Genomic DNA, 72,089 nt, shown 5'->3' with positions numbered 1-72,089 from the left:
ATGATTCAATAATCAATTCCATGTGAGTTTCACATTTCTTATAAAAACGTAAAAAGTTACAATATAAATCAATCATTGTTACTGCTTTTACGTGCTCATTATTATGCTAAATACTTTTTCTCTTCGAGAGAATAACATATTTTTTAATGAAACATGCTAATCTCGACATGGCTACTGCTTTTATTATCTCATTAAACACCCACACGGGGCCCTGGTAACCGACTACCTTAATGAACTGTCAAGCAACTAATTGATAAAAAGACGAAGCGGGGATTGAGTTTGTTTGGTCGATTGTGACAGCGTCGTGAATTTTTGCTCTCCGAGTCAGCCAGACGTGCAAGCGCGTGGGTCCGGTAATTAATGGGTAGTTTGGCGGTCGGCCGGACAGCTGTCCCTTTTTTCGAATGCATCGCGAGCTTGTGCGGAAATCGCCATTCACTTCAAGAATACACGTATGCAGTCCGGAAGGCAGTATGACGAATGGCTTGAGTATTTTTACAACGAAAAAAGAGCGTGTTCAATAATAAAACGGTGTTTTAAGAAATTTTCAAATTTCTTCGATCAAGAAATAACTTCAGCCATTATATATCACTCTAACGTTTTTGCATTAATGAAGACAATAAAATATTACGAGACTACGTTCGATGGTTAAAATCCTCACTATTGTCTTGAATATTGTTCCATTCATATAGCGAATTACTTCAATAAACAATCATATTAAACTTTTTTTAGCACTTGAAATTGCAAGAGTTAAATTCTAGATTCAATTTTCAATAAAAGTCACGCGATACTATAATTTTACAGCAGACTATGAAATGTGTTTTTTCTTTTATGAATGTGCTAATCACATTAAGAATGACATTAAGAATGACAGCTTTTTTCCTCGCTTAATTGGCATGTCATGAGTAACATACAGATTTAAGAATTTACTATGTATGGCAGGAATTCCTGTTACTGAAAGATGCGAACATAAAAAACGAATTTTTATCATTGAATATACTGGACGGTATATTATAAAATATTATATGCGATAAGTCATTAAACACGCCTTGATATATTTTATTATCTCTTTCATTAAATAATTTTTTTAACCAATCAAAGTGGTATGATGAAATGGCTATATATGTGTGTGTGTGTGTGTGTGTGTGTGTGTAAGATAAAAGTCCTTAATGTATATGTTTATTACAATAAGTAAATGATTATTAGAAATCACATATAAATATTATGGGAAAGCATAGAGTTCCTAACGTCATAAAAATATTACTTACATTCACAGTCAATAACCGATTGCTGTTATCGCCAGTTCTCCCGTTGCAAGTTTAATTAAACAACAAGAATCAATGACGAACGTCATCGTCTCCTGTAGATTACATTTTATTTATTTTACTTTGCGAAACACGCTGCGTATCAATCACTCAGTTTAAATATCGAGAAACATTACCATACTGGTGATGAAGCAAACAGTGTTTTGAATGATTGAGTGTTATAATAAATATTATTATTCCATGCGAAACGATGAAATTGTCACGAATTGATATTTTATTAATGTGGAGCTAGTTTTACTCATTCAATAGTACATTTTTTATTTTTTTTTCAAAGTTAAAATAAATTTTATAAGCTTCATATATGATCTCGCTTCTCGCGTGTCTCAATGAGTAATTTTTCGGATCATCAATCGATTCAGTTATATTAATCGATCGACGTGTTTAGAGGAAGGCCCAATGTATTATTAGACGTAGTTATTACGATGTTCTACGTGCACTGTCTCGCAAAGGCAGATATAGTAGTAGCAGTAGCAGCAGGCCACCGCTGCTGCCGTTGAGCGATCCTAACTTTATTCACGTCAGATGTGAGGCGACCGCGTCATTTATCTGCAGGTCTGGTTAACGATGCATTACCGCTACTGCTGTGTTGAACCGAAGATGTACATACTTTTACTTGTATCACTGTTCAACGTAGTCGTGTATTCGTTTGTACACTATTGTTGAATGAGAGATAAAGAGCAAATATATGGATGGTAGTTTTTCTGCTGTTGATCGACTGTTTCGGCGTAGGTATTAGCTATTAGTTATTAAATGTTAATAATCTAAAAATGTTGTCATTATTACAATATTATTTGATTATTTTTATTATAACAATTAAAAGCACTATAAAAAATTTCCGATCAAGGCTTTCATTTTTTGTGGAGCGATAAATATTATTATTCTTTAAAAACTAGAGATAGTTTAGTTAGTCATATTGGACTCACTAAATAGAAGGTTTGAATCAGGTACAGTAGTGAAATATATATAGAATAGTCGTATAAGATATATATATATATATATATAAATTCATAAATAGTTACGTTTACACAATCTAGGTAAATATAAAGAAATAATTCAATGCTAAAGATTTAATATTACTACTAAAAGTTACTTTTCCAAATAAATTTTGTATAAAAAATTTTGCCTTTCCGTTATAAAATAATTTGAACTTAAATTACATGATGTGCGATTCGTCACGTAATTCTGTTGTCCTTACAATTATCAAACTGATGGTGTTAAATGTGGCCTTGGCAAAAAATAACACGCAAACATCAGGGTGGCTTAAACTTTGCTAAGTCGTCTCTATAAGCACGAGCACACCTTAGAGAGAAGAGTTCTCATGGTTTCCGGTACACGCGAAACTCTCATTAACTTATTTATGCATAGTATTTCGGGGCATATACCCTGACAGATGGTTAACCTTCGCTTTTGCATTCTTTAATGTTACTATATCGGTAAAGAAGTGTACTTTGTAGTAAACATTAAAAAAAAAGTTTTTCAAAGATATCCTTTTCTGTTGTCTATGTTAGAGGAGATATGATAAACGCCGTATGTCGTCGGAGATCTTTATTCTCGTGCCTTTAGAGAGAATGAGAGGGATAGTACCAAGCAAATACATTTTTTATGTAATAAAAGTAAATATGAGTTCGATATTTCATAATAATTTTGTAATAAATAAAACGCATTAATTGATAGTTGTAATAATAAAAAAATTCATTCGAGTAATTGCTTTGAATATAATAAATAACTATCGTTTGTAGAAAAAATTAAATAACCAAACTAACGCAAATATTTGCATATCTCATTGCAGAGATTCGCTTCAAAAGCATCAATATCAATGCTATGAAAAGTGCGTGTTCGGTATCGCCTATCTCAATCTCTTTTCCGTTTTCTCTCAGAAAGCACAGCAAGTCTGGCGATCTCGCATAACTACAGCCCTTCGGCTTGCTTGAACCCTCGCTACTTTTGCCCAGCAGGGGTGGATCGTCCGTGGCAATGCTTAGGCGCCGCCGAGGAAAGAAAGAACCATACGGCTGTGCTATCATTTATCATAGCTCGCACTGTCAATCTCTCTCTTTCTCTCTCTCTCTCTTTCTTTCTCTCTTTTTCTCTTTCTCTCTTACTCTCTTGCTCTTTTGCTCTCCGTTTGCTCTTTCTTTCCCAGCATTGATACGTCGACGTGATGCGGTTCACCGATGTACGATCGGACTATACGGGGATTTCTTAGAGCGCCGACTTTTTTCATGTGCGATATTCAATTTATCAAATTGCTTTGTGTAGTTCGTTTGAGAGGGCTAGTTCGTTTGTTTGCGAATATTTTTTTCCTACAAGAATAGACCATTCTAAACAACGAAATGAACGGGAAGAAATGGATTGAATTTTAATTTATAAATTTCATATTTAATAAAATTATTTCCTCAAATTAAAGTGAGGGAGTTACAAAATTGAATACAGTTTTTTAAACATGTAAAATCGAATGTGAAAAACACTATGATTCAATATTAGTTGAAATTTGACTATTCATCGTATCTAATAAAATTATTAAATATTTTTTTCTATACGTGATCGGAAAAAAAAGAAAATGTAATATAATAGGTAGGGAAAACTAGCAAAATATTTCAAAAACTTAAAAGTAAGATTTTCTAATCCTTCGGTTTCACCAATTAGTTAGTAATTGAGCTTGTCAATTTTAATAATAAACAGCTGCAAAAGATGTAGGCGTTCGACCACTCTGACAGGCTTTCAAATGACATGACTAATCAGTTCATGACTGATGAACTGAGATCTCTTGGTGAGAGTATTTACAAATTCCATTCAATAGTTTGTACAAACATTTTTCTTTATTTCGTAGTTTCTATTATTTTCTAGTGGTTTTCTCTAGAGAATGGCATAATCTGTGCAGACTTCAACACTCAAAACCACTAAATCCAAAAGTGCGAAGGGAATAATGACCAAACCAAGGTAGAGCTGCCGTAAGCATCCAAAAATTTTATGTCCACTCTCTCTATTTTGACAGTGAAATGATTGTGTTTCACATGGAAAATATTTGACTGTTAACAAAATGCAAAGTTACGATTGAAAAAATTGTTTAATCAGTTTGTTCTTTGTTTTTATTTCTTGACATATGTTTACGTATAATAAAGGTTGACCTTTTATTATGTAACACTGTATTACATTTAATTTGAAATCCTATGAATGACTAATCGTTACATTATGGTCCGTATGAAACTCAGTTAATGTAACATTCACGACTTAACATGTGCTTTTATAGAAGTGACGACATTGGTACACACTATATAAAACACTTCTAATGATCCCCTATATAATAAAACCCAATGTTACTTTTTCCCAAAACTGATAAAAACTAGACTAATGCATTCAAGAAATCGGAATTAAGTTTAAAAAACATAAGTCGCCGTCTAGTTTCTAAGGAATGCTTATAATCAAAAGTCGTAGTTTAGTAGCTTTTCCTGGTGGAAAATTTAGCATGAAAGACGTGGCAACGTTGTGCACCGTCTGGGGCAATACGCGATTGTTCAGCACAGGGCCTTAACCATGGCGTGGTTCGGCAATTCAAATATATCTAAATTAAATTCTATTAATTCTGCGATTAACCCATAAAACTTTACCGTGAAATTATTTTTTTTTTTGAAATAATTTCGTAACATTGATATAAACTATTGCCTAGTATAGGTTCCAAAATCCACTTTAAGGCGCGTGCTACCTTGCAGCTACTCGCAGCACGATGCCTAAGAGCAGATTTTAAGTATATTTCAGGAACATTCCGTTAAGCTTATATCTGATCTTCTCGTCATATGCTTTTGGTCACTAGATTTCCTACAGTAAACGAATAATGCAGTAAAGTAAAATACCCATTATCAAGTAATTTCACATTAAAAAATGAGGTGTCTCATTTAAAAAATAAAAGTTCACTTTGAAATAACACTCAAAAATAACATTGCAATCAATGTCGTGAATAAATTCCTAGAATGAAATTCTACAACTTTTGTCAAAATCTTTTTCTCGAAAAATGCGATCATGGGAAGTTATTTCTGGATGTCTTTATTTTTATAATGATAATATAAGAAACTATAAGGAACAATGTTTAAGGGTAAAACAATCCTAGGAATTTAAATAAATTTTTTTTCTGAAAAATCCCGAAACAGGTCAACTTTATTTTTTTATATTTATGGTAATAGTTCCCTTTTTAGTCTTAGCTAGCTAATTTTATTAATTCGTATGGAAATTCATGTTTAATCTAAAAAAAATAGGGGTATTAACCCTTTGGTACAAAAGTTGAATTTACGTTGATTTAAATAAAAAACTCAAAGTAGTTTTTAAGATACCTAAGAAACTGTTTGGGGGGGGTGAACTTTAGTGGCTAAGTTTAAAAATATCATGCGCATATTAGTAATTTAGAGAAGCAGTATACAATGTGAACTGTGAAATAAAACTATTAATAAAATTAGTATCGACCACATAAAAATCAACATTCGAATCAATACGCGCTTGTAAGGCAACTTTTTTCACGGTCGAGTCACCAGTGAACAGCCATTCGCGACAATTAATTAATGGTTCACAGAATGATCAGAGTTGGCAGAGTTGGCAATCGACATGCAAGAGAGAATCTTCTCTCTCTTTCATTTTCCCGTGAAAGGTTTAGCAATGCATTATACCAGGAGACGATAACTTTCGAAGCGAGGTCGCGAACGTCACGAAGCACAGCGGGCAATCGGGGCAAGAAAACTGATTGACACATGGTCTGTAAAGCACGCTGAGGGACTATACGTAAACACGGTCAACAGCCTTTTAACCGTAAAAGGCACACAAATGTGTGACGCTAGGAGCTGATTCGTAGCTGGTAGGCTAGCTATACGTGTTACCCTTCGACAAAACGCACTGCCTCCGAACGATTGCTCAGCAGTTTTTGTGCTCCGCCCGGGAACGCCCGCTTTTGCTATATACATGCCGTTACTTTTCACACATTTAACTATTGTAACTGGCAATAATGAAGTCAATTAGTCATGTAAACTACTCTTTAACTTTTACCCAATTGATGACGGTTTGATAGAATGTTTGATGCAAATTAAAAATTTTTATTTGGCAGATTTCAATAATAATAAACTTTCCGTGCTGGTAGAAACAGAAGCAAACTCCTTTTCTTATTTTATTTTGTTTACATAGAAATAATAAGCTCTATTTATACTTGAAAAGCGATAGACGTCGACTTAATACAAAAATTTGAAAAGATCAGCTCAGTAGATGCTGCAGTTAAAAAAATCTAGTATTTAAGGAGCAGAGGCAACCCTGATCTGCAAACAGCGACTAATGAATTTCATGTAGTGTACACACAGATAAAAATATATATTAAACATATACATATATATACAGTGCAGGTATCGCAAACAAAATATAAATCAATCGAGAAATAATGGTTCTCGCGCGCAATCGCAGGCCGTCTGACTTTTCTGACTCGTTCTTCAATTTTCCATCCTAGGCTCTATAGCATTGACTCGCCCTTTGTCACCTCGACTCGACTCGCTACTGCATACTCGCCCTTTTCCTATATGACTTTTCGATCGCCACATATGTTGCGTTTTTGCTCTCTCGCGCGAGCCCGACCATAGCCACTCCTTTTCTTTTGTAGCCTTTTTTCTCTCGTCAAATCAATGAATTTCAAGGTAGGGTGTATGCGAAAGTTTATGCAGGGAATTAGGCTATTTGTAATTTTCCTTTGATTCAATGACAAATAGCTGCCCATTTGAAAACTCTACATTTTCATTATTCAATCAGTTCGACATTAAGACATCAGATTTAATGTCCAGTGTGGGAATTAGAAAAGTATACTTAATATCTTATTCAAATTTTGTATTGTATGCAGTTTATGTAATTTATGGCAATTCTCAAACGTAGTTTTGAAACTTGATAAAAAATTTAGCAGTTGGCCTAGCATTTTTAGGTACTGGAACGGAATACTAGCAACAACTCCATCTATTTGTCACGCTTTTTGTGACAAATCAGCATCTCTGTCTCCTGAAGACTAGCCATTGCCTAAACAGTCAACAGCTTCGAAAGAAGCATAAAGACGGTCAGGTCTAACAATCCGAAAAACGGAGTATAGTCTCGCTTTTTAAAGTGTCTGTCTCAGTTTACGAAGAGAAAATTTACGGCATGTTGTATCTATTCGAAATGAGCACGCGCCTTCGCGTCCGTTCGACCGCCCAGGTAAAAGGAAAATACGCGCCCGTGGCACGCGTTTCAAAATAGTCGTAAAATCCTCCCGTCTCTTTCGGCGTCTTTGTTTCCCTTCTGATTGTAAATATCGCCGAAACAGTTCTTCACAAAAGACATTTTGTCCTCAGCTCAGTGAGTTTGAAGCGAATCGAATTTTTCGCTAATAAATAATCATCGTTTTTTTCAACGAAAAGGAGAAAAAGAAATTGTAAGCCTACGAAGTTTATTGATGTGATTTTGATAGCAAGATAGAAACAAAGAAAAAGTGGCATAAAAAGCAACTCTAGGTCGTGAACAAAGTGCGTATACGTCAGGAGAAGTAGCCTTGCCACTGACGTCTCTCTTTTTCTCTGTATGTATGTGTACTGATGACGATTAATCAAGCCTGTGAGAGCTTCTCTTTCTCTCTTTCGGTTCGTTCATACGCGAGAGCACACGTTTTATGCGACATGCTCGTCTTCTTATATGTTCATCTGGCTCTTTACTAGCTCTGGACTGACTCTTTTGCTTTAAAGTCAATGAATTCTTCTCATTTCATATATTTAACGTTGTAATAATTATAAAAGTTTTCATTACATGAGAACCACTAAAATCATTTGTTACCTATTTCACACGAACATTAAGCAGAAAATACAAGATACTTACGAAATGCTTTCAGTACTAAAAGAACTTCTACTTTCAGTACTAAAGAATTTTTCTCATAGAACAATCATCAAAGTTATATATAGCAATCGTCACCAAAATCTCTGTGTGTAAGAAAAACTATCATCAGACACGTAACGGACAATGTGTAAATAGCAGCGGGCACAAGTTTTTGAAAAAAAAACAGTGATTGATGGCCGATCATCGTCGTTGTGTTCGAATGTTCACCAAAATAATTAATAATAATCGCGCGGACAAGACAGAGAGAGAGAGAGTGAGAGAGAGAGAGAGAGAGCGGGGGGAGGGGGGCGAAATACGAGGGGTGCGCACGTGCGTATATAACCGAGTCTAAGTACTATACTCCCGCAAAAGCCGACTCCATTAGACGGTTTGATAATCATTGAGATATGCACATTTAGCGCGTCAGACGCAAGCTTTTTATTTATTGCCTTTGTTCGATCTGATCGAGTTGCCCGCACTCAACGTGAAAGATATTTGGTAGTATAAAAAGAGATTAAGAGCTGGTGGTATGGGCTATAAAATGTACAACGTGCAGCAAGCGTCTGTGTGTCTTAATTTGGTGTGGAGAATGATGTAGGGTGATGTTTTGTCAATATTGAAATGAGAAGTCAAGTGCTCGCTCTTTTAAAAAAGATGATTGGTGATATTCAATTGTGTCAACAAGTGTGTTAATTTCCAATAAATATTGAATTATAGCAAATGTGCCTTAATTAGTCTTCAAGCTAAATTATTAAAAATTACTTTTCAAAATACTTAATGAATTTCAAACAACGGAGATATTAAATAGAATAATCCATCGAAAATAATTTACATTGAACTTTGAGAATTATTTATTGGAAGTTAATTTACTTAAACCCAGTCATCCTAAGCGTAATTTATTAACAATGTACTACTAACAGTGAGCGCGATTCAAATATAAATATCATCAGACTGTGATTTCCAATTATCATGGATCAATCGAGATGGAAAAAAAGAAAAAAGTCAATATATTACGGCATATAGTTAAAAAGGAGAAAAAAGCGCAAAAACTATATATATATAAGCCCGGCCCACACGGGAATCAGGTCCTATCTAATATGAAAAATCTGTCTGTATACATATACACGCAGTGAACACATGGTCTTGCCCCCGTAGTTGCGTGCACCCATTGTTCGCATCAGATATATAGGTGGTGCGAATTCAATATGGGCAGCTCTCTGTCAATAGCGTTAATAGTGGGAGGGGGGTACGCATGCTGCATATACGCACATCGGGGGTGGTGGCGGCGATCCCGACAGCTGATTCCGTGCTTTTCTCTCTTTCTCCCTCTCTCTACGTTTGTCGTAAACTATAGTTGGAGTTTGCGTAGCTCCCCCCTCCCCTGTCTCGACGCCTACTATTCGGTGCAATAAACGACAGTGAAAGTTTCTAGCCAGGGCCCAATTGGCACGCGTGGCAGCCAAGCTTACCCTCGGCTATGGACCCAGGGGCTCCAAGAGACGTCACGGGATCACAAATCATTTCGGCTTCATTGTGCGTTCGAAGTGGTGCGCGTTCGCTCGCTAGCTCGCTGGCTCTCTCTCACTTCAGCCTCTGCTGACACTTTCTTTCCCGTTCAGAAGCGAGTCACCATTCAACCTGGTCACCTCGCTTCAACGGTTTTGAGTTATCAGATTCTTGCTGGCCCAGTTTATACCGATAGAGTTCGCTGCGACAGCTCCACTGTCTTCGCATCTCGCGATCGAGTGTTGAAAAAGCAAGTGCCATTGTAATAATTAGTGCTAATCGTTACAGTTCTAGTGAACAACAGCATGACGTCTTCATCCTACTCTAATGTCGACTGGCAGAATAGACCTAGTTGTTCCTATGTACCGGATACGTTGTATCAGTCATGTTGCACGCAGTGGTTGGCAGACATTAATTCGGTGACATCATTGGCATCTCAGGCTTCAAATTACGTCGCTACATGCAACAACCAACATCAACCGAGCTCTACGTCTACGACTTCCAGTCCGATTCTGGAAACTTTGCTTTTACACGGGAAAGATGCCGTGGCCGAGCATTATATGCCAAATCCAACATTGATTGTTAGGTCTCCCGCTTGTTCGCCACGTTCAACGCCGCCGTGTACCCCATCACCGGTATGTACATCCGATCGTACATCGCCAATGACTGCAACTATAGATGAGGTTGCTAGGGCGTATTTCAACCACGCGGCAAAAAATTACGTCGAAAATTACGCGCAGGCGCAGCAGAGCGTTGCTCTCGGAAGTGCTGTTCCTACGTATGTGCCCACCTCACCCCTCAGTGCTGCTACCCCCCATGAGGCTATGGGTGTAATGGCTACTGCTTATTACGACGGCTTACGCGGAAATAATACGGAGAACGATGCACAGAATGGCAGTGTGTACGACCACGATGAGACGACTACCAATTCGCTGAATGTTCATGGGATTTGTGGTATGAACATTTTTTGAAATTTTCAAAAATCTATTTATCTATTTATTAAATATCTATTTATTATTGCATATGGAAACATTTAGTATTTTTTTCTCAACCATATGTTGCAAAATTTAAATAAACATAATAAAATATAATTAAACACAAATTTTTTAATATAATTTAAATAATTATTTTTCTTAATATATTCAAATAACAATCTCAATTTAATTTTTTCATGTCTTGATTTCAGCAACCATAAATACATTAGCTGCAAGAGCAAACCTTATGCAACAAGCAAACCAGCGTCAGCAGACGCTCGAACCACAGTCACAGACTGACACAATTTCTTATGTTAACGGTGCATCTGTTAATAATAATCAGACGCACAATGTTGGTGGTATGAAAATGTTTTTAAATTATTTACAATGTTTTAGTTACTACTATATACGAAAATATGTAGTCATTTTTTCCTCCAATTAAACGCTGCAAAATTGAAATAAACATAACAAAACATGATTAAAAGCAAATTTTTTAATATAATTTAAATAACAATTTTTCCTAATGTATTTCAATAACAATACCATGTTTATTTTTTATTTATCTTGATTTCAGCTATCACAAATACATCAGTAGCAAGATCAAACTGTACGCAAATGCTCGAACCACAGCCACAGGATGCTGCAGTTTCTTATTATAACGGCGCATCTGCCAATAATAATCAGACGAATACTATCAGAGGTTTAAAAAAATTTTTTTATTTTAATATCTTTTATTTACTACTATATACAAAAAAATTTATTATTTTTTCCTTCGATTATATGCTACAAAATTTAAATAAACGTAATAAAACACGATTAAACATAAATTTTTATTATAATGAAAAAAAAATTTGTTAAATTAATATGTTAATTAATTATTAATGCATTTAAATAACGATCGTAAATTGATGTTTTCTTTGTCTTGGTTTAAACAGCCAAAGGAAACTCAGCTGCAGTACCAAAGCGCACGAGACAGACCTACACGCGTCAGCAGACGCTCGAGTTAGAAATGGAGTTTGGCGTAAATAGCTACTTGACGCGCTCGCGGCGCAACGAAATCGCTACACTATTAGGTTTGTTGGATCGCCAGGTAAAGATCTGGTTTCAAAATCGACGCATGAAAGCCAAAAAGGAGGGCAGACGGTTCCACCCGGCGAGGCGAACCGCGACCATACCGACCGAGTCAACGCGGGTTACAAACGAGCACGCAACCGAACTTACACCACAAATGAGTGCCCAGAGTAATCTTGTACCAAGTAATCAACCGGAACAGATTGCCAATCAGTTTCAAGGCTCGATGCTTAACAATGGCTTGAGTCATTATCAGTCTGTCACACCAACCTTGAGGATGCCTTATACCACTCATCCTGACACTCAAACACAGCATCCTTCCTATCAGCAGCAGTATCAGCTGTCAAGTGTCTACACGAATCCTAGTAACAGTTTTCAACAGAATTACTCGCAGTACCATCAGGTAACTTCGAACTTGTAGCTGTATGGTGTCTCGTGAGGACGCGGACAATTCGAGTGTTACTGCTGACCTTGATACGTATCTCATCGTTTAGAATAGGATACCTTCCGTGGTAAGGCCTCATATTAGATATATTACCTATGCGGATGCGCCTCAGTTCACAACAGGCTTTCCTTTTTTGATTGTCTGCCAGTATCGTTTTTATAAGGCTCTAAGTGGATAGTTTGTTAGACACCGACGATTTTCGCGGAGGTCATTTCGAGGGAAAATATTTTGATCTGAGTTGTTAATGATATTAATTGGGTGGAGCATGACCGTTTTTGTAAATTGAGTGATGAGAGCTGTGGAAAGTGACTTTGTAAAATGTTATATATCATTATATTTCTATTTTTCAATACTTTTTAGTTCACCGTAACGTTATTTAAATGATACCGCCTTAATTTATTTGAATTAAAGTGATGATAAATTTATTTTTATGCACAAATGATCAATTTTTATTTCTTTTCGTAAAAAATGAAACAACCGAAATGTGTTATTATAAATAGCTTAATTTTTAGTTTAAATAATATAAAACGTTTATAATTGGATTAAATAAACAATTATTAGCTGGTAATAGTCAAACAAAAGGTCACAGCCTCTATCACACGAGTACCTCTCGTAAAAGTTAGCTCTCGTTTCCGGAGATGGGAAAGAACCGTCTTGTATAGGGCGGTTAAACGTTATATAGGGTCGGGAAGCGATACACATAGACACAAAGTTAGGGTCAAGCACGGCTGGCGTGCAGCTGCTTGCTTTCTACCGTCGAAAAGAAGATGGCCGTGTGCAGCAAACACGCGAGGTGTGCTATTTTTTTTAAAGACATTTCTTTTCGCAAAATATTTACGGAATAATTTATTATTTTTCATTGAAGTTACAAGCGTAATTAAAAAATGTAATTATTTTTATTAACGACAAATTGACAAGGGTAACAAGACTTTTTTTTATATTAGTGTGATCTTTAGTAAGGTTATATAGTACATGAAGTTTGTAAGTAGTGCAGGAGAGAGCGAGACTGTACACATGTGAAGCATGTCTTAACGGCTTAATTTTGAAGAAAAAAAAATTTCAACGACAAAGTGTACTAGGCAGCGGTAGCAATTGACTGATTGACAAATGTTATTCCTTTTGAAATCATCCGTGGAGAGAGGTCCTTGCACGATTATTAATGTTAGCGCGCCAAGCTCGAGATAATGTAAGCGGCGAAGAAATCATTCGCTAGATGATTTAAGAGACTTTGCCATGATAAGACAAGGAAGTGAAAGTTCGTCGACAGAACTGTGCACACGCGTATCCTCCGCTTACGTATTTGCCGGTATCTTTGATGTTTCACTGAGGCCGCGAAACTTTATACCAGTATTTTTCGATACCGCTGTTGCACAAGCAAGATTTGGTTAAAAAAAAATGAAACCTATTTATTTTTTGTAAAAAGGTAAATGATAGTTTTATTAAATCTAATTATTGAGATATTTTCTATGAAAATCCAAATCTTTAAAATTCAAAGTCCTGGGTAACTCAATGGATAGAACATCGGTCTTCCATGCGGGGAGGGCTGGGTTTCTATTCTCTGGCCTGGTACACGAGAATTTTTTCGGAAGAAATTCTTCCGGAAAAGTTATCATGTTCTTGAATACGAGTAACCTAGGTGCTGGCTATTGTTCTTGGTATAGATTTTTCCCGCGTAAATGATTTTCCTGTATGTTACAAAGTGTAAATAGGAGAACAGTTTTAGAAATAAAACAAATCATAACACGGTAAACCCATGTGTTTAAATTTAAACGTTTAATATGACGTCACCCATAAAAAATACATTGTCCTCAATTTGAAACACTTCTAAATGTTTAAATTCAGCGACAATGTATTTCTTATGGGTGACGTCACAATTACACACTTGAAACGTTTAAATTTAAACACATAGGATTTTAAGGTTTTGCCGTGTAATAGCTTTGATGACGTACTTAGAGACATATTTCTATTTTTTAATCGAAGTATATAATTCTAAATATTATAAATATTATAATACATTATTATTATTATAAGTGTTATTCATAATACTATTTCGTAACTTAGAAAAACGACTATTATTTAATTATTTATGATCCCTGCAATATTTTTGAAACATCTCAAAAATGACTAGTCTGTATATAAAACATTGTATAAATCATTACGTTATAATAAATAAATACTTATAAATCATAATTATTTATTCATCTACCAATTTTAATTTTATTCTTAATAGTGATATTATTATAAAAGACTTATATTTATCCTATTAAATCAAGTATAGGGTGCTGGTCAAGCACCGTGAGCTTTTGAAGTGTGAATATAGATAATTTTAATATAGTTCAAAATTGCTATTAATAATTGATACATTGACAATTATACTGAACTTTGCTTGTTAATAATTTATTTAGATAGTCAAAATGAATTAGCAAATATATATAAATTCAAGTCAAGAATTATTGAATGTAACATCTTTTATTTTAATTTTTGCTACATTTACCAATGATCAGCTTGTAATACCGTAAAAAAGTAGTCTGCTGATAATAGAAAGTTATAAAGTACAACTCAATTATCATAGTTACCGATATTTATACATGCTCATATATTTATTTAACGATGTTATAGGTAAACGATATTGTATTATTTACTCAAATGATAGATCTGTTAAAAAATATTCGTGTGATTATGAAAATAAATCATCTATTTCAACAAGTCATATTCCACTATTCTGATTTCAAAATTACTTGCTAAAATAATAAAATACACATTTGTATAAAAATAATTACTCTTAAGAATATCAAAAATATAAAAACTGTATTTTGAAAAAAAAATTTTGTAAAATAAAAATCTGATGTAACATCTGAAATTAATTAAATAACTAGCAAATATAGAGGTTGGATGCCAGGAAAAATGCCAGACAAACTATCCCCAGCAGTAAACTCGAAAAACTATCACACAAAGATGCAGAGCAAACGAGGTGTGTGCTTGTCTCTGGTGTGGAGGGGAATCCCCCGCGGCGTACACGCAAGGACGGGCGATCGAGGAGGAGACGATGGTGGAGGGGCTCCCACATCGACTGGATGCGGATGTACAAGGGGTGGGGATAACGTTTCGAAGCAGTGGGGCTGCCAGGAGGCGGACGCGAGTTTCAATTCTGTAGAGAAGTGCCACACTCGCTACATCTGGCGGCAGATTGCTACACTATCGCTAACTTCTGTTGAATGATTTTCGAGGGATCATCGTGGGCACTTCTATTATTTGATTACGCAAAGTCTGCAATTCAGAGAGTTCACTTTGATATTGATGATGGCAACATCTAAATTTACTACTTTAAACCTGAAGAAAAATACATTGCTGAGTTCGCTCTCTTGGTTTTTTTGCAAGTTATTTCAAAACGTTTATTTTTTTGAAAAATAAACTTTTCAATAATACCCACGCAAATTACAAAAAAAGAATTTTCAACGTCTTGGGTAATATTTGATTATATTGGGTGTCCGAATGTGTGATTTGTAAAATGATTATTGGACGTTCATTAGAGTGATTTCATTAGAAGAAAACAGTAGAGCACAAACAAAATATAACGAACGCTGAAGTAAAAATAAAATCAGCAGAAGCTCATAGCTGAGATGAGAAGCTCAAGTACAAAGTCTATTTATGATTTGTTATTTTACTTGTCGTTCTAGCAGAGCAACTTTGCCAAGTTCAAAGGATTAGAGCTTGTGAGAAAGAACAGCGAAGAGAGACAGAATGAGAGAGCGCATAAGAGCTCCGCCTCCAACGGCTGACCTCCTCCTGCCCCCTCCGCTCTCCTCTCACTTCTCACTTTATCCCCTTTTTCACTTGACTCTACGATAGCCTCAAGCTACCCGTACTCTACATTCCACACAAATACGCAATCGACGAAGAGAAGTCCAAAAAGCTTTCAACGTGGTAACGCAGAAAAAATATCAAACAGCAGCCTTTTTTCCGATTTTTTTCGCGCTCCTGGGCAACAGGTTTGAATTTATGGGCCGATACACAAAGAGTGCAAGTATAAGCAAAAGCCCTCTGCAACCTGCTCGCACAGAGGAGGAGCGCGCACGCAGGCTGTTTAGGGAGCAAAAGAAAAGGAGAACACAGAGCAGAGAGCGCGGCTATCAAACTCTCATAAAACTGTCAGCCAGGAGAGCTCCAACTTGACTTATGCGCTTTCGGGCCCCTCTCTCTTGTCTCGCTCTCGCACAGTGTACATATACGCGCGCGCGTGTTCGCCAACACATTGTCTCGCACACACGCGCGCGCGCGCAGAGCTCCTCTGACACGTAGCTCGTGCGAAATCACAACGAAGAGAGATGCCGCGTAGGTGGGCGCCCTCTCTGCAAACTCGATAATCGCCGTCCTAATGTCCTGCGGCTTCCGTCGGCGATTATTGCAGCCGTCCGCTCGCGCGCGCGCGCGCCTCTGCAAAAGTGAAATTGTGCAAGTGACCAGGAGATTGTGTAATCGAGGACGGGACGACGGCAATGCTCGCGCCAAGATTAGAGGCTCGCAAGCTTCTCGATGGCTTCACGTGCAGCCTGCTCATTTTTGCTTCTCGCTTACGCCTTGTAATAACTTTTTCAGGTGCATTTTTATGCCATTTTTTCATTACGATTGCGCGTACTAGCGTACTACTGAATTTCGTCGTTGACATTTTTTATCAGGAGGAAAAAATATTTAGAATGTGAACCTCTCCAAACGATCGAAAAAAGAATGGTTCTCGACAAGAATAAAAGCTCGATCATGGCATTGGATATGTAAAGAAGCGTGTGATTTGACGGACAGCAAGTTGTCGAATGAGGTCTCGCGCATGCATCGTCGATGGTCTCGGCCTCTCTCGACACATACATATCCCCACTCTTCGAAAACGTACACACGCATAAGTCTGGAAAAGTCTTGGGAGCTGCAGCGAGCTTCCCAAATATCTCTCCATTAGCCCCCCTGGCGATAGTCTCCCTCTCTATGATTCTGCGGGCGTATGAAGAAGAACGGGGTTGAAGAATCCTCGTGAGCGCGAGCGAGAAAGAGAGCGAGAAAGAGAGCGAGAGAGGCCAATCAAGGTTTGACGAACGACGGGGATTGGCCGAGCGAGAGCGTTCGGCTGACACGCCAGCCGGCGGCACGTGACAGCTACCGAGCGCCAGAGAGCGCGCTTACGTCGCGGCTGCCTGCCTGCCTGCCTGCCTGCCTTGCTCTGCTGCTCGCTTGAGCCGCCCGATCCGCGAGCAGCCGAGCTCTCTGCTCTCTCTCGCTCAGTACGATACCACCGCCTTCCGCGCGCACATCGACAGCACAGACGACCGTCGAGCCCGCGAGGCTATCAGCACGCATCAAAAGCTCTCGCGTCTCTCGTGCGATTGTGCACCTGTGCCGACTCTTAAACATTATTTTTTGTTGCTTTGGTGATTCGCCAAGTTGATTAAAAGATTTTATCGATGCATCGAATAAAAAAATCGACAGTTCTTTTTCTTCGCTTTCGATAAAGACAGTTTGTTATTTGTGCAATTTATAAAATCACGTGTGACGAAGAAGGAAAGGAAGAAGGGTTGCGTTCGCCGGAAGGAGGGAGGAGTATAGTCTGTGGACTGGTAGCTGGTGAATGGGGAGAGAGAGAAGAGTGGGCCGTGAGTTTTGCTCTCCCTCCCTCTTATAAAGCTCTATAATTGCGAGAGCTGTTGTAGGCGCTTGCTGCGCGAAGGAGCCTCGCAAGGACGAACAAGCGGAAGACAGTTTCGCAGGCCCACGTGGTGGTATTCTCGTTCCTCGCATTATCATCGTCATCGGCAGCACACTTGACGATAGCTCTGCCTCGCGCAGTCGATGCGCGACTTTATCCGCGTGTGAACGTCGTCTTGTGTACGCGTGAATTATGCCGATCTCGTGGTGGTCGGTCGAGGACACTGCGTCACGATGACGCGCTTCCGCGCTACCACGTGAAACGCAACAAAATCAGACGCGACTCCCGCCAACAAAATTCACGATCGTTGAATTTTGTTTGTTGATTACTTCCGTTGCATACTGTCGCGCGATACAAAGCCGCCAAAGTGTCGTTCCCAACGAATTCGCACCACCAACGCAACGAGTGCAGCATGAGTTCCTACCAATTCGTCAACTCGCTTGCCTCGTGTTACGCAAGTGCCCAGGCCCAGCAACAACAAGGTCCTCGTGGCACTGCCAATTCGCCCGCTGAACCAATGCAAGCGGCTTCACCAGCTGGCACGGACTATTACAATCCCAATGCCGCGAGCACAGGCTATCCAACGCCATGTTACTCGCCGCAGCAGCATTATCCTCAACATCCTTACGCCGCTCCGGCGGCATCGAGCATGCAGCACTCCGCGCCAACGGGTATGATTGATTACACGCAACTTCAACCACAGCCGAGACCTCAGCCACAGCATGGTTTACATCAGCCGAGCCAACATCATCATCTTCAGCAGCAACAGCAGCAGTTGCACGCGGATCCGACGAGTCCATTGCTTCAGGCTGCCGCTGCGGTGGCTGCGGCGGCAGCGGCAGCTTCTGGACCGTCTACTTCGAGTTGCAAGTATGCGGATTCAACGAGTTCTTCGACGAACGTGTCGTCGCCTCAAGACTTGACCACCTCGACTAACGCAAGGAATAGTCCTGCGCCTGGTTTGGCTGCACCTGGCACTAGCAAAGCTGGTAGCAGTGGACAAATCAACTCCACACCTGGTGGGTCGTCCAGGTCGTCTGTTGCTGCCTCGGCTTCGTCACCACCAAGTGGAAGTGGACGGCAAGCTGAAGGCAACGCGACGTTGACGACAGCTTCGTCGGCTTCTTCCCCAGCGTCCTCCACTAGTAGCACAAGTAGTACTGGCAATAATTCATCGAACAAAGGCAATAATTCTGGAGTTAACCCGCCGCAGATCTTTCCTTGGATGAAGAGGGTTCATATTGGTCAAAGTGAGTAAAGATTATAATAATTATCTTATATTTTAAGATATTCTTCAAAGCATTTCGATCACGAGTTATTCATATTTAAATGTATTCTTTTTTCAAAACGAAAGGTAAATGATGCATTTCATTGCTATGAATATTTAGAGCAAACATTGTTTCAAAAAAGTGTTTCAAAGTACAATACAATACAAATCAAATTATCTTTCTATTTGATTATTTTTTTTATTATTACCATTGTTATTATTATTATTGATGATAATAATATGTAGAAATATTCAGTTTCTTTGCTATTTAAAAATATGACTGAACGTTAAAATGAATGTTTAAGTAATCAATGTACGGATAACAAACTCAAGGCCCTCCATTCACTACAAAATTTACACTATTTGAAAATTTCTTGCAGTTCTTTTCATAAATTATTTTAAATTGTTAAACTGTCTGTCGCTAATATATCATCATTATCAGTTAAACTCGCATAACCAAAAATAAATATGTTTGAGATAAAGTAGATTAATAGGTTTACAATGCTTTTTATTATAAATATACAACAACCACAACTACTAAACTAGACAAAATTTCCAGTAAAAAATATAAATTCTATCTTGAACATATTGCGCACTCCAAAATTATAATTTTCTACTTGTTAAATTCAGAAAATGTCTTAAAAGATAAAAGGCTTATTTAGCTGAAAGAAACACCACCCAATCGCTTAAGAGTCCCACAAATCAAATTCTTTTGCATGTGATACGCCAACATGGCATCGTAAAGAAACAAAACCGAGTCGCGCAGAAAGAAAGCAAACGCAATGAGCAGCCCATTAGCCGATCCCCTAATAGTCATTCCACCAGTAGTCATCGTCGTCGTCGCCATCCTCCTCCCAAGGGTCGAAGACTAGAGAGAGAGAGAGAGAGAGAGAAAGATAAAGAGTGCGCTCTCGAAGGATGCAAAAAAAAATGAATCGAAATACCAGCCTAAGCTAAGTTTCTCGGTGGGTCCATGTGTGGTCGAGAAGTAGGGGCATAGCACAAAGAAAAGGAAGTAGTAGATGCGGCATGATGCACATGTTCTCTCAGAGAACGTCGGCTCTCTCGCAGATATTTTTTTCCGCACTCTCGTTCGAGATAAAGTCCGTTTCATCTGCCGGCGTTCGTCACACGTCATTGCCCGTTATTTATACAAAGCGCCGCTCTACTCGCAAAAGTGGCCTACATGTAGTACAAAAAGTACAAATCATGAAAATAAAATGTTTTCTTTTTTTTTCTGGAAACCAACGAAAATTAGCAAGCAGACGAGTATCTCTCTCATACTTTTTCTCGGATAAATCACCAAGCCAAGCGTCTTTTTTCCGCCTATAAATATCACTGATTAATGGCTGTTTTCGAATATCAACGGCGAGGCGCGAGCGTTCGATGCGTCGGACCCACAATACGCGCGCGCAAACTCGGCGATCGGATGGTGTATAAGAGCGAAGATGTTTTCTGTGGTTTATAAGTTTCTTTTCTTTTCCATTTGCTGTATCTGTATATGTGTGCGTGCGTGTGTGAGTGGGTGAAAAATATCAATTGCGAGATGACTGATTGGTGTTTTGAGATGTCTCAGGAGTGGTCGCTGTTGTTTCAATGTTCTTACGCGAGTTCCTTCATTGAAATATCTCCTACAATGAAAAATCTACGTATTTCAAGCTCTTGTTACACAACAAATCATAAAAGTTGATTTAAAACACCCATTTAAAAGAACAAAATTATAAAGAACATTTACATTACCATGATAAACTCACGCAATATTATGAACGTTTGAAAGAGAAACTCATCGCATTCCTAGCCTACATTCACAATCGTTATTCAATTAAAAAGAAAAGAAGGAAGAATTTTTACACGGTGATTGCAATAGTGATGCGAGCGCGATACATGTAGTGAATTCAGTCAAACGGTAAATTGCAGTATTTATGATGATTCGCGGTAAGCGAGAGTTTAACAAATGGATCGCGCGTATATAGGTGTCGAACGTGCAATGCGCATAGATCATCGATATACTAAATTATATAGACGAATTTATTGTTCCCGACGATCAATTCTCGCGGGGCCGTCACATTACGATTCAAAGTCAATCGTTCAAACACTCATTAGATGGCCCGCGCGCAGCGTAAGAAAGCAAAAATAAAGTGAAGCGAACGCCATAAATCACTTTCTCGAACTGATCCATCAGTCCCGTGCATACAGGCAGAGCAGAAATTCTTCGATTCGCGATGATCTGCACCTGCCTTGTTGATAAGCTTTACGTATTAGTGATTTACCGCGAGCGTGTATGCAGCCAGCATGATTCAGTCAGCGGGGAATTTGACGAAGAATTAATGGCGTTATGATATTGTCCGTGTGAGCGTGTGTCGGACTATAAATCAGACTGTGTGCATTGTCAAGCTACGGGGGCCTGAACTGCTTCAAGCATATTCACTTCTTCTTCCTTCATAGCTGCTGCGGGTTCATACCGCTTCTGATTTTCTATAAAAAAGGGGGGGGGGGCTCCTCGCGCAATTTTACACTTGTGGAGCATTCGCTGAGATGCCTACACTACCGATCGCTTCTCGGCGAAATATTTGAATTGAGATAACCAGTCGTGCTCCTGTATCTGAAAATTTACGATGTCGAATGAGAGATCTTCATTCAATCTGAATATTCTTGGAGATACGATTTTGTCAGCTATATTAATTTTTCGATGCACGAGCAACATCCAAATGCTTATGTAAACGTCGTTCAATGCAAGTCAGCGGCGTCTATTATAGTCCTTTCATTGAAAAAATGGAAAATGTTTCTCAATTTAAATTTAAATTTAGAAAAATCTTGCCATTAATTTTACTAACATTTTTGACAAGTATACGGAAGTCTGATGTGTCTGTTCGCTCAGTAAGAGTTTCCATGTGTTGATTTTTCTTCATGAAACATGAAAATCGCACGAAAGAGAGCTCACCACGTACGAAAATCTAATCTATTCAGCAGTTCGTTAGACTGCTCCTGACTGCACATTCCACTTCATTCATGTTCGCGCAGAGTACAGATAAGAATAAAAAAAGTGTCATAACTTTCAGAGCAGCCGAGCATATAAAGTCATTATATTCACAATGTTCTAGCAAAAAACGTAGCGAAAAGAAAAAAGAAGGTGCACAATTAACTATGACCGCGGTCACAGAGTGTAGATAGATAGATAGAGAGAGTGGGAGCGAAAGAGAGAGAGAGAGAGAGAGAGAGAGTTGAGCTCAACAGCTCAATTATATTGGTCATTATACGGGTAATCACGCAATTACGCACATAATCACGGCAACACACGCTTGCTCCGATAGAGCAAAACTCGTGCACACGAAGCTCAACAGAAAAAAAGAACGAGGAATCGAGAAAATAGAGCCTCTCGCACGAGTTAAGAAAAAAAATATCGATCAGAATTCTAAAAGCTTCTATAATACGAAGACGTCGACGAATGAATTATCGACTTTTCCGGGGCAACTGATATGATTGTGCACTTGTCTCTCTTTTCTTCTTATTAATTAGGCGGATCTCTTTCGCAGTGAAATAAAAAGGAAGATGTTTATTTACGAATCTTAAGTCAACGTACTCGCGAGAGTGATAAGACAAGAACTACTTGAGCAAATCGTTATGGCATTTCATAGCTGGTCGAGCGTGCGAGGGAGATTAGAACAAATAAATCGGAAACGCGCACGCGACCGATCTCTCAACCGAACGCTTCACGAGAATAGTTTCGTTTAAGAATGTCGAGGAATCTTTTTCTTCGCTCATCTCGGCCAGCAAAGCTTCTATTTATAGCGGGAAAGAGAAAACCAACGAGAACGCTGAATGTATGTGCGCGTGTGTGTATGTATGTGTGTATAAATCAGTATCGCCTGTTGTTATGGCAATCGCGCCAAGAGGAAAAGGGTTGAGAGGCCAGTTTGTAGAGAGATTGAGACGAGAGAGTTTTTGGAAAAAAGGAAAGGCTAATTTTCCATTTGTTTATGGCCGAACGGATTTGCGCTTTTCCGTTTATTGATTCGTTTCGTATGATTATTATCGATTCGCGTTTATATCGTTCCTTTATAATGATTCGTATGTATGTATGAGCTGTCAGATTATTGTTTAGAGAATCGTCTTGCAAATTTATTAGTCTTACGATTTTTCGGAGTATTATCGAAGTATGAATCACTTAACATTTAAACTGAATGAAAATTTTGTAAGATGGTCATAGCAATTTTTATCTTTAACATGGCCATGTTGTAAGAAATTATATCTTGGATTATCGCATATTTTTGCTTAACCATTGACTTTTATGAAAGCTACAATTTGTCGGTCCTCACGAGCGTTTTTAACGAAATAATTGAAAATTAAATTTTTCGACGATCGCCGTGAAAATAACTATCTTGAAGAAATCCACTCTTCAAATATAATGGCCCTCATATCCGCACATATCAATAAACCGAACAAATGTTCTCATTCTTAGTCCTGATTGCCGTAAATCAGTATTTACTTTTACGCGAGCATGATTATCCCTTCACCCTCGTATGAAAAAAAAAAGTTCAATCGCAAGAGTCGAAAATCCCGTGCTTTAAATATAATTTTCGAGAAAGAGAGAAATATACGCGTCCCGTCGCTTGGTTGTCGATTCGCTCACGCACACAAAATAATTCCGTCTCGAAAAGGCGAACTTGGAGTAGCGATATAATTGCGTAATTGCTGCGAAGAGAGAAAGAGAGAGAGAGAGAACGACCAAATAAATAGGGAGGAGGTCGATTTTCGAGAGCCGCCTCACGAAGTGTATACGGAGAGGGGATAGGCCGCATCTCACGGAAGGTGGAAGGCATAATTACAGCCCGATCGTTTCGCCATAAATAAAAGTCCAGGGAGAGTCACGAAAAAGGGAGCCTGCAGACGTATTCCCAAGACGCAAGGTCGAGAGAGAGAGAGAGAGAGAGAGGAAAATCGCGCCATGTGACACGACTATGTGGGCACACATGTGCAATTTTTCGAAAGGCGAACTTGGGCTGTACTAATGGAGCGTGAAAAGTGCCGCGCGCTGGGGCTGCGTGTGTTTCTTAGGCGACACTGGCCGCGGGGAGTGCGAGCATTTTACGAGGCTAGCAGGAGAGGGGGCAATTGTTTCTTTGTTATCGGCAAATTGGGGCATTTGCCCGCGCGAGTAGTATACATTATCTTAAACTATTGTCATGTGGTACGGCACGACGTGATTCGCATACTGTAGGAAAGGGGGATAGGGTTTAACTGAGTTATGGGAAAACTGTTGCCGATTTTATGATGTCGTTGGCAACGCGACTTTGCACGTAATAACTTAATAAAAGAGACGCCCTTTGAAAATTACGAGTTATATTGCCGGAGAACGTAACAATAGAATCGTATAAAAAAAGCACTATTACAGTTGAGCGTGTAGGTTGCGATAAAGAAAAAATGTATCAATTTATCTTTGTGATCGCGTTAGCTTGATATAAACCGCCAGAACAGTTAATGCATCTAGACGATTTCGCAACGAAAATTAGCCTCGTATTGGATTTTTTTTCTTTGTCGCGCGCTAAAACGTACGTTTTCTCGCGCGATCTAACCCAAGTCCTCGAGGTATATATATATTTTTTGTTGGCTCTCAACTTATCGGGTATTTCAGAGAAATTGCTATACGTAAAGTCCTGGTGTTCTGATATCCATTGCAAAATGAACGACTGAAAGTGTATTTTCATTTAGAAGTTGAAGAATGTTGAAAGTTTAAGAACGCAATTGAAAAGACAAGCTTACATAAAATATCCTTAGCATTTGAATTGATCGATCGATTATCAGGCATCTGCATAATTCAAACTGTCTGAAAAGATAAAATATTCTAAAGTCCAATAGAAAAACAACGTAATGAAAATGAATAGTAAGCGTTTATTTTCTCGGAAAAATATAAATGCAATCCTCAAACGCGGCGGCGTATCTCTTTCGCATGTACATATAATTCTTGTAATATTTAAGAAAAAATTGTTCAAACAATGGCAAACATACCTTACCTACTTTTCATTTCTCGCATTGTGTCTGTTCAAAAATAATGCGCGGCGCCGCACTCGAGCCAAAGAGTTACGAGGCTTGAGAACTGGTTTCCCCTCGATGCTTATCTTTTACTCGCTCGCTCGCTAATTGTTACGCTGCCGCGCTTTTTTCTGTCTCCTTCGAAAAATTTATAAGAATTTTAAAGTGGCGGCAGATTCTTCACTGTTTTCATTTTTTTTTCAAATGTGCTTCAGTGTGGCGCCGCGCGTCCGCGAAGATTTATGTGCGCGGCTCGTTGACTTTATGGTTCTTCGGGGATTTTATGGCGTGTAAATGTGTGTCGGAAGGATATCCCAGCCGAACACTGTGTAAATAAACGATGCTTTATTGATTTGCTCACACGTGTTTTGCCTAGCGATTATTTCGTTGTGGAGAGAAAAGTCTAATTGTCGCATTTAGAGCGAATAACTCAATGTCTTTTCTCTCTCTTTGTCCTCTTAATCTTGGCAAAGAATTTTTATTTCTTTCGACTTCCATCGAACAATTTAGAAAGCATAGGAAAATAAATCATACGGAAAGTATGTGTATGTGCGCGCGAGAACCGAACAAAATAAGTGAAATCGTTTGAAAATACTTACGAAATTTCAACACCAATAAATATTGCTCGATTTCACAAGCTCAAATGATTAATGTGTTGCTTCATTCGAGTTATCCTCATTGACCAGATTTATTTCGGTGATTCGATCGAAAAAAATCTAAATTTTTCACGTTATATAGCAAGTATCGAATAAATCATGTACTTTAGCTCGCTGGCGTTATAATGTATTCAGCTCGTAAGCCACCAGGTAAAACACCTCGACTTCGTTAAAAGCCACAATTTTTTTTTCTTCGGAAAGCCATATTTATGAGTTCGAATTTTACTGCTTCATCACGACACGCTCATACGTATACGTATATATATACAGAGCACTAAAATCCCATCTTGAGCCCTAAGCATGTTCTCCAACTCCATCGATCAGTCAATAATGTAGCATTTGATAGTGTCCCTTGTTCGGGCGCAATTACGCAATTGAAAAAGGAGAAACCGCAAAAGTGAAAACAGAACAAACCGCCGATAATCGCGAAATAACCATAAATCCCGATAGCGAGGAAAAGCGCATCGTCGACAGGGAAGCCTGTTGCTGCGGCAATGCCGTGAAGCTTCTCTCCGCGTGAACCGCCCCCTTCGACGGTGGCGGCGCTGGAAATTTACGAGCGTCGTGCGAAACAATGATCCTCATCGCCGGATGCTGCTGTGTGGGGTTAACCTTCGCATGCGAGCACGAAAGATGCCAGGCAGATAGAATTGGACTGCGCGAGATCTTTTGCTCTGCTTTACTTTTAGCTAAGCCTTTGAGGGCAAAAACTGCGGGGATTCACATTGACTTTCCGAGGCGAACGTATTGTGTTGCGCCAGAATGACATTTGGCCAGCGGAAAGATAAATCAACATTTCAGGGGAGCTGACTTTTGAACTAAGAGGGGTATATTTTGGCTTTGTTGGTTTTTGGAACGTTTACGTGGAAAGATCCAACCACCTTCTGAAGGTTGTGAGGAAAATTAGCAAGATAATTTTTTTTAATTCATTATGTTTTCAAGAACATCCTAAGTTTCTTTTTTTTCGTTTCGTAATTTTACTTTCATTCTTTAGTTGGAAAATTTGAATTCTTTTATTGCATCGATCATTATGGCAATTGGCATTGAAGATTTATGAAGCGCAATCTCAAAGTAAAGTAGACTGATAAGGAACTCTCATAATTACGTAAAATTATTAAGTTGCTTTCGCATTTATACATGATCAATTGCAAGAGAAATTCTGAGAGGCTGTCTAGTCTGCAAAAAACGGTTGAAAATTTAATAAATTAACGTATCGTAAATCATCGAAGACACAAAGTGTAAAAAATAATAGCGAAAAATTGTACGAAATAATGTCTTTGTAAACTAATAGCGTATTTCATGAAAAATATTGTTCATGAAAGCCACTTGCAAGCTCGCTAACATACAGATTTGATTGTCTTTTTCACGGAACAGGATTTAAATTCACCGGAGAGAGTAATACATCAAACACCGGCGCAGCCCAGTCAAATGATGACATCGCTGGAATAAATTTCTCAGCCGAGCGCAACCACGAGAAAGCCATGAAAATTCGATTAGCTTCAGGACGAGTGCTAATTTTACCCTCTCTCTCTCTTGCAGTGAATAAAGCTTTCGCATCATGAGCTACGCACAGCGTCTTGCGCGTCGGCCAGCGGGAAAAATCGACTCTTAATCCCCCAAGAGAACGACCCACAGCCTACGTTCGTATATATAATCTTGCACGTGCGCGAGCGAAAGAGCGAGCCAACGGCGCTTGATGTGATGCTTTTACGATTAAATCGGGAAGTCTTCGAGAATGCGTGCGTGTGCGTGTGACGTAAGTTCGCGTTGATCCCACGTGATTTATATACTTTGTCGGCGGCGAGCGCGAAGAAGACGTCGCGCCATCGAAGAGGCGAGCAGAAGAAAAGTAGCAACAATCGCCGGATGCGCAAGAGCAAACAATCGCATGTGGTGGCATTTTTGTACACATCGGTTCGCGCGCATCTTTCTCTCTCTCCCTCTCTTTCTCTCTCTTGCTCGTTTCTTCCTTTTTATTTTATAATACGCGCGCACGGCGACGGAGCTGTCTTCGGTTCATTTCTTGTCATCTCGCTGAGCGGCGATATTTCATGTACGCGTCATCCCGCGCACGGCATTTCTGCGCGTAGCTTCTCCTTTTTTACTTCACAGAGTGCCGCTTGCGCCGTTTTGTAAAAAATTCAACGAGTTGCCTGCTGTTGCAAAAGAAAAACAGAATTTCTTTTCGAGTGTGTCCTTTATGTTTTATTGACAGACTTCGAACCCGAGTAAGATATTCTTGGGAAACTTTTAAATCCTTGCAACATTATTTGCCTGCTGATTCTCAAACAGCAATTTGCTTTCTATGTGTGAATTGGCTACGTCGAACTATATGAACATTTAAATCTTCTTTAATTTCTGCAAGTTCAGGAGTAGTTGGAAAAAAGTATTAATAAGTTCAACGTTGCCCGTTAATCCATAAAAATGATTGACAGTGCATCTTAGCCATTTCAACTCTCTACCAGCAACCGACAAGAAGAAAAAGCTGGGTACCAGAAGTACGATAAGTGTACCATAAATTTAATGGTTCCATACACCACCGTATATTAGAATCGTGATATTCAAATACGCATGGAAATCAAGGACACGCACGCAGCAAAAGCGAAATCGTGGTCGACTTTGGATTCTCCGCGAACTATAAGGTGGCGCAACATAGATCACAGCACGCGCGAGTATACACACAGGGGCGGAGAATCGTTCGGCTCGCGCGACCTCGACAGCCATAAATAAACGTTCGCGTTCTCGTGAGCGAGGGTCTATACATGTTTTAAGTTTATACCACCGCAGCGCGCTTCTAGAGAAGGCTTTTCCCTAGCGCGAAACGTTTTCTTAACCAGGAAGAATGCAACGGACCATCGAGAACGACACGCTGGCAGGGCAACCGACCATCTTTTCACTTTTCCTTTCCTTCTTACTTTTTGAAGGAACTGGGAGCATATGCGTGGTTTGTTGGCAAACAATAGCCGAATTTTTCACCGCCTTTGAGTTATGCTAATTAAGGGCGGTAGCGACAGATTCACCCACCCAGTGTCAGTTTGAAAGCGCGCAAGAGTATATATGTGGCGGTCGGTCTTCTATGGTGAAAGTTTGGTCGAGGATAATGAAAAATTTAGTACGGAAAAATTTCTATTGTTCGACAAAGCACGCAATGTTAAAAAGAGAAGCTGCGGCTTCAGGAAAGTTTGAATAATTGCGGTCAGCAGGAAATGTTGTTGAACTCCTCCTGGACTTCATAGTTCCTTCTGGCAGGCAAACGCTTTTCTGTGAATAATTGTAATCATTAATTATTTTCAAAATTAACGTTCTTATAAAATAAATGCAAACGCTGCCACTTTCCCCCGTACTTGAATTTTATGTACACGAAATAATTAGATACAAAACTCCTCGAAATTCAAAACACCTAGATAAGTAGTAAAAAAAATAGAGAGCGAAGAAGTTCGGCTCGATAAAACTTCATCTAGGCGAGTTTTAACGCTAAACTTTGCTTCTCCTCCGAGGCGAGTACTAGTCGGCGAATCAATTTTTTCCTCGCGATATAGGCGTGTCTGTGGAGAGGGAATATCTTACATTTAGCCTACATCTACGCGGATTTCTTAGTGATCGCGTGCATGTATACTTGTGTATATATCTGTGGAGTGTAGGAATCGATCGATGCGGTACTCGATAATTTGAGACTACTTGCCAAGGGCTTCCTGATTTTGCATTTAAAATTCAGCAAAAATTATACCAAGCTTTATATATGCTATTATGCAATGTGTGTGTGTGTGTGTGTGTGAATGTGTCTCTAATGTAGACCAAATTGATGCCGACGTACACCCCTTAGCTAAATTTCATCTTAATGCAAGGTGATACGTATCTTCCCAGACTTTCGTCCCTAATTATTTCTTAAGTCGATTACACGTCAAATGCCATTACTTGTGGAGTTCTTACTCTATTCTGCACATCTACTGCTGCAATTTCATTTTTTCATATGCAATTAGTTTTATTAAAGTGAACACACATGCAACATAAATTATTCATAAGGGGATAATTGTTGAGTACTTCGACAATCAACAAATTCAACTACAATCGTAGGATATTTTAAAAGTAAAATAAATATAATTGTTATACGAATAGAATGAATAGAAGCTTTTTTCTGAGCAGTGATAACTAATTATCTTACAATGGTGGAAAGCTAAACAATATATTCGTGTGATTGACTAATTGAAGCACGCGTAACTTTTTGAAACGAAACAACATTACGAATCTTCGCAGCTTTAACAATAGCAAACTTGAAGAAACATACCAAGCAGCCCGCCCAATCACAAATACATATATATATAAAGAAAAAAGAATATCGCGGGGCTATTGTTCCGTGAGTCATTAATATCCTCTCGCGCTCCGTATTTGAAGGCAGGCGGCAGGCGATTGATAGCTCTCTTACCTTCCTTATCGAAAACTTATCAGAGCAACAGCTGCGCGGACGCGACCTCCAACACACGCGCATACGTACGGTGACCGTTATCCCTTTTTGCTGCTTCACTAATGCAACGGACAGAGGAGAGAGCTGCAGCTCGCTCGAATTGCGCTGATTTATTTCAAGCGAATACAATCGCGACGGGCCTCGCTCATTTTCTTCGGTCGGCGAACTTGCGCTCGCCGCGCTTGATTGAAGAATGAGCGAGTTTAGTTATGCTAATTCACCTGGAATTTATGTATTCGGGTCGTTCAACTGCTCAACTGCGCTTATGCCTTGTCGGAGAAAATAAGTGTAATCACGGGCGCAGGTGGGATAGTTGATAATTATTGATACCGAGCACAAGTTATACACACTTTCCACGCGATTTTCCAAAAGCAGCTAAACCATTTTCTCGCACGATGGTAGATATGGCAAAATAAAAGGAACTAGGTCAGCGATTAATTATTTCGATTTATTTATATGCAAAGTCGTCATGCGTGCATTATTGTTGCGCAGGCGCACTCGCGGTAAAATGCATTCTAAAGATTGTTGGTGGTGAGCGAGCGCGCGCGCCAGAGAGATCGGCCCGAGCTGCCGTCAAGTGATGGATGGAGACATGGAACATCTATCCCCATTCTCTCTTTCTCTTTCTCTTACCCGATACGTACGCGCGTATAGCGACTCATTCCATTGTTGTCCTTTCTTCGGGCTTTTGCTCTTTCGCGTAGGAAAGCGTTGCTCTTTTTCCTTGTGCTTATGCAAATCACGAAAATATTCGTTATTGTGCGAGCATTTATTTTACTTTGGTTGCGAAAAAATTAAATGGTCGAAACGCGATTTCGAGGGTGAAACTTGAAAAATAGTACATTATGCACCAAGGGGGCACAGTGGGCAACGGACGCACTGCCGGCCGAGCGAAGCGAGGTCGGAATTATACACAGTGCGCGATTTGCCTACTGTACTGTACTCCCGTGGTGCGTATACGATTTTTCCGACATAGTAACGCATCGACTGTCTAAAAATAAATAAATTCGTGCGATGCGCCATGTTTACCGCTCGAGGCACAACCGAGATCGGTAAAGATGCACCATACATGCGCGAAGCACTAATTTCAGGCTGTCCAAGCGGCTCTGCGCTCCCTTCTAGGAGGACGCAATCACCACTTTGCGCGCAATGTGCGGAAAAGGAAAACTGAAACAACAGGCTTGCGTATATCATAAAAATCACGTTTAAAATAAATATTTCACCCCTATAAAATAGCTGGCGCACATTCTTAAACACTTCACGAAAAAGAAAATCCATTAAAGTATCAGTGCACGTGCATCATCTTTTGTGGTGGCTCTCGGAACTCTTAGATCGGACAGTTATAAATAGATTCAAAAATTATAGCTTTTCAATTTGAATGCTACTCGCAGTACGAACAAGAGAGATCAGAGAGAGGGAAGATACCTTTTAGCTGAGAGCTTTTATACCAAGAGAAAGTTTGCGCATCATTTGTTATCTCTCGCGGTAAAGGAAAGATGCCTATCCGTTTTTCCAACCCTCGCGCAATGAAGCAAGAGAATGTAGGCTTGTTTCGGGACAATTTAAGCGTCTTCCATACAATGATTCTCTCTCTCTCTCTCTTTCTCGCTCGTGTAACGGAATTCAATTAACGTTGTGTCCAAGTGCGCTCGTCTTCCTTGGATGTTCTTTTTTCTTTGGCCTGCTGAAGTGTAAAAAAGAGATTGTATTTCAAGTCATGACATTTTCTCTTTATTTGGCTACTTTGCAGCGCTTCTTGAGAAATATTTATACAGAGATTGATGATCATCAGCGTTTCATATCTCGCTTCTGTATACATTTCCTTCAAAATCATTACGCAATCATAAGTAATAAAGCGCCACTAAACGTCCGAGCATGTAAATTGTCTGCTTATTTACATAATATGAGAAACCAAAAATATACCTGATCCAAAAATAATGGCACATGTTTACTTGCTCCAAATTATAATGAGTTTCGGATCGGTTAAACCCTCTCAAAAGTAGTGCGATCATGGTTTCGTAACAGGTAGAGAGCAAAATCCGCACGTCGTTCGTGGAATGTCGACAGGTCGTTGATATTATAACGCGTAGAGAGAGAGAGAGAGAGAGAGAGAAAGAGAGAGAGGGATTCTGTTGGATCTTTGGCCCGCATATTGGAAACAGCTGCGCTCGCGGGGAATGATCACAAATCAGAGCGCGCAAAGCTGAATGACGCAAAACACGCCTAGGTAAATTTAAATTGCCCGTGCGGCATGTCTGCCGTGCGCTAAGCCCTAGTCTCTCTCACTCTCTCTCTCTCTCTCTCTCTCTCTCTCTCTCTCTCTCTCTCTCTCTCTCTCTCTCTTTCCTCGAAGCTTTTGTTTTCTATATGCGTATGTTTTCGCCCTTTTTGCTTTTTATGGCTACGTCGAGCTAAAGAGGTGCAGCTTCTGCGAATGTGAGCAATTAGAGCTTGTTGTTTGATCGCTGTCATATAGTGCACCGTTTCCACAAAGAAATGTTAATTTAATTAGAATATACTATTATTTGCATCCTTGGTACTTCTATCATCCCACGAAAGTATTCACATTAAAAAAATATTTTAGTCAAGACTTATTAAAAAATTAACTTGACGTAAGCTTGAGTGCAGCTAAATTGCATAGTTTGTTAATATACAGATATCAAATTATAATTTCTTCTATAAGTTTGTCTCAAAATATTTTTCTTTCTTGTCAACTTGACAATGAGATATTCCTAATATTTGAACGCAGTTTCCACGAAGTTGCCCTCAATTAAGCATCGCAGCTGACCCGTTTCACTCTCGCAACACACTCCTTCAATTAATCTATCGATCTTCCATTTCAAATAATTATACCCATCGCATCTCGAGCTCTCTTTTTACACGTATCTTGTAGTTTTGCTGGCCTCTATCCAGAAGTTCGCGCAAAGCTATGCTTGCGCGTATTATCGCGCGCATTCGAGAGAATTTCAGCAAATCCCGTTGTACGAGCGTAAATTTGGTTAGCTTCGCTTTTCGTTTTTAAGCCTGCAGTAGCTTGTAGTGTCTGCGCGGTCGCGAGGTTGACGAGTCAGACCGCCACAGTGCCGCGCGCGAAAATTCCACGGATGACGACGACTTTGGCGTTTCATTCGTTCTACTGAGCGACGCCGTGCAAAGGAGCGATGAAAGCAAATTCCACGGCACTGAAACAGCAGCAGCCAGCCCAGTCATTTATCAAAACTTGTAAAATTCAAAAATTTATTCAATATTTTTGAAATAATGTCGAAAATGTACATCCAAATTGATCACCATACTCGTTTACCCTCATGATGATAGTTCAGTCACGATCTAGTTTGAAAATAAGATAAAACGACAATTGTTAAGGAGAACGGTCAAATGAAAAGTAAAGTCTTCGGCTTATTATAACAATAGAGAATAATTGCCCATGATCAATTGAAAATAACATAGCCTTGCTTTTATACCCAAAGCATACTTGCTTTATCTCTCATCAAGGCTCTATCAAACTTCAAATCAAATTAACTCTCTGTACCGGCCAATCAGTTCGAGCAGGTAGTTGAAAATTGCAATTTACTGCCTCGCGATATGTGGACCTTAACAGATGGTTTTGATAACCCTTTTGCAAAATCTTAACTTATACACGTATGTATCATTGTTAACTTTCTTTTACGGCAATTCAAAGTCATGCAACCTGTTATAAATAACCATGATAAATACACGCGTATTATATTTCAAATTGAATTTATATTTTTTTAAGTTATTACAGCCTTATAATTTCATAGCAGTCCGCGTGCACGTAACAGCAACAAAATTCGCGATTCAATTATAAAAAGCATTAATCGTTCAATAAAAAAAAAAGAAAAGAGAAAAAAGTGCAGCACACAGCCTCGAAGAAGAAAAAATTAAGCGGAAATAAATTAAAGAAAGTAATAAATATGTATCTGCATGAAGAGGAGAAAAAGGCAACGCTGCAAACGTATACGTGTGCGGCCTCTCTCCGTTCGCTTGCAGGAATGACCCGATTGGTTGGGCGGTCGCGCAGCGCGCAGATGGAGAGAGGCAGATAACCAACTCCGCTCGCCAGCTTCGCGTATCAGATAACCCGCACGTGCATCATATAAGTGCTGTAGTGCACACCCATGCGAGCGTACAAATACATTGGAAATTCAGAGCGTGAGACATGCGGTCATCTTGGCGCTTAATCAAGTCATTGCAATCGAATATCGCGGATAGGTTTCGACTTTTAAACAATTAATTATTGAAACACATTGTTTCAAAGCGAAAGAGAGAGAGAGAGAGAGAGGGAGGGAGAGAGAAATGTATGATGAATTTTCGAAGTCGCGTGCGCGTGTACGTCGATTGATCATCTTACCGTTATTGAATCTTCAAAGGAGAACTTTTCAGACGTGTGATTGATTGTTTTTTAATGTAAGAAACTCTTTCCATTCGACTACGCTTTGGTAACTTTAATTTTTTTTTTTTTCGGTACGATTGATTTTTTTCTTCTGTCGATGTATACTTACACTCATCAATATTGATCAAAACATATTAACTATTTCATACGTTTCGTTTCTTTATAAGAAAACGGAACCGATTTCAATTCAATAGTGAAAAACATTCTTCATCTCACGATAACCTCAGAGCTGATAATTTTCTCATTCGAAAAATCTCTCTAAGATATTGGAAGCTCATATTTGAGAGAAGGAAAAATGATAGTAATTTATCATCGAAAGCAGTTCAAAAAACGGCTCGGTCCATTACAGCAACTGGCCAAGCCTCCAGCTGACAATCGCGCGCGAGATGACACTTTTTCGTAATCGTTTTAAATATAGAGAGAGCGCGCCGTGCGCACCAGACTGATCCACAACGTGGATAAGAGATTCGATCCCTATATCGCCACATGTCGCAACGACGACATGGCGGTGTCAAGAGAAACGATAGACAGAAAAAAAAATCAACAGAGACAACGTTATCGCGTACTAGACAATAACTCGCTTATGAATAGAACTAAGCAACTTTTTTTTTCTTCTCAGCTTCGTGTTTGACGATGAATCATGGCGTTGTAATGAGCATAATAAAATCCGCGAGAGACAACTTTTACTTGGCTTGTTGCTGCAGAGAGGTGAAACCTAGCGCAGGTGTAAGGCTGATTGCATGCTAATTTTATGGCGCGGTGATTATGTCCATGCAAATTAACTGCTTCGATGCTTGAATCATACACGGTCTCTTGCTAAGTTTTCACTTGAACAATTTTAATTGTTTAAAAAGATATTTTAATTCACTTGACTGTCTAACATAAACGTCAATTGCAAAATCGCGGATGGATTACTTTGAAATTCTTCAGAATGAATTATCGAAATTTCATCTTCTTGTTCACTCGTTATCCTTTCTTTCAATATTCGGAGAAAAACGAAGCATTCGAGGAAAAGTTGCAGCGTGCGAACAAAAGCATACGAACGAGCAAAAGAATGTAAAAGCTTGCTAGCTGCAGGTATGTAGATATATATAGCGTTACAAGCCCGAACTGAGCTGCGCGCATATCTGTCGACGAATCTCTCTCTCTCTTTCTCGAATCTCCATAGTCTTTAAGCGCAGGCCCGTGTCGTCGTGTCAAAGTTGTGCGCTCGTCAGTGCTGCTGCTGCTGCTGCCCCCCTTTAAACTCTTAATAGAAACGAAGCTTGTATTCCACGTTCAGCCTCCCTGGTACCAAACTTGTCACTGCCGCAACTTGACTGACGTTTCGGCTTCTCTCTCTGACCGGGACGTAATGTATACCATATCGATTTTCTTTTATTTTTTTACGCCTATTTTTACATCCCTAATAATGGCTTTATTATTTTTGCGAAATTGAGAGTGTTTTCCTTCTCGTCGGCTTTGTTTTTATTGACAAATATAATTATTAACTCCGCACAAGTACCTGCTTCAAATTTCGTTACAACGTGTATATTCTCTCACTCCCTCTTTCTTTCTCTCTCTCTCTTTCTCTCTCTCTCTCTGTTTGGATTTGAAAAGAAATCTTTGTCCGTCGCATAAACGCGCGGCAATTAGCTCGCGTCATTAATCATCGTGAAAGCCGCACTAACAGAAGCTCTCTCGCGATGAAAAATTACGATATCTAAAATCATTTGCTCCCCCCCCCCCCCCCCCAAAAAAAAAGAAACAAGCAGTAAACGGATGCAGAATCGAGAACACTGCGATTATACATCAGCACGTACAGAAAGGCTCCATTTGTGTAACTGTGATATCCAATAATCACGATTCCGGGTATGATGATATCCACTTATAGGCGGCCGGCTTGTAATGAAAAGTTTTACACGAGTGGTATACCCAGGATGTATGCTCGTATTTAAGTGGATGCTCACGCAAAGTGCCGGCCGGGAGCGAACGACATCACATTCATTTATCATCGGCCCGGTGTGGTAGAAAATCCAACGCCGAATATCCTAACTCTATAAGTTTCGCGCATTAAAAAATGAAGTACTCGGCTCCTAACTTTTTTTTCACGAGCGCAATGTACCAAGTACACGGACACGCCAAGGTGAGTGTTTTCTATAATAGCGAGTACGTCGTATTTTGTTGTCGCGAGGCTAAGTAGTTTTGATTGTACAACATATGTCGGATGTTGATTAATAAAACGACGTTGTCTACGCTGGCGAAAGATCGAGATTTCTTCTTCGTTTATTTTTAGCTTACCACTCTAGGTTTTGTTACGAAGTTAGTCACACAACGGGTGATGGATTACGAATAGTTAGTAGTAAAAAAATAGATTTACGAAACGCTACGCGCGAAAATTAATAATAGTAGCTATTATGTTTTGCCTTATGTTTCTTGATTATCTCGGATTAGAGGTACTTTTGATATATGGTCGTCGCGAGCACGCGCACGAGGAGTTTTTAAAAATAACACGTCTTTTTTTCATTCTTTCGACAAGCTAACAGGTATCTTGAATTTGCGATATAAAATACATTTATCACTCGATGAGCGACTTGTGGATACTCGTTTGTAGAAAACTGCGAAATATTTCGCGTGCGCGTCAAACGGTCAATAACTTGAAAATTTGATATACTCGTTCTAATGAATGACGAATTCATTTATTTTCCTATCTGTCCGAATGAATCCATACGATTAAATATCTAGCGAAAGAAAGATAACAACAACAACAATAAAATGAAAAGATACGAAAGTAATCGATGCAGCCAAGAGAAGAGGATCTCCGTTAGGTTTAGGTCATTGTGGTGTATCGTAGGTGCAGCAGCAGCGATCGCACAAGGAACGCGAACAATTAATCACCCAGTCGGAATAGTGAATCGTTGTCCGAGAGCTTAACTGCGAGGGAGGTGGTTTTTGCCCGCGAGTACTGTGCCGAAAAAAGGCATCAGCTTCCGATGTAGCTCGATAGATAATCGCGTTGTAATTCGCTAACTAACTTTTCTCCTACAATCGCGTCATTCTCGATCCTTGACGCTAATTCATTTTGAAACTCATCGATGATCGCGCATCTAATTAGCATAGCGCGAGAAACGAAAGTCCAGCTGAATCGACGGAAAAATCCAGTAGCCTAAAAGAAAGATTTTTTGCGCGCATTCGGCAAATCGTCGGTCGAATAAGGGTCCAGACAGGCGAGAACTATTTATTAAAAAGTCGGCCGTGGTAGTCGACGTGCTACATCGGGAGGAAAGCGATAACGCCATCACACACTCGTATACATATACGCTTGCAGTCATTAAGCAACCCACACACACATCTCGCACCCTACTTTTACGTCTCAGACTATGTGCTGTATATATATATATATATATAAGTATATAATTCTTTCTCTCTCTTTCTCTGTTTGTGACGAGAGTTAGTTATCTGTCTGTCTGTAGCAGTTCGTCTCTCTCTTTTCTATTTTTCATCTTCAAACTGAACTCTATGTGCTCTCTTTCTCCCGGAATTTAATTTCTTTTTGAGTCGTCGATCACTTGGAAAAAAAAGAAAACTATCAACTCGATAAGCACATGTAAGTTTTATCCACACCGTCTTTTATTTTCATAGCAATATTGCTGCCTCTTATAGCACGCAGTTCCTCCTTTATTATTATTTTTTTTCATAAAAGCTTTCCATCTCTCTCTCGGGCGAAATTGTATCTCTCATTCGTGCAGCTCTGTCTTGAGCACACGCGCCACGCACCGACTATTAATAGTGCATTCATTATTGCTGTAAATGAGCCGCCTCTTTAATGTCCTCGCACCCACAGGCCGCGAAAGAGGGAGAGAGTTGTGTGTGAACACCGGCCTCGGCCAATTCGCATTCGCCATTTTTTTTCTTTGTATGCCAACCTTTCGCGCAAGCACAGCGCACGTTTGCGGCAACGATTTGCCCTTTGTATAATTTATAAGGCTCTCCCGGGCCTCTTCGGCCGATTGTTTCACGCCAAACAGTCGATAAGCCGCTTTTATTTATTGCGCGTACGTTCTGAAGGCGTATTAAACAGTTCCGTTAAGTTTTCTTGTTTGAGTGTTTTTTTCTAAGTCCTATATAGAGAATTATTGAGGGTACGGTATGTAGCAAAAAAATGAAAAGATAGTAGAGATTGATTATGCTTTTGATAAAGTTTCTATTGGATTCTAAGTCGTCGCAGAACAATTTTCCATGGAATTGTAAAATTGTTGTTTGCTTCAGACAAAGCGTATTCATTTATTTCAAGATTTTATAATTCTGAATAAACAATTCATGATAGTTTCTCATCTTTTAAAATTATGAAATCAGAGTCTTGTTTGTTTAGAGTTCAAAATAATTCTGATGAATTAAGTGTGAGGTTTTTTTCAACTTAGCGAGAACGCAAAAACTTGTTGCTCATGAAACATTCATGAAATATCAAGCTTGTGCCCTGCAGCCAATATTTCGGAATGAATTTAAAGTGTGTTTCTTTCGCGCGAACCACAAACGAGTTATGGAAGCATCACAAAATTTGTAACACCTATACGGCGCACTCAGAAGCTATATAAGCGCGAGAGAACGAGGTTAAACTGGCAATTTGCGCGCGGTTGCGAATTGAGATGCATATATAATAAATGTGAAACAGTGCGTATCCAAAAGTCTTCCTCACCCGCACACACACAGCTACGAGCAGCATATAGCACCTTTGGCAAATAAAATCCATTTTACCGATAGTAGCAGTAGCCAATGTAAACCTCGATAAATCGGCAGGGCAACGAAGCGAATCGCGAACGTTTGCGTCGAAAATCGCAAAATCGCCACCGCTCCAGATTTATCGTTCGCGATCGCGCGAGCTCTCGTGCAAATTAATTAGAATCGTGTCTCTCTCGACGGATACGCGTCGGTTAACGTCGTTCTCGAATCAGCGGCGGCGGCGGCGGCGGCAGTGGCGACGATGATAATAATAGCACCTTGAAAATTATTTACGGCGGATGCGCTGCCGCTGTACCAAGAGACTGTATATGATATCCCGTCGCAGGAGCGCCAAATTTTATAAAAGCCGAGCGCGAGCCGCTCCGGCGTTAAGCACGACTCGTTGAAATAATTAACGAGCTCGTCACGGGCTTCTATAACCTACGCGCCTCGCGTAAGCGAAGCTTTTATGCTCATAGAGCAGCGACTTTTATATTTATTACCGGTGAGCTCGTCTACACCTGGCCGCGACTTCTACTTTGACGAGATCTATAAATATCAGTGTTTGCAGTATAACACGGCATCAATTTTTATATGGAAATGAAAGGTTGACAACCGGTAGTTTACCTATATCGAGCGAAAAGTCACATTTATTTTTTCTCACTTTCAGAAGCGTTATCAACGATGCATTTTGATTTATTAAACCGCTCGGTTCTTCGAGAGATAATATCATTCAATTTTTAGCTGCACGGCAATTGCTGTTTGAAATTTCATCAATCTTTCGTAGGCTGGAAAATTAGCGAAGCTAAGACTGGTTTCTCTTTCTCTCGCGAGTTACATACACGCGGACACGCGGGATGGCGATATTGTACGTGCGACTAAAATGAATGGCATGATATAGAATGCTCGGTGATTAATGGGACGCAATTTATTTAATTGCAATGCTATTGCTCGCGTTTGTATTCTTTTGAGAGCGAGCGAAAAAAAAATGATACACTCGAGACTCGGTGCGAAAGCAAATTAAAGTGTGATAATGGTTTTTATTAGCATTGGATTAACCATTATTGACAGACCATTAATTAAGAAACGTTTTTGTAGTATTTCAATGACGCTATGGAACACACAGGTGCGAATTGTTAAAGTTACAATCGAAGGACAATGGAATAAATCATTGTAGCGAAACATTATTATTCAAGTCCGATTCGTCATTGATTTCTCTCTGTGAATAAGCTCTAATGAGTGTTTTATTGTCTATTTGCAGGTACAGTAAACGCAAACGGCGAAACGAAACGTCAGAGGACATCGTACACGAGGTATCAAACGTTGGAATTGGAAAAGGAATTCCATTTCAATCGTTACCTGACGCGACGACGACGCATCGAAATAGCCCACGCATTATGCCTATCCGAGCGCCAAATCAAGATTTGGTTCCAGAATCGTCGAATGAAATGGAAGAAAGAGCACAAAATGGCGAGCATGAATATTGTGCCGTATCACATGGCGCCCTACGGACATCCGTACCAATTTGCTCCGCACCCGAGCCAATTCGCGCATTTGGCCACATAGGACGAATTCTCGCCCGCCGAGCTCGGAGCTCACGCTGCTGCTGTCCGGTTTCCCGGCATGTACGGCGAGCAGAACTATTAAACAAGATTTATCAACGAACCACCAACCATTGGCTTCTTATTCGCTCGACATGTGAAAGCGCTTTATTGGAGGGCTCAGTTTTATTAGTGAACCTCCTCGACTCGTATCCGCCTCCTAGCCGCCTTCGTTGCTGCGTGTGCGAGCGCGCCTCTTGCTCTGTGTTCAACATTTTATTTATTTACTTTTTCTCCTTTATTCATTTACGCGCGATCGAACAATAACTTGCAATCTTTGATCTTCATGATGATTTTACTTGTGTCGACTATTATGGATTTAGAGAATTATTTTGCACTGTTGAAACTTTATGCACGGTCCGAGTTATCAGTGTGTTGCAATGACCACTCTGATTTATCGTTTGTTCATTATGCATACCTGGATTTGTTGCGCGATAGAAAAAAAAAAAAAAAATTTTTGTTTTGAAGAGTAGAAGTTCTCCATGATCATGAAGATCGCGCGTACCGCCCATCGACGGAAAAAGAAAAGGCAAGCGAAATCATCGCACACACAGCATGCCATACGGAGAGCGTTGCGGAATGCCAATCCCATTTTTTTTTTATATCAAGAGCCAATCACGTGCGCACACATATGAAGGCGGAAAGAGAAGCCAAAAGTTTCTGCCTGCCGTGCCTCGCCGTTAACGCGTGGAGGATGAATAATCTCGAAGAATTAAAAAAAACCACGAAGATGAAACACGAAATCTCACGATAGACTGGACGCGCTCCGAGAGATTCTCTTTCTCACAAACCCGCCGTAAATTATACATGCGCGAACGAAACGCATACGGAGAAGGAGAATCCGCCTCAGCGGGCGAGGATCACCGAAACTCTAGTGATTAAGCGTATTAGCCAAGTTTTGAAAAAGGGGGGAGAGAAAACGTTGTTGCGTTGCAGCTATTTAGCCAAACGTTTTTACGTATACGATCAGTTCTCTTTTAGTAGGAGAACGGAAAACTGTGTGATAATGAAAACACGACTGTGTGTGGGACTTTAAATCAATCAGTAATTAAGTAATAGTCCCGGTCTCCTGTATACGATGTTATAGTGAACAATTATAACAAAAATTAAACGAATTTTGTGTCGGTGGCTAGCTAATTATTTTCCATGTACGAAATATATTATTATTAAATTATTGGCTGTAATAATATTGCGATTGAAGTTTGTTTATTTACTAAAGTATATCTCGAGAACTGGGAAAAAAGCTTTTTTTTTTGTATATATATTATTTTATTCATTCGAGTACTTATGTGTCTTTCATTATCATTCTTCGCTTTCTATCGTCATATAATTATATTTCACGTTCATTTCTTTCTCTTTCTTTCTCACTCGTAAATGCCACCACCAGCACCACCCTCTCGTGATACGCATTATACTTTTCATATACATAGACGGCTGCACCTCCGCTCATCTAATATACATTTCTCCCCCGAAGTCTGATACTCGAGAGCCGATATAGATGTTAACGCGATATATAGATAAATATTAAAGAGGAAATTTATAAATATTATATTATGTATAGAAAGAGTGTGAGCGCAGAAAAACTAAAAGAAAACGAAATCCCTATAGGATAACGAAAAATGCAATATCTCGATTTATATATGTATAAATAGAGAGACGTAGTTTCTATCTTGCACGATATTATTTTTTTGTGTATACCGATTCATGTTTTTTTTTTATAGGACATAAGATGCCTGCTAATGCTCAAAGTGTTCTTGCCAATTCGATATTTCTTGCGCAATCGAAAGAAAAAGAAGACTATGTGAACTAAGCGCGATGATTTGTTCTTTCTTATGGATTCGCGTTCTCTCCCTTCTTTCATGGCAACACTAAAAATTGTGCTGTTTTTGAATGTTACTTAAAATTATAGAATATTTATATTACCACTTTGTCGTTGTTTCGGATGAAGAACATTGGTGTACATGTACAAAAGAAAAGAAAAGAAACGCATATAACTTATAAATCAAAGCTGTTTGCTTGCGTTGGCGTTTTCGTTCTGCACTCCAGAGAAATTCATTAGCGATGAGTGAACTTGTATTATACTGTGTACTAAAAGCAACAGACAAGAATGTTCAAAACCACGTGCGTCTTTCTCTCGTTCTGAATGTAGTGCTCGCTAGTATAACCGCCTATTTCTGTGCTAATGACTTTTAGGGCAGCTGAGTCGAGACACGCACATATATAGACGTATATATATGATTCGGCCTTTTAATCGTTAACTCGCCGCAATCCAGTTCCATATACACGATTCGTTCCCCCCCTCCCTCCCATTCGTGCGTGCACCACTCTGTTTTTCCTATCTTTTTTTCGCCTTTCTCAAGTTCGAGCCATGCGCGCTTTGTTTCATCACGGAATGCCGTGCATCTGTTGCTCACTAGGTAAACAGTTGGCCCCGGTATATGTGCTAACCGAAAACGCGTTTTCACTTTCTAGAGCAGTTAGTACAAGGTCGTTGCATTGTTATGCAGATGTCGTGCAGATGAGCGCCGATGTAGTTGAAATATTTCCAAAGAGAAAAACTGCACGCTTGTAAGACTCTGTAAGAAGACTGCTCGTGTTATATTAATTAATTTATATTACAGCTTGCAAGGAAAAAAGTCGTCTTGGTCAGCGAGCAAAAGAACGTGTAAGGCTAAACAGGTGTGCGTGTTCTCTGCCTCGTCTGCTCGTAATGAAAAACGCTCGCGCGCGCGAAATAAATGATATTGTATACGAATGCGTTTGTATGAAAACGCATATTGTGATACGCTCCATGCGCGCAAGAGATTACAAGGAGAACGAGAGAAAGTATAAACGAGGTATTATCATTTTAGTCATAAATAATGCGAGAGCCGTGAGAGAGGAAGCGAGTAGGTCATGCGAGATAAGCAAATTCGGAAGAATACAGGGGTCTCTTTTAATCTTCTTGTAACAAACAAAATGGTTGATTAAACTTAGCGTCTGTATGTGTGTGTATGTATAGGTGATCAGATCATAATATTTCTCAATAAACAATAAAAAGTGCAGGGGAGAGACGCGCGACACCGACGACGAAGCGAAGAGAAAATGCTGATTTGTACATAATTATGAAATATATGCGATATTCGATGATGTTATATTATTAATAATTGTGACGAGCGTCGGAGGAACTTTATTATTAGTCCATAAGTGAACACGATTGCATATTGCGTCAAGAAACGTATACGACATACAGAACTTCTTGATAAATTTCTTTTTCGTATTAATCATATACGAGATCGAGAGGAGACTTATATATAAAAAAGAAGATGATACTTCCTTCGACGCTTGGTTTCACCAGTAGTTTGTATTTAAAACGGAGGACGACGATATGATTCTTATATGCATCGACTTTGAGAAGTAAACAAAAGTATCTTTATCCTTGATTAGATGGGGAAAGTGAGCCTGTTATACTATGAATGACTTGATCCAGTGTTAATATTGTATTTTGTTTGTTTCGTTATGATTATTTTTCTTTGTTGTTCACGTCACGTGTCATAAACACGTATCTGTTCGTACCTAACCAAACACAATTTGCGAATAAAATTTAAAAAATCGAAAAAATATATATATAAATGAAGATGAAGATAATGGCGAAGAGAAAAAAGCGGCGCTATCTTGTATATCGATTCGACTTGCAGCGAATTTTTATTGTGTACACAAGCTTTCAATCTCCGGGTTTCTCAGTTTCCATGTGTTTCACATATATTTGTGTTATATACTTTTTACTTTTGACCTTTGAGATCGTGCGAGTGCACGTGTCATAATGGGACTAGTAAAAATAATGTCTATACATCATCCCACGCTCACGATATATAAGATTAAAACTCAAGAGTATTACGGTTGCCCGTGCGTACGTTGCGTTTTCTTTTTTTTCGATCGAAATGTTATTTCATTCCATGTAATATACGTAATAGTCTAAATTTTAAAAAATACCTACCTTACTCCATCTACTTAACTTAGAGCACCGTACGTGTAAGACATATATATAATTATATAAATATAAATATATATATAAATATATATAATTTAAATTGTAATTATTAAATGGTATGACGTAAAAAAAATGATCACTCTTAGATTAGTGTTTGTTTTTTCCCCTAGTTTAAATTAATAAGTTATTGACACAGTAATTTCAAACACGCATCTTTTATTTTTGACAATTTCATATTTAATCTGACTTGAGTCATTCAATCAAAATTCTTTACGCAACAAAATATTTCACTAAACTATTTTTTTGGATGCTTGATATGCTAAAAATGTAATACGTTATCATTCATTTCTTTACTTGATTTATGGTCTTGATAAACCTATTGCTATTTCCAGCAAGATTATTCTATTCATTGTCTTATCTATCGCGGGATTTTTATAAAGTTTGCTAAAGAGAAATTATGTTCACTTTATAAACGTTTTCGCAAAAATGTCATTGCATGTTTCAAGAATTTAATTGAATGATTAACGACTTATATTACAAAACTGATACTACTCGAAACAATCGAACGAAGCTATCTTATTCAAGACGCTACACTAAAACTGCATTCTAAATTTTCTTTTCTCAACTGCATTCTAAATTTTTTATCACTTTTTTTTACTTCGATTGTTTTTTTTTATTAGGATTCATGTTCAATATAATATTATTTTTAATATTACTGTGGTGAGCAAGTGGTCAAATATAATTCAGAATCAGCCTCAAACATTAAGACTCCACAATCATTTTGAATTAAGATCAATTAAAAATGACGATAATTATGAGCGTTCAAATCAAACAATATCCGTCATAAAGTGATTTTATAAAAATACAAGAGAAATAAAGAAAAGCCTTGATAACGTTCCGGTAACAAGAAAAGAGGAGATGGAAAAGGTAGGCCAACAGTTTGAAGCACCTCATAATCAAGAAGACAGGAGTTAAGAGGCAAGTCATGGCTATTCGGCCATATTCAAGCTACCAATCATGACGATGCAATCGATTACTTGCAATCATTCATTTTAACCATTTTGCACTTTGATTTTTTTTAACTATCGTTAAAGATATCGTTTTTTCCACAAATACCAAAAATCTTAAAGAATAATTGAACCTGACTATAAGACACTTTTCCTGCTCGCAGAGTTGAGAAAATCAGATCATGTAGAACGCGTTCTCGTAGGCGTAAAGAGGCGCCTTGTCGCGCTGCGAAACCGCTCTATTCTACTGTCCAACCATGACCAGACGACCGACTTGCTGCGGCTTCTCTACAACTATGTGTTGCGTGTGACTTCTTTCGTCTATTGATAGAACGAATGATTGTGTTGCGCCTTTGTTCTTGATCTGATTCTTTAACTTATCTCCAATCGAAGTGTTCGATGATTAAATCGTGACATGGGTTTATAAAGTCATGGTGGCCTAATAATATACTCAATGGTGCTTTAGTTGAATTATTTCCTTTGTGGTGTTCATGAGCAACGTGGCTATAAATATTTTTATATAATTTTTTTCAAGTGATCTTATTTTCTTTTGAAAAATATGTGGTTACTAAGTATATGATAATGTTTATTTTTATACAGTCGATCATGGATATCTTTTGACAACGTGTAATCTATTTTTTGACGTGATTACGTAACAATACCGACACTGAGAGTCACAAAAGAATTAAATTACTCTTATTTTGCATTATTTATCGATGTCTTTAATTCTCGATCTTGCATAAAATACATTGATATTTGTTATCCAGTCAAAATTCAACGCTAAACGGTACAGCTTTTCGTAGTCATTAGTTGATTCAACAGTGCGCTCCAAAAAAAGAGAAGAGTTGAACAGTGCGAGAAAAGAAGAGCCGAGTGATCGTGGTCGGGATGGGGAAACATTGAAAGTGAGCTTCGAAGCAGCAGCAGCAGCAGCAGCAGCAGCAGCGGGAAATATCAGAGCAGTGTGCGCGTATATAGCCTAAGGCATAATACCTCTCGCCAGCCGTCAGTCACTCAGTCAGTCATTGATACCACTGGGTGATTAATGAAGAGTCAAGGTTCGGCGGCGGGACTTGCTAGCTCTCTTTCTCTCTCTCCTCTCTCTCTCTCTCTCTCTCTCTCTCTCTCTCTCTCTCTCTTTGCTGTAAAGGTTCACGAAGAATGTCGATACCAGTGTACGACGACGTCGACGGCGACGATGAAACAACGTCCCTCGCTCGCTCTCGTTCGCGACTGAGCGAACATCAATTACCGCCACCCTCTTTTGCCTGCTAAAAAATTGTCACGCTTTAGCGGGAAATTAGGGGATTGCTTGTCATTGATTTTTTCTTATTAATTGATCGTTGTTTGCCCATATTTGGAAAGTAGATTTTTTTCTCCGTTGCACAAGTTCTAAGACTTCGTTGAGAAGAGCATTAAATAGTAACTGTTTTTTTTATTTCACGGGAATCGGTAGGATAATTATCCAAGCTAATATTTACTCGCGGACGTTTTAATAATGAATCATATTGTTTCAAATATACTACGTGATGTTCTGGATATAAAACTAAAACGACAAAATTGATCTTATAAAAAATTGTTATACAAAACTGAGAAACTATACGCAGGTTCCAAATCATTCGCATAGAAGTTTTAGTACACAAGTCCTTCTCTGAAGAAAACGCGAAGAGAGAGAGAGAGAGAGAGAGAGAGAGAGAGAGAGAGAGAGAGAGAGAGAGAGGCACACGCAGCTACGGCGTCTGTTGGAAAGAGTCTAGAAGAAGGACAGATAAAAGAAGGAAATACAAAAAAGGAACGATGAAAGAAAGAGCAGAGCAAGCGCGACGTTCCTCTTTGGTCTGTCGAACGTGATGTCCGTCAATCTTAGCGCGCGAGCAAGACTTCAGCATACGCGCGCGCGCAGTTTTATGTACCAAAGAAGAGAGAGAGAAAGAGAGAGAGAGGGAGAGAGAGAGAGAGAAAGAGAAAGACGAGCGCTTGAATAACAAATCTGTCCAATTCACATGTCGACATCAAAGAAGATAATATAAACACTACATCGATACATCGTCTACAAAACCCCGTCGATGTTTTATTAATGCGGCCTCCATTCCATCGACGACGACAACGGCGAAGAGCGACCGTGATCTTGAGAGAGCACACGATTCGCTGATATGTGTGTGTGTGTGTGTGTGTGTGTGTGTGTGTGTGTGTGTGTGTATTCACCACCAAATAAGTTGTAATTTCAAAATTCTTACGACCTTATACACGCGCACGTGATGTAACGCGCAAGTACAACATAATGTTTCTATATTTGGCCAAGCATCGATAGTCAGTCGGTTGCATTCAACCGTACGACCGACAGAAGAATGCAAACCTTCATAAATAATTTCGAATGTCGCTTTTAAGTTTAATTTATGCTAATGACAATTCAGCGTTTTCAACAACACAAAAAATCCCCCGTCAAAAGATCGATAATGCATTTGTGCAAATGAAGATGTTACAAGGCTGTAAATTGTAAATAAATCGAATTTAAATTAGCCACACACGCATTCACGTTTCTGTTTCGACTTTTTCCAAATTGAATGAGCTATAAAGGGAAAATGAGATTAATCTTGCACGCCCGTGTGCATCAAAGTGTAAAAAAAATCATGTGAACATTTTTACTTCTTACGAGAAGCGTTTTCTTTCTGCCCCAGCAAAAATAAAATACACAAGATGACATCCTAATTCGGAATGACACACTTTATGCCATATTTCGTGCACCGAAGTACAAAATTTATTGTTCGCGAAAAAAAAATGCAAAGCTTATCAAGTGTTTATGAAAAAATTATATTTACATAAGCGTCATGTGTGAAAATATTGCGGACACGCACAAGTCTCTTCATTGGTGCGGAAACTCTAACCCAGTTTCGCAAGATCGCGTTCACGCAATTGACATTAAGAGGAAAGAAGCAGTACGGCAAATGTGACGTAGACACGCGCGGGGACGAAGAAAAGCAGACGCACTGCTGCTGCTGACAAAAAAAACAAGGGCCAAAGTCAGTGCTTACTGCTACGCGGACTTAATCGTATGCAGGAATGCCCGGGTGATGTGTGTATGCGTAGCGCCAGAAGCAGGGAGGTTTCTAGAGATCGGCTTTGTGGCGCGCATAATGGACAAGAGACGACGCCGATGACGAACGCAACAAGAAGAGACTGTACAACGACTTTCGCAAAGAGAAGCTGCTGCTGACTGACAGACCAGGCTCTCACGTGGGAGGCACGAGGCACACTGCACCAACAAAAGAGGGGACGAGACTTTATGCGCCACTGGTTCGCGATGCAAATATGCCTGCGTTTGCCCCCATAACGCGAGCGGTGCTTGCAGCCATTGCTCGTTTCGTCTAACAATGCTTCTGTCTCAAAAGTGCATTCATTCAAATACACAAATATTTCGATGCTTGAATTTCTCTTTTCAGTTAAAGATGACTTTTCTTCGAAATATTAATTGCGCTACGAAAAAAAAAACTGTAAAAAAGCTTACAGATATATAAGAGGTGACACTTGTTCAAGTGGCTGATAGCACTTGACTCTTTCAACTAAATATTAATCACGCGCTACACTAGCAGCTTGCTTATTCAATGTCACGCGATCCGACGAGTACTTATACAACGAAATTTTATTCAATTGATATGTTGGCATGAAATTGATCGCTTCGTATTCATCCCAAATTTCCACTGTGTCTGAGCTGCTAAAACCGAAATTAAATCAAAATGACAATATGACTTACGAGAAAAACAAAAGAGAAATGTTACTCGCGTGGGGAAGGGCAGCAGAATCGAGAAGTGCACTTTTTCTAAAAATACGCCGCAGCAACGCAAGACGACGACGTCACGCCGGTGCAAAAGGAGAGCGTACAAGCAAGCCTTTGGAAAGGAAAGAGACTGCCCCCGTAGGGATTTCGTGTGAAGTGATTTACAAGCGGAACCCGTTTGCGCGAAATTTGCGCGACCTTCACGCAAATCCAAAAGCGCCATTTGCATAGGTCGACCCTTTTCTTCGATAACTTTTCCACCGCAAGTGGCTTGCCGCTACACCTCAAGGTCTCTCACACTGAGAAGGGGTTTCTTCAGAATGCTCACTTTTACCGTTCGTAATTTACGGTAAAAGTCGAGCGACCTGTCTCGACGCTGTCGTGCAATGTCCACGCAAAACTGTGTCTCTGTTTCCGTAATGTATCGCGACTTTTGGGACAAGCCAGTCGTAAATTTCAAGACAATACGAGGACTAGCTGTTTTTGAAAGCGATATCTTCAATATCTATCAATGAACATTCATAAATATGTCTAGAGTCTAATCGGTCTAGTTTAACGTTGAACGGAATCTTCAAAAAATATCACTGCTGAGAGGTATCTCTGTGAATCCGTTTTCGCGCAAAGGTGTTGAAATAGTCATTATCGAGGTACGCACAAATCAATTAAAATATAAATTACAATAGAGCAAGTTTCGAGAGTAAAACGACCACCTGTTGAGGGAGAGAGAGAGAGAGAAGAGCGGAAGGGATAAAGGGTGAAGTGGTGCTGTTATCTCGTAAATTCCGTTCACCGGCAGTGCGCGTTCATGTGTGCTGCGTTGCCGCCGCTGCCGCCGTCTCTTCCTCGCGCGCGCCAGCGGCAACCGGTCTACTTTCAGTGTAATTCTTTCAGGGCGACATTTATTTCTTTTATACCGCGCTGCTCGGTTTTACTACCTCGACCGCTGCATTTTATGGGGAATCTGTTGATTCGCACTCCATTTCGCTGTTCCTGCTGACTCAATTATCGTTTGCTTCGATTTTTCACTGCAGTTACTGATGAATTAATAGCAATTGAATCTTTTTCAAAATATTTCTAGATACTATTTCTGTTTCTAGTACTAATTTAACATTTATTAAACTATTTTTTGCCAGAATCCATTCCGTGTCCACCTGACTTACTATGATTAAATACTACTATTCATGTAATTACCATGAACTATATATTTATACACCCATAGAGTAAGCCACAATGTTTAATTTATCAAATTAATTGTTATTTCTTAAAGTTTTCGTTTTATTGTTACTATACATACCATGTACGACATTGTCTTAAACTTCTTAATTACTTATATGTTCAGACAACGAACCACAATATAATGTATGTTTTATTCAATATGTTTGATAACTTATACTTCATACCTTGTATCGTATATAAAAAGAATGAGTGAAGGAAGTTGTTAATTGATTTTTACGCACACGCCAACTTTTTCAGACAATAATCGTCTTTCTTACTACAATTTAAAGAAAGATCTTTTCTCAATTGTACTGAAAATTAACGTAATATGTTAAGTAGAAGAAAAAACAATGATCCCATGAATAATTGATATGTCGTTTTTTGACTTTGGACAAGCAGACAACTGAAAGAGAATCGTCCTACCGCACACGAAAAGAGTTTTTCGCAACATTGTTTCGCATCGTCTATTTTGTCTGTTTGCGTGAGCGTCGTTTAGTTCTTTTTTCCGTCTTTCTCAAGTGATGTGACGAGTGGCTCCAAGGCACGTCGACGCCGCGAGCCTGTCAGCGGTTCGGGCGTATAATAAGGTGGCGAAGTCACTCGTTCTCGACGTCGACGTCTGCCAGTGGAACGCGACGAGCGGAAGAGAGCCGACAGTCGTCACTGCCTGGCGCTAGCATTGAAAACTTTTTCCCCTTTATTATGCATCTAAACGCATGTTGTTATTGTCATTCTTCACCTGTGCAATTCTTGTACTTACCCGCTTACCGAAAACAAAATCCAATCAATGATGCCACTTTTTGTCGATATTTTTTCAGTGCATATACTTTTCTTCCAAATATCAGTTCAAACATATTTTGCATAAGTGTATAATCTTACAGAAGTTTCATTCATACTACAACTCGCAAGACTAACTTACTTTCACCAATCAATTAATAGATATTTACGTTAGATTATTTTTTTTGAAATTAATAAATAAATAATTAAACATGGGCATATTGTCATCAAGCTTTTTCGACAAACAACGCCGACCATTTCAGTCTCACGCATTAACCAGTTTTCAGTATATATAGGTACATAGAGAGTACGCGAGCTGGTCTACTCGTTTCGTTCGACGTGCAGCCCCGACTAGCAGTCGAGGAATTCGAGTTGCTATAAATCTCCCTTGACGGGCACGATGCCGGGGGTGGTGGTGGCTAAGTCCTATAGCTTCCTCACCACGCCGCGAGCTCTCGAGGAATTGTAATAGTTTCGCGCCTGGTGAGGTTAACGCTTATGTTGCCAGCCTCCCCCTTCCTCCTTCCTTTTCTCTATGCCACGAAGTAGCACATACGTAGCCGTGAAAAGGACGAACGCAACGAAACAAGAATAATTGAAAGAGTGGGAGGATCACTATGGAGAAGTTTTCGCCAAAAGTGTGATTATAGTGGTTGAACGTTTTTGTAGCGAACTTTCAATTGTAATAAATATTGTTATGCGGAAGAACGATTTCATTCGTGGCACAATAATGTGACATTACTCAATAGTATGTTATCCAGGTGAGCTCAGTTTTATGACAGAAAGTAAATTAAAATAAACTCTTTTGTAAAAACCGATTCTATTTTATATAATGTCAATCCACAAAATTAATATTTTTTGCACGTCCTAATGTGTATTTGAGATCAAATTATAAAATTCTTTTTTTTTCATTTATACTAAATAATATACGATATAAATGTGTTAAATATCAGAATAAGTCGCATGCGAAAAGAATTATGAGATTTATTGTTGTGATATAAATTGAAATTTATTATAAAAATGTATTGAACTTTTATCGTTGTTATTATTTAAAGACCAGCGGCTGACTTAAAAACTATTTACAACCTGTTTAATTTTAGAACCTTACTATGTTATAATTTATTCATCAATATAATCTGTAAAAAAATAAATAAAAGTGAATGATTAATAAAAGAAGAATTGTAAATTATCTCGACACTTTATCATCAAAATAAATTCGTTCAAAAGGAACGGGATCATCAAACCAAAATAAATGATTTTTAAATGGAATGAGAGAATCGATTTACACCATCCGAGTTGCTCCCGTATACCATTTTACCCGGCAACACAGACGATGATTAAATTGTCCCTTCGAAGCAAAAGGAAAAAAAAACTACAAAAAGCAGTGAGGAGCAAGCTCTCTTCTGTTCTCTCTCATTCTCTGTCTTTCTTCTGTCCGAGACAGAAATCGTGCGAATGAAGAAAAGAGTACGGTTTATCAATCACACAAGGTCTACATTTAGTGACAGGCGGAGATTCGGCAGCAATCGTAAGCAATGGGGTGCGTCATTGTTGAAGTATATACTTTATTTATCATTGTTGAGATTATTGTGCGATTTTAATTTTGTCTTTAGAGACACTCGTGCTTGTAAATATTATTTATTGAAGCATACGTTGTTTTGTGAGGTGAAATTCATTATATAATCGATAAGTTTACCTCTTGTCGGCGTTGAGGTCTAAAGCTGAACGATCTTTGATTTAATATCGCATACTATAGTGTTTGGGACCTTTTATACATGGAACGTTACTTTCGTACAATGGATTTATTATGCAAAACAATATCGCTATTACTTATAATTTCTGTTTTAATAAAACATTACACATGTTAACCAAAACAGTTTATGGTTTATTTCTCCATCGAATATTATAATATTTTTTAATGAATAGAAACAAATGCTTATTAACCTTAAGGGCAAAAATAATGTCGAAATCCTGAGTAGATTTACTTTTAGTTCAACTGTTCCAAGAATGCCCGTATCTCATCTTCGCAGTTTTTCAGGTCAACTAACTCGCTAGCGAGCATCTTCCACTCTCGGCCGCGGGAAATCGTGTTGAATAAGCCATAAACATGACGTACGCCCGCGTTTTGCGCGCCGAAACAAGGAAGAGCAGAGGATTCGAATAGACAGCGGACCTCGACGTCATCTTCAATGAAATGATATAACTGTTTCCTCTCACAGCGGTGATCCTGGAAATGCTTACCCCAAAGGGATACGTGTGCCAAGACTAAAACTCACGCGATCTGACGTATACTTCTAGTTGCCTTGATGCCTTTTTTTCTCTTTACTTTCGCTTTGCACACTTTGCGCCTTTTCCAGACCGGGGAGAAAACCATTATGGCTGTGCAGAAGGGGATACATCGTGCGGGCGTTAATATACGCCATAAAATGTCGCTTTTGCAGCAAATGCGTTTCTGGTGGTTTATTTTGCGATGGGTAATCCTAGTTTTTCATGTTATTGATAGTCTTTATTTTTCAAATTCGTTCCTTCAAAAGTTTCAATCCAACATTTAACGTTCGAAAAATCACATGAAAAATTGATACAAAGTTGTTTCTTCATCATAACTAATATTTTTTCAATGCGGATATTATCACTTTAAAAATCATATCCTATATTCAGTTTTGATATTTAAAGACTGAAAATAATTTGAAATTTACGATTATTTTTTATCAGCTGAATGTATATATAATTATTATTATTATTAGCAAATATCTTATAGTAATATGGTTTTTAACATGTACGTTTAAGTGAAGCTTTAGTTTTCAAGTCATTTTCACCTAAAGTTTACTTCAGTTGATCTGTTCTACCTTACTACCATTATGCTTGCAAGCTTATCACAACCAGTGCTTTGTTCGCTTATGTGCGCTTTCCTTCAGTTGCAAACTACATTGAATAATTCGAAATTCTCTCTGATGTCTTTTGGGGTTAGCCTCTGCAATGTCTGTTTACCTAACTCGACTTTGTCTCGTTTACCGTCCTTCAATGTACTATTCTTTAGTGTACTATCTATCTTTCGAAGGTAGTATAGTTAAAGTACTAGCTTAATCTTAGATAAATTATTAGCTTTAAGTTCCATTGTTAAGTATGCTGCTGTTACGTTTCGCTTATCATTTACGTTTAAAAATGTTAATCTGCCATTTTTAGCACCATTACTACTCTATATTTATGCGGCTTGTGTCCAAGTATTTTATTCTTTACACTGTATCATCATTGTTAAAAACAATTTAATCGTAATTTTACCTCATCAATCTAATAAATTTTACGTCAACCATACCATCTACTAAGAGTAATACTGACTTATATGCTAAACATATTAAATGTCCAAAACAAGATTGTACTCCGCCATCTGTGGCATTTCTTTGAACTTGGTTCTCGTGCTAAGATAAACTGCAAAACTTAATGTATTTGAAAAAAGTTCGCTACCGTTTCATTATCGACAAGACAAACGGTAATCTGGAAAAGCTTAGTCATTAACTTACTAGATGGCGCGATACTCGTTAGGCGGCCATCATGAAACTACCAAAGAGAAGGGGAAATTGCTAGTTTGAGTAGAACGCGCCGAAGCGCCATGCCAACGAGGGAGGGACTCTCCGGATACGTATCACGGTTAGTTGGAGGTGGAGCCCACACCGGCTTACCTTTCCACGATACTCGCTCCATCTGTGAATTGACTTTGCCGATCTCGACTTTGTCGTCGATCTTCAGCTCTGTTTATCGACTAGCAGTAAGATTACCTTGCGCTGTTAAATAATTTTAGTTTTTCATCTAGTTTAATTAGTTTTGTCTTTTTTTGACATTTCCTTTGCAATCTAATTGTACACATCACTTTTAAGAAACACAATATGATAGTGCCACTTGTTTCGTGAATCACTGTTGATTTATTTGCTGGACTGGCAAAATACCAGAAAAATTAGTGATAAAATACCTTGGTGAAATAAACTTCAATCGACGGTAAGTAAAGAAAATTATCTCGTCAACTATATGTTGTATCAATAATTACCATGCACTTTACGTATAAATTGTTCCCATACTTGCGCCAACTGTAAATTTTCGAGTTGAAAGAATGATTTGAAATAACATTTTGTTTGGAGCAGAAAATACTTAATTTATAATAATAATTTTTAACAATCTCTCAGTTATAATTAATCTAGATATTTCGGGCTCAAAACTTTAGTTATGTCTGATTTTTAACGTAATGATTTTGCCCACGAAAAAAATTACAAAACCATACGGTTACAGTTTTGAAATAATCAACTACAAACTCGTAGCGCTACCATCACCAACAAACGCTCCAAAATTGCGTTTCGCTCGCTACTCAATCGACCATCGGAAATAGTGTGTCTACCACCCCTCGTTACAGCCGTTACACACGAAACTGTTTGCTGCTGGAATTTAGTGCGGTGGGCAGCGTGGCGCGACAGGCAAACGCGGATCATCAGTTGACTTTGAACGACGCCTTGCCGCGCTTGTGCCCGTCTGGGAGTGAATATTACGTGCGTGTTACGCATCTCTCGGTCTCTCCCTCCGAGACCATTAGCAAATAGTGTTGATCGCAAGTAAAACAACGCTGACTCGAGTGTTTGACGATGACGTGGCAATACCGACCATACAGTGCCTCACTGCTGCGTCGCTGACTTTCTTTAATCTTATACAAAACGGCACTGTGGCTTTCAAGTTCAAGGTTACGTCGCTGGAAAAATTGAAGACAGCTACGTTGAGTTACAACAGGTACCTTGTGTTATCCTATGGCTCTATCGCAAGTCTTCTTCATTCATGATTTCAAACGCTGAATTTTGGATGAGTGACGGAAAGCCACGTTCAAGTAGCTTCTTTTAGTACTTATCGTCCTACTCATTTAACTTTCTTTCTCGGCAACAGAATTAAAATGTAAAGCTTGATAAGGGTATTCGGCGATAAGAGAAGCAAAACACCTTCAACAACCAAACTTATCCTAAAACAAAAAGAAGCAGCTTCGTAGAGATATAAAGTTTTCATCGGAGTCTGTTTTTTTCTCTCGTGTGCAAACTTCGCCCCTTCGACCACCGACATAAAAACGCAAAGTAGATTTTCGCAAGAATGTTTGCCTACACATGTAAATATAATCTGTGCTCCTCGCAAACTGATAAACTTGTAATTTCTGTTTGTTCGCAGATATAATATCCTTCGCACATTCGAATTAAGGTAAAGTGTAGCTAGAATGGCTTTCACTATGCGAGAGACAGAGAGCAAAAGCGAGACGCAGCGAGTATATATAGTACGCAGAACGAGGGAGACAGCAAGAGAGAGAATGGTTCTTCCCGTTTCGGGCTTGGCATGGTCTGGTAGTAGTGGTGGTGGTAACTGTCACCGATGATAATTTATGTTAATGGCAGTTTACACCGGTGCGCGCAGAGAGCTAGCTCGGCCTGCTCCGCGTATATACCGGAGCAAGCAAAGAGAGCTCTGCCGAGGCAGCAGCCAACAGCCAGCCAGTCTGCAGGTCGTCGCGACGCCGAGCGCATCGCTGCTCTTTCGCCCTCTCGCTCTCTCTCTCTCTCTCTCTCTCTCTCGCCCTTCTGATAGAGAAAAAAAACGCACAGCCCGTGAGAGCAGAGAGAGAGAGAGAGAGATCCCTAGCGGCGACGCCCAACCCAGCGCAGACGCACCACTGCACCTGTATTCGCACACCAGTAATACATGGCCCGGATTTTCGGGATCCGACCCGTACAGTCGCCGACACCCGTTGAATGTCGCGCGCGCGCGCGCGCCGCCACCGACACCAAACATCATCATCTCGCTCTCTCTCTTTCTCTCTCTCTCTTTCGCTCTTCGACGTTGTACAACAACGAAAGTGTAAGTATTGATCTTCCACTGGATATGTATATATATTGGCCTGTTTACGAGTGTCGAGGAAATGCGTGAATGGATCTTTTTTACGAGGCTTACACACTCCACTAAAAGCTCACAGTGAAAGTGAAATTCGCGGCTCTCGCTCTCGGCTCAAACTGACACATGTTAGATGTACGATGTATGTTTATACACATAGCATGTTTGTGAGACAGTCATCTGCCCCCCCCCCCCTGCACGATTATCAAATTTGATTTAAAGATGGCGCGACTGATGGCCTGTTAAAATCTTATACTGTTAAAGTGCATTAAGTGCATGCATGCTGAATGAGATACCAAGATATTACGAATTAAGAGGTAGGATAATGTCATAAATGTTTTTTTAAACGCATTTAAATAGCTAATGAATTTTTAACCACCTATCTTGTTTAATCATTATTAGCGAAATGAATACATAAATTACTCTATTTGTTAAATAAATTTGTTTGATCAACTTTATGCAACTATTACTGAATTTTAAAATTATAACGAAATCGATAAAAGTGTAGAAATACCGATAAAATTATGTGCAGCATATCGTACGCTAAATTTCCAAAAGGTAAAATATATGGAAGGGCAATTTAAAATAGAAATTGCGTGTAGAGATAGCACGTAGTACACAGTATATATGTACGGATTCGTAATGGCTGCGCGATTCAAGCTAGCAATCGCGAGATGAAATTCAGGGGTGGCTCCAATATATATGCACGCTCTCTGCCTCGCAATAGCTGAAGCGGCAGCGGCGGCCCCCTCGAGGGTCACGAATATCTGGGGCGTTCATGAGCATGCGCAATAGTAACTATCCGGCGCTCCCATGATCTTTCGCTTTCCGCTGTACTACTGCTACCACGGCTAGTCTGTTGACGCGCGGGCTGTAACGTGTAATTAAAAAATTCCATGCTCGGTTTATCTCGGCCGTATACCTACAAGCTCTTGCAATGTATAACGTCGCACAGTCGTCTTAGGAATTTTCATTTATACGAGTTTGCAAATTTATTTTGGTAAAAGCACGCGGCACCGTAAAAATGGACAAAACGACAATTGCTTGCTGTCAGGCGCTAATAAAAAAAAGTGTGGGCTTGAAATTCGGTCGCAAGCTGAAGCTTGAGCCTGAATTTCTATTAAGAATTTAGCCCGATGGCGGGGACGATTATAAACGGTCGTCGGCGCGCTTTCGATTATGTGTCTTCACATAGATTTAGGAGAGTAGTATAGTTCACGCTCTCCTCGCGTCCAAAAACCGGCCAGCAGTATAGCAGAGGGAGTCCCAATCAAGGCCGCGCTCTCCGCCCGCATTCTCGAGTCCGCTATCCCCCTTAAACCTACCGCCGCGCCGCCGGCGACGGACTTCTAGTCTTCTTCGCGGGCAAACAAAAACCCAATTTTTTTTCTCGTTCGCTTGTGGCGCTTGATCTATGGCTAGCGCGGACGTTACCTTCTATTCTTCGGTTACACTGCCGCTGATTTTTAGTTTTCGAACAAAAACGCTGTGGAATGAATTTCGTGTATATGGTCCAGATATTTCCGTGAGATGGAACAATGAAACCTGGATATCGGAATTAATTTTCACCATCTGCATTTGTTCGAGTAATGATCGTTTTCAAAAATCAGGAATAAGATTAATTCTACGAACCCAAAAGTCGAATTAAATTATTGATCATGTCTATATATGAACAGTCGGAATTAATTCCATTGCGAAATCTTATCGAACATTTTTCAAAGTATATAAATTAGAGCGATGCGGACACAGTCACGGAGATCACAGTAACATAAATCAACATCTAAAAGTGGAATAGTATAATTGCAAGTACGAATATCGTTAGCACGGGCGCATGATAAAAGTCATCCATCAAAAAGACAATTTCTTCGCAGCAATTTAACTTTCACAACGTTACAACTCCATATTACGACAATTCTCGAAAACTCGTTCTCACAGTTAATGAAAAAGACATTCGGTCATTTTGTGTTGTTCAGGTAGAACAATCGTGTAGTTAATCGACGGTGGCGATGAAGTTTAGTAGACGCAGGGTATATGATCGATGCCCGTGCTTCCTCGCCGTTAAACATACAACAGGCGACGCTTTGCGCACAGGTACAGACTAGACGGAAATTGAATTCTAATTTATCGCTCGACGACGTCAGGGAAGCAAAATCCAGGGTTCTGCTTGCGCGCGCGGCATCGATCTTTTGCTCTGCGCCGGCGCGAAATTGACATCATATTCTCACCAAACCACTGACAACTGTCTCTTTATTTTGTTTCTGGTTGAAAGGCAACAAGTGACATCGAAGAAGAACCACAAATTTTACATATACTGCTATGTGTTTCAGAGCGCGGGTTAATATGTGTGCCGAATCGTTCATATTCACGCTTCGCTCGTCACCACTCGTGAACGAGCATCGCGATTGCGCTGTCACTGCAACAATTACACTGCTTGCTTATGACTGCCGCGCTTGCCTGTGTACTTGCTTGACTGCGTATTTACAAGCATCGTTACACTGCGCGCGTTCAATCGCAAAAAGTTAGTCGGCTTTTTTTGTAATGTTGACGTGCTCATTACCATTATGATCGCAGGAATAATTACGCTGTTACGTTTTAGTTGGTATCTCGGTAAATGAGATTTCTTTGTTCAGTGGAAAATTCACAATAATACAGAGCTTTTTAAATAGCTAGCAATCTCGTTGACAGATAACGTACAAGTGTCAAGATGAAAAAAAGCACCACGGACATAAACTAAATTTACGCGCATTATCGCGAACAGCAAAAAATGAGGCAAATATTACGCTGGAAATGAATATCAAGTACACACGCGCGGAAGTGTTTTCGAAAGCATGGGACTCCAATTGAAGACATGAAAGATGCATAGTCGAGCGTTAAGATAAGAGACAGCTATTTGGGAAGAAAAAGAGAGACGATGAATCGATTTACTTTTTTTGCCTTTGTGGGGCCATAAAGGAAAACTGAGCTAATTAAATCACATAATCGTACACTTGCACGTTTCAATGGTTTGGTAAAAGATTTTTGGAGACGTGGAAGTATAGGTTCTTCATTGTACTACATCCGAGAGAGAAAGAGAGAGCGAATGAGGCGGGAGGATAGCCGAGTTGGCGTCATGCCAGGTAACCGACCCTGTCGTTAAAGCTTCGCCGCGAATTCGTGCACTCTCAGCGTGTCTGACCTTGAAGCCCATCCCAAATTTTCTCTATTCGGGCTTCTCTTTTTCTTTTCACGTCGAAATTGACTATACCTGGAAATTGGTTTTTGGTTGTCAGTTACCAAGTGTATAGGATGAAATTCTTTAAACATTGTTGGAAAATTTCCTGTGGTCAGTTCCTCATGGAAATATGTAGAGTCATTCAACGAAACCGAGCTTGTGCCAAACAGATTGAGGTATAATCCTAGAGAGCTTGGATAAACTAAAAGTTCGTTACGCGTGCGAGGAAAGAGAAACAAAAAAAGAGCAACACGAAACAGACCAACTACTGACTGTTTTACTTACACTCTCTTGTGTGGCTCTCATTTCAGAGTCACATAAAACGGCGGCAGCGCGGAGAGTCGACGACGAGGGGCGCCACAGGGAGAGAAGAGGACGTCGAACGTAGGGAGCTGCTGCTGCGAGAGAAACAGAGAGAAAAGATATGCCGGCTGGCGAGCAGATGGTTGCTCCGTTTATTGGTTTATTCGCTGGCGGCGGCTCGGCCCACGAGCTCTCTCTCTCTCTCTCTCTCTCTCTCCGTTCCCCTTAGTGCTGTTGCTGTTGAACGGGAGTGCCGCCGCTGTCGTCCGGCACCTTTTTTTAATGTCGAGAGAGAGAGAGAGAGAGGCCCCCAGGCTAAGGTACGTACAGAGTAAGTCAATAAAATGCTAAGTTCCGGGTGGATCATTTCCACTTTATACGTGATATTTCTACCTTTTCCTTTGATTGTGTGTGTCTGTCGTCGGTGAAATCTAGTTAACCCGATACCTGCAAACACTCGCCGACGATGCTGTAAATGTTGATTGCTTGCTTGTATCCACTGCCGCTGTAAAGACACTACTAGCGTTGTTCATTCCTTGTCGATCATGCGAATTGTACGTGTCTGCGAGCTTTCTGCTTTGAATTCAAGCAGAAAATAGTCTGTTTATTCTGCGCATGCGCTAACTTATAATGAAAGATAATGATCTTCCAAAATTCTATATTAAAAAGTATTTTTCTAAAAAGCTCATAAATATAATTTATTGTTTTTATTGAGTATACTTTCTCAACAACGTCAATCTTTTTCAACATTTGGTAAATTTGACATGCACATTACAATAATTTTAATACTCAAACTTAAAATTCTCTGTTTGATAGTGAAAATAAAAAATTAGAAATATGTTCTCTTTGGAATTCTAAACAAAAGTGATTTATATTGATACCAACCGTGTGAGAGTTAAATTACGGGAATTTTCTGATGTTAATTCTAGCTTTTGAATTTACAAAAATCTAAACTGTGATAGATCTAATCAAGAGAATGCAAATGCACGCTATTAATAACTATTTAAAACTGTAACGCTATACATCCAACATATATTTATCTACATTGTTCTTCGATATATATCTTAACTACTGGAGTACTTTCAAATTAGTGGAATAATTTATTTTCTAGTCTTGAACATGCAATTTCGGAATTTATTAGCCATGGAATATTTAATGTGAACGGTAGTATGTAAATTTCGCGACAAAATAAAAGCGATCTATAATTACACGGGAAAAAGAGCATGATTCATTTGATTTAGCGGATCAAATTCATCAAATACCCGAAAATGATAATTTCACTTAAAACGCAAAATATTCATGATTTAAAATATTGATACAGTCGTAATACCAACATAAGACGTTTCGAGAGCATGTGGTTTAAATAAGTAACATCCTATCATTACCGTTAATTCCGAATAGTGCAGACGCAAATGTTTCTTAAGACGCGAGTTAAGCCAGAAGGTAAAAAATGAGAAGTAAAGCGAGCGAAGAAAAATAACTCTTGGCTGGTGTGTCAGAGCATATTACTGATGGAACTTTGATTTTCAGGAGCAGACGAGTGAACGAGACCGAGTCGCGCGATCACAACTGCACACGTAGACTCAGACAGGAGAGAGCTGGGAAGAGAGCAATGTCTGGCACAGTCCATACACGCGCGAGAGGAGAGGAGAAGATATTCGTCGAGGGCGCGATGAAAGCTGGTGGATGAGATGGCACACATAGACGCGCGCACAGGTACGCTGGCAGCACGATGGCGTCGTGGGCGTTATACGTCGGACGGCGGTGGCGACGGGTCGATATAGAGAAACGTTGCCCCTCCCCGCGGCTACGAGCCTCCTCTGCAACCCTTCGCTACAAAATCTCGCACGCGCAGACAGGCGAAACCCGTTGCGTGTATCATACAGCCTGAGAAGATTATCCCTCCGCGAGGGCGCCGCAGATTAGAAAGCCATCCGAGAAAGTCAAGCGTGTAGCGACTAATTTGTCGACTTGGGCGTTCGGCCAAGGGGCAATCCTTGCCGGAATGAGAGGAACGAGAGGATAATCTCTTCGTCTCTGCTACTGCCTTCTATTTCTCCCAGCATGCTCAGTTGGTAAAGTCAATATTTGGCGTACAAGTCAGAGCCGCGGATTAAGATACCCCGATGAAAGGAATGCCGGTAGGTAAGCGATCTGTAAGCACGCGGATAATCGCTTCACTTCTTGACACTAAGCTGTTCGCGACGAGTCGCGTGTGTTGTTCTTTCCCTTTCTTCTGCTAGACAATGGACATTTATCAAATTAGCATGCTAATGATCTGTCAGCATAGCGTGATTTGGGAAAATTGGAAAACTAGGATTGCTTTCGAGAAGACAAGACAGCGCTCCGTAGTGTCTATGATGAATTGTAGAAAGAAAAAAGGATTATCATTATGCTTTTTTTACCGGAAATTACTTTACTCCAACGTAAATAGTGGCTGGCGTGCGATTTATTTTCGGAATATTGCTAATGTCACTGCCACGTAATTTTTAAGCTCAAGTCCCGGCCCTCTTCTGACATTATTGATTGATTTACCTATTACTAAAGTCCAAATATTCAACATCATTAAGTAAACCTTGCACAGATTATTGTTTTAGTCCTGTTCGATGACTAAGTAAACATGATCGACCTAGCGGTAATACTAAATAACATAACGCAAATACTAAGAATCACATTATATAATTTAATTGTACAACGTCAAAATTTTATATATAAATGTAGATATAATTAACTAACATCAAATTGATTTACATAACAGAATTAATATTTTAATAGCCTTTAAAATTGTTGACGTTAATGCTCATTTGGTATTCTTTAGCGTTGCTCGGCCTAACAAAAACCTTCAATTTTCATCAACTCACAATATTTATTTTTATACAAGCTGATGATGTGGATACATAAATATGTTACTAGATCAACAAAAACGTAAATTTTTGAAAAATGTAAGCTTATGAAAAGTTTTTCGCCAAATATTATGGAATAATAAGCATTTTTGTAGTTATTTAAAATATTTCTTTGAATTCAAGATGGAAGTGATTTGTTACGTACGAATGTACTGTAAGCGTTAAAGAATAGGAGTACGAAATTAACTGTCAATAGTTTCAAAAAGTAGACAACGTTTAAGTAAAAGTTATCTTCATTTTATTTCTAGGAAATATAATGTGGAAAATTTTAGAGTGGAGTGGAAATACATTAAGTAAATCAAATGCGCTATGCATATCAAGCAACTAATGTAACTATGATTTTCAGGTTGGCAAGACAGCGGTAGCGTCACATTGGCCTAGTAGAAGTGTATCATCTCGTAACCGCCTCACTTCGTGCGTTGCATAGCTGGCAAGAAAAGTAGCGTGCAGAAAAGGACCTGTACCGTTTATAACAAGATGAAGGTGCATCGCAGACCAGCCAGAGAAAGATTGGCTGTGTCATCCTCGGCCCGTTAACGTCAGTCCTCTCAAGGCGGTCCCTTCGCCGCACGCGCCCTATCAATCAATATCGACCAAGCAGGTGTAAGCCAATCACTGCCATTGTGTCGGACAAATTATTTTTTTTATTCTTTCTTTGTCGTCGTTGTACGCGTGCCATTGTATATTTTGTAAGCGATAAGCAAGCTCTTATTAATGTTTTGACAGAGAAAGTTTGTCTATATAAGATGTGCATTAGTCTTTCTACTTTTCCATGTGAGAGATGCAGTTTTAAAGAGGTCACTCCATCGGCTTGCTATACGTCAGTGTAATTGATCGTTGATTCTTTTTTTATCTGTTGCTAATTAGTTATCGTGATGGATAGACTGATTGAATCGACGTATGTTTAAATCCTTGACGAAGGCATCGAATACTTTTTCAGTATTTTTAAATGTATTACACGGAAATTTCTCCTTTGAAAGCCGACTGTATAGAATGAAGATTTTTTTCATCCCAACCATATTAGTTTTTTAATGAAACCTCGTCAATATAATATAATAAAGTATAACATAAAAAAATAAATTATAATTATAGATTGACAAAATTGTATTTCGAAAAATATGTCAGCTATTTTTTCAGTTTTCATTAATGTTCTTTAAAAATGTAATCTGCCTTACCGACACTACTTTCACTTGCATTACAAAAATTTAAACTTCTTTGTTCATAAGTAAATACGGTTATTCGAGAAGATTTATTAGTGTTGAAGACTTAAATTGAGTTGTACATTATTTGATGGAATTTCACTCACAGATTCAAAAACTAAGGAAAGGAGAAAATGATTTTCAAATTCGTTTGAAATGACGCTAGTCATTCCGAGTGTAGTCTAGATAAATGAAAATGTTGCTTTGGAGCCTTGACTTTCTTTGATTAGGATCGCTCGTATGCTTGTGGTGTCTCGTGAGAATTAGCAAAAAGTCCGTCGGTTTAACATGAAAAAGCCGTCCGTATCTGCATTATACACACGATTGCGGTGCTTCAACGTACGGATGACTTGGCGTTAAAAAGTTCAGCCGATTCCCGAATGACTATGCGGCTTTATGGCATAGGAGACAGAAAAAAATTGCAGACACGTAGTGACGACATCGTTGTTTACTGTCGACTAATTTTGTATGTGAATTTAATTCAAACGCTTATGTCTTCACCCGACATTGTACTTGTGTAAAGTAGAAAAATACGTGGTTTTTTTTATCTCTCATTTCCTTTACTTTTTCAGAGAAGCATCTTACAACTGAGATGGAGTGGAATCACGTTGTTGATACTGGGCCGATAGAAGATTGGAATACTTCAAGCGTCTTAGTTGGCGCTAGGGATATTAGCGCATTTGGCGTTGGAAGTTACGAAGATTTTTAAAAGGCCCAGTTAATGCTCTACATCTACCCTGTAGATCCGAATTTGTTTGAAGTCAGGCGACAAATTCGGTTCTAGAGAGGTTTGTGTGGTGCATACAATGCTACATGGTCTGAATAATTTAGTAATTTTTGTAATAATTTTATTTTGTAAATACTGTATTGTCACGGGTTATATATTTCATAATCATATACCTGGTATCAGCGCATTATGTTACTAGTATTTTTATACATCATGTCAGGACGACACCCCTTTCATCAAGACATGGCGCGGTAGCGCATCCGATTGCCGCTTTCGACGAGGGCGCTACATATCGTCAGCCCGATTTACGCTGAAACTCAAGCCTTGTGCCGAAGGTTCGAGTAGATTTTCAGCCAGACCGAGAGATAAATTTACTCTCTTCTAAATTTATGCTTTGTGCGAGAATTAGGGAAATCAAGGGTATATATATATATATATATATACATGTACATATACGTGTACATATATAACGGCGCGCGCTTACTTATGGTTGGATTCTAGAATCATCCCAGATTTTAATCGCGATCACGATCAAACTATCAAACCGCACGACTAGTCTTATTGTACTTCAACTCACGATTATTTCTTGGTGTCACTGCTCAAGCAAGAGTAAAACACGCGACGCGTTAATTTAATTTACCCGGCGTGACAATAGCCAGTGATTATTGTTACAATAAGTAAAGCGCGATCTCTCTCTCTCTCTCTTATGGTTTTTTTGAAACTGTCATAAATCTACTTTTATCCGCTATCCATTTAGTTGATTATATTCCCGTCTTTACGATTATCTCAATTACGGAACGAATTCAGATACTAAACAACACCCGACTCGTGACAGTATCATAATTGAACATTTTTAAGTATGGTAAAATGTGTGCAATAAAAACTCATCCAATGTAACTCATTATTTTGTATCTTAACGTCAAAAAAGTCATACTTGCTCATTACGATAATCTCGATCTATTTTATAGACGATAACATTCTACAAAATATTTTCCATTATTAAACCCAAAAATCTAATTTTTATAACAAGCTTATTTCGTTGTCGTAGTTAAAATAACTTAAGAATAATTAATCTATCTACAGACATTCATATACCAATCTCTTATAATAACATTTGCTAAAGCTGAAGCCAATCCTTGTTCGTTCTTTCTTAGTTTATAATATAAAAAAAGTAACGATTAGTGATTTTATTTTATTAACCATATTTATTTCAACATATCATTATGATGATTATAACGATCGTTACGAGCTTGAATATTTTGAATTTTTGTGAAAAAATAAAAGGTAACACAGATCTACAAAATAAGGGGTTGTGATTGTTCAACCAACTAAGGATCACTTCCGAAGTAATTTTTTCCGTAGATTTTGAATCTGAAGTCAGTATTTGTCCATCATGTCAGGTTTTTTAGATATCCTAACCGAAAGAGCCGAAAAAGGTCGTTTTTTTCTATATATATCGTGAAATAATATCGTGAAAATTTTTTTTTCCAAAAACGGGAAGAACCATCTGAAAGGTCTATTTTTACGTTCTAAAATCCATTTTTAAGACTTAAGATACCTTATTTATCATTATATAAGTCAACTTTTAACATTTGTGATCTATATATACATGCATAACAGTTATCGGATGCAATTGCACAACTTTATTATTCATTGTCTTATCTTACTATAATCTTATATTGACAAAAAATGAAGGTTGCAATAAAACCTCGAAATAGATCAACTTTTATCTCGAGGCTTTCTTGAAAAGATAATTATGCAGATTAAAAGGTTATAAAAAATTACGTATGGACTAAGTTTAATTTTTCACGTGATTTATAAACATCAATCTAATATATGCCTTATAAACTTATTTAGTATTTATAAATATTCGGTCAAAGCCAATCCTGCAAAGAAATGCGCGAATTCGGCGCAGATTTTTCCAAATTTTCTGATCAAGTACATCTTTCTGATTTTTCGATTTTATTTGAGATTTTATCAATCTATTTTAATCATGGAACTTATAAATATTTATGCTTTTCACTCCGCATTCTTGTATACTCTTATTTTGTCTTTGGAAATAGTATCGGTTAAAAAAAGTTACAGTTACAAATTTTTATTGCTTTTCTTTAATTTAACAAAAACTACAAATGTATTTTTAATCATTCACCTTACTTTCAATTTCGATTACTCGAGTCAGAATATATCAAAAACTATATCTTGGTTAATTTTATTTTCATAATTTCAACTTTTGCAGAGCTTTAAAATCTGTATAACTCTACATAAAAACTCATTACTGTAATGAAACTGCAAAATATATATGCATTGTAACTGTAGAGATAGAAGTAATGAGCAAAATATCATTTAAATCACAGTTTCCAACAAGTATTTTTCGTTTTATATAAAATTCTAAAAAACTACAAGAAACTTATGTGTGATGTTCTTGTTTTTATCGATGTCAGCACTTTTATTAACAAATAATAGTGTCAGGAGCATGTGATGTGAAGAGTTATAATTTATATTCAGGCATGCAACACTTAGACATAGAATAATGAAATCGATTAACTGAAAGCATATATCCCTAATATTGGTGAGACGTGTATTTAAACATTCAATAAAAATGGAATCGAGTTAATACATTTTTCTTATAAGATTGACCTCATGATTCGATCAACAAGTGCGATAAAAATCTAGTAAATGTATAAATTTATGTAATAAATGAATAGCCGTTCGAAATATCAAAATTTCCGAACGGCATACAAAGAGTGAAATTTAAAAATGAGTGGATTTGAGAGCATACCAAGGTAATAAGATTTGTAACATATAATCTTTCTAATGATGAATTCTGTTGAAGGTACATTTCATTTGAAATAGGATTTTTATTACGGTACTCTACCTCCTTTGCTCTTCTTAAATGAACAAAAGAAGGCCATTAATCTTTGACTGAGCTTGAATAATAAAACAACATAAACATCTTCTCTGTTATGTAACAGGTGAACGCTAATGAAGTGCATACATTGGTGTACGTAATAATATCTCAAGCAGACTACGCACTTTTCACGCTCGCGGTTAATGGACACTCGCTCAGTAATGATGTGGAGTCGCAAAAAATTAAATAGATACACTTGTCAAATGCCACGCATTATACGAATCGCCTCGTTCGCTGTTCTTACAAATCGACTTTTATTTATCTGCTTGTATATATACATATATCACATCAGCATATTAATAAGTTCTGAGTTCTGAAAAAATGCAGAATCTACTAGAAATTCAATGTGTGCACACACGTTTATCGATGATACTTCTACCTCTAACAAAGCTTTAAGAATAATAAACTCGTTTACTCTGTTCTTGAAAAAAAAATTTAAACGTAACGTATATCTGCCAGAAAATAGGCAGCTAGAACAAAAAATCTCAAAAAAATATAAAAGAAAAGAACGTTCGCATAGCGGTATAGCGACCGAGGGAAAACTGTATATCTGGCGCATTTTTCTAGTTGCGCGAGATCCGATAGGTTTCTTGCGAGTCCGCGTCTAAATCCACATCTGAGTGCGAGAGAGAAAATACGGAAAGATTAATGATCCACGTGACAGGGGAAAGAGAGCGAAATAAGAGGGAAGAAAGCAGGTGGGGGAGGTTTTGAACTGTTTGCTGCTGCCGCTGCTGCTGCTGCCGCTGCCGCCGCCGCTGCCGCCACCGTTGCCGTTGCCTGCTCTGTCGACTCTCTGTTCTGAGGGGAGCTGCCACTTGCAGGAATATAACTTCGCGTTTCTCACAAAAATGCTATATGCCCGAAAAGCTCTCCACTCTCGTGCACGCGCCGCGCCTCGACGTAATACTTTTTCGCGCGACAGAGGATAAATAAAAAACGAATTACTTCGCTATGAATTCGGACAATGATTGAATGGCACGAGAAGTTTTCCGGAAGGGAACGCTTGAAGGATGACGAGGGAAAAAGATTTAATTACTTTTCAAATAGATTAGGGTTACTATTTAAGATGATGATTGCAGAATTCATGAGTCTGAAGTATTGCAATGTAAAGCTTTGTCGTGGCCGTAGCTGTAGGTATCAATCAGACATGTAATGATGCTTTGTTAAATGTATTTTTATAAATTATATGGATTTATTAGAGTAGTTTAGTAGATGAACCTTATTTCGTACGATGTACTGTTTCTACTGTTTGAAAATGAAATTTACATTAATAACCGAGTGGCATAATAGTCAATCAAAATATTATATTTTTACATGTACATATAGACATAAAAGAAGTATACGCGCTTAGATCTAAATAAAATTTATCGAATCGATTTTTCTATTGTTCGAAAATTCTCTGCTTCATATACAAAATATTTCCAACACACCAAGATTGTACTGAATTGTCACCTTCATGGCATTGACTAATATCAACACTTAGTGACGGAACAATACAAATTCTCTGTTTATTTTCATTGGCACGTAAAACTCGTCCAAATGCTTATCAACTGAAAAGAGCATCGATGTCCATCCAAACGTCGAAACACAAAAAAAAAACCTCTGTTCCATCACTTCTAATAAGAAGTCAGCAACTGAATGGACGTTGAAAAATGAGCAAGTGAAAAAAAGGAGAAGTCCCCGGGTCAAAAGTCCGAAATCAAATCATTGGAGACTTTGGGAGCATTTAAATGAGCGTTCTCGCTTACGCGTCGTCACGTCGCTAACGGGTAAAGGGGTATGCAGCTAAAAAGGGAGATAAAGAGAGACGAGAAAGAGCAACTCAAACGAGCTCGTCGCACTCGTCGCGACAACCCCCGCGGATTCGCGTCTCTGTGACTGATGGCTGCTCCTCGATCACCGAAGCTTCTCCCCCCCGTCTCTTTCTGCTACGGCTGCGGAAGACGAACTACGATGAGATTGGCGTATGCAAGGACACGACTTTATAAACGCGAGGAAATGAATTTATGATAATCTCGCGAAATCAATCAGTCGTGTGGAAGTGTAAGCACTTGATGACCGATAGGTGTCCACTGCATTGTAGTTATAATGTATATATTAGCTCAAAATAAAACTCTATAAATTAGATATCAACGAAAGAAAAAAAAATTAAATGAACATACAGAGCATATTTCTGTTTTCAAGATAAATTCAGAAGACATTAAAATGATATTTGCTATAAATTGTTATTACCAAAAATTCGTAAACTTAAACCTAACTATACGTGACAATTCGAATAAGCACACTACAAAACCATACAAATAAATATTATTAAAAAATTATCATTATGTATTACACGTTATTTTCGGTAATTTACTACTATAATTATGACATTCATTTCTTCTGTACTATACATTTCGATACTAAAAAAAACATTCCTAAAGAAATGTGCGTAAGATAAAGATAATATTAATATTAATAATTAAACAAGTAAAATTATACTTTACTATAAAATACAAATAAACATTTTTTGAGTTAACTATTATTGAGCAGAATATATCAATAATGTAGCAATTTTTCATAATTTTAACTAAAATCAATAACGACAAGTTATATCTCGCAATTACGAAATTTTAACTGAAGTTCAAAAATTATTGCTCTATTTTACTAAATCTCTTTCACATTCAAAATTGTTGAAAAATAGTTACAGTTAAATTTTCAACATAGATTTGATGTAAGATGTTTTCAAACATCAAAGATATTTTTATATTTTTTATTAATTTAAGAACATTTTCGGAATTCAAATACATCAAGTATAAGATTGTTTTATCTACTTTGTATTATATAAAGTATTATTTTTGTAAATTATAGGCTAAATATTTTTAATCTATAATCAGTCACCATATCTGTTGTTAATCCTACGCTATAACCAAAAGCTCATTCAAAACATGAAGGTAAATAATTAAATTTTAAATAGTTTTTTATTGGTGTATACAAGTTGATAAACATTATTTCTTTGTCATAAAATAAAAGCTTAGTAATTGTGACCTTTGACTTTGAATTAAAATCAAGTTTTACAAATATATATGAACCTTATTACAATTGAAACAATTCATTGAAAATATATATCCTACATTGGAAGTCCATGAGGATATAGATATAGACAATATACTCTTAGATATAAGAATCTACATTTAGGCAAATAATAAATGTAACCT

General features: G+C 38.7%; 2 protein-coding genes and 1 long non-coding RNA gene across 3 annotated transcripts; all 3 read left to right on the top strand.

Annotated features, from left to right (window-relative positions):
• Positions 1–9,991: 9,991 nt before the first annotated feature.
• Positions 9,992–12,152, top strand: LOC131664942 (homeobox protein abdominal-A-like). The gene is made up of 4 exons (XM_058936435.1): positions 9,992–10,640; positions 10,873–11,019; positions 11,235–11,360; positions 11,596–12,152. The coding sequence occupies exons 1-4, from the start codon at positions 9,992–9,994 to the stop codon at positions 12,150–12,152; spliced, it is 1,479 nt and encodes a 492-aa protein (XP_058792418.1).
• Positions 12,153–17,444: 5,292 nt separating this feature from the next.
• LOC131664925 (homeotic protein Sex combs reduced-like) lies at positions 17,445–41,636 on the top strand. The gene is made up of 2 exons (XM_058936403.1): positions 17,445–19,115; positions 40,651–41,636. The coding sequence occupies exons 1-2, from the start codon at positions 18,278–18,280 to the stop codon at positions 40,953–40,955; spliced, it is 1,143 nt and encodes a 380-aa protein (XP_058792386.1). The 5' UTR covers positions 17,445–18,277; the 3' UTR covers positions 40,956–41,636.
• A 14,541-nt stretch (positions 41,637–56,177) lies between these two features.
• LOC131664859 (uncharacterized) lies at positions 56,178–65,118 on the top strand. The gene is made up of 5 exons (XR_009301977.1): positions 56,178–56,501; positions 56,925–56,954; positions 61,161–61,472; positions 62,683–62,868; positions 64,402–65,118. It is a non-coding gene; the product is annotated as an uncharacterized LOC131664859 (long non-coding RNA).
• The last annotated feature ends 6,971 nt before the right edge of the window (positions 65,119–72,089 follow it).

Source organism: Phymastichus coffea, unplaced genomic scaffold, assembly GCF_024137745.1.
Source record: "Phymastichus coffea isolate CEN01 unplaced genomic scaffold, Cenicafe_Pcof_1.1 PCOF00046, whole genome shotgun sequence".
In the NCBI taxonomy this organism is placed as follows: Eukaryota; Metazoa; Arthropoda; class Insecta; order Hymenoptera; family Eulophidae; genus Phymastichus; species Phymastichus coffea.
This window is presented reverse-complemented; position numbering and strand designations above follow the sequence as displayed.

Excerpts from the sequence above, each read along its gene's own strand:
- LOC131664942 (XM_058936435.1), top strand. The coding sequence starts at position 9,992 with ATGACGTCTTCATCCTACTCTAATGTCGACTGGCAGAATAGACCTAGT. Across the intron at positions 10,641-10,872 it reads GAATGTTCATGGGATTTGTG|CAACCATAAATACATTAGCT; the intron begins GTATGAACATTT and ends TCTTGATTTCAG. Across the intron at positions 11,361-11,595 it reads TCAGACGAATACTATCAGAG|CCAAAGGAAACTCAGCTGCA; the intron begins GTTTAAAAAAAT and ends TGGTTTAAACAG.
- LOC131664925 (XM_058936403.1), top strand. The coding sequence starts at position 18,278 with ATGAGTTCCTACCAATTCGTCAACTCGCTTGCCTCGTGTTACGCAAGT. Across the intron at positions 19,116-40,650 it reads GAGGGTTCATATTGGTCAAA|GTACAGTAAACGCAAACGGC; the intron begins GTGAGTAAAGAT and ends GTCTATTTGCAG.